We start from the raw sequence: 60,948 nt of genomic DNA on the forward strand, positions 1-60,948 counted from the left end.
TCAAACCGTTGCAGACATGACAGGAGACGGGCTGATCAGTGTGCAGAATGATCAAGCCGTTGATTTGGTGGAGATAGACGATATGGCTGACCGTCATGGATGATATGGCTGACCATCGTTGAATGACTGATATGGCTGACCGTCATTGATGATATGGCTGACCATCGTTGAATGACTGATATGGCTAACCGTCAGGGATGATATGGTTGACCATCGTTGAATGACTGATATGGCTGACCGTCATTGATGATATGGCTGACCATCGTTGAATGACTGATATGGCTGACCGTCATGGATGATATGGCTGACCATCGGGTTGATTGAGTCGGACGATATGGCTGACCGTCGTTGATGATATGGCTGACCATCAGGTTGATTGGGTCGGACGATATGGCTGATCGCCGTTGATGATATGGCTGACCATCAGGTTGATTGGGTCGGACGATATGGCTGACCGTCGTTGATGATATGGCTGACCATCAGGTTGATTGGGTCGGGCGATATGGCTGACCGCCGTTGATGATATGGCTGACCATCAGGTTGATTGAGTCGGACGATATGGCTGACCGTCGTTGGAAATTGGATAAGACCGGCTGTCGTTGATTTGAAAGGGGAAGATCAGTGTGCAGAATGATCAAGCCATTGAGATTGGGACAGGACCGGCTGTCGTTGATTTGAAAGGGGAAGATCAGTGTGCAGAATGATCAAGCCATTGAGATTGGGACAGGACCAGCTGTCGTTGATTTGAAAGGGCAGATCAGTGTGCAGAATGATCAAGCCATTGAGATTTAGACAGGACCAGCTGTCGTTGATTTGAAAGGGCAGATCAGTGTGCAGAATGATCGAGCCGTTGAGAAATGGACAGGACCAGCTGTCGTTGAATTGAGACGAGCAGATCAGTGTGCAGAATGATCGAGCCGTTGAGATTTGGACAGGACCGGCTGTCGTTGATTTGAGACGAGCAGATCAGTGTGCAGAATGATCGAGCCGTTGAACGTTGGACAGGACCGGCTGTCGTTGATTTGAACTGGACAGATCAGTGTGCAGAATGATCATGCCGTTAAGATTTGGACAGGACGGGCTGTCGTTGATTTGAACTGGGCAGATCAGTGTGCAGAATGATCATGCCATTGAGATTGGATTGAATTCTGATCCCCAAAGTGCATTCTAAGTGCCAACAAAGCAGGACAGCGAGGTTGTGTGCTTGATGGTTATCACGGCAAATGAGACAAGGAAAGTGGCGCGTGGCATTCCCCCATACTTGCGCTAACCCACAGAAGCGAATTCCGTCATAGAATTTTCCTGCTTTAAACATTTGATATACAATATGCAAAGATGCATACTAAGAAAATGCACAATTTGAAAATGTAGATGCAAGCTAAGGGCGGCTCCTACGAGGACAACAATGCCTAAGGACTACCACTGAGCTCCAATACTTTACTGTCTTTTGCTTTTGGGATGCGCATCCAGATAGAGAGACGCCCGAGCGGGCCGGCGTGCCCAGTTGACATGGTAACAGCATTGGGCCTGCGTGCCGTTTCTTCGATGCTTGGGCGGATAAGCCCCATGGATGTGCTTTGCTTGGCCTTGGGCCGACATGCCCTTGATGTCCACAAGATTCCACTGCTTGTGGGTTTCAGATACTAGGGTAGCAATGTAAAAATTGCGTTTTCCAGTTTATTGACCCCCTTTTACAAGTGTTGAAGAGAACGCAAAAACTAACCACTAATATCTAATTTGCATTGACAAGTGATTTGAATCGACACACAGACGTGCGCACATAAACAGACTCGCGCTAGCTCGAATGAAAAGGGAAAAAAAGCCCCAGGGTATAATGCAAACCCTTAGACACACGGAACATAATGAAATTTTTGGGTATTAATGAGCCAAAAACTCACAACATTCCTTAAACAGGTGAAACTGACACTTGCGAAAGACGCAAAAAGGCACAAAGACCGGTACAAACAAAACCGAGAAAAGCATCTCGAAACGACAGTTGATTGAAAAGCTGGAAAAATGTCGCAAAAACGGACATAAAACACAGATAATGACTCGTATAGGCCCGGACTGAAACTGACACCCCCGTGCAGTCACATTAAGTCCATATGACTTGCATGGTATGACAAGACTTGGCAAAAGCCCCTGGAATGACATTCGAGGGTAGTAGCTAACTGTTACTGTCTGTTGCAAGAAGCGTGCGCAGGTTTGAGACCAACGCGCATCACTTCGAACAAACGTGCTGCGGTTGCTTATACCAGACCTCGCTGAACTTAGAATAAATTGTGAGCCGGTTAAGGCCTCTAGCATTTCGTTCTGTTTTTGATGCTTCAAATATTTTAAAACTTATGCTCAGCCTGTAAATTGAAGAAGCAGTTTGTAATAAAATTGAAAGACAAAGGTTTTCCCCCTTCTGATTCCTCCAATGCAGCTTGATCTGATCTTCGATCCTCTTCGACCTTTGATGTGTACCAAAATGTCAACCATGGATCCAATTGATAGAATGTGACCGAGTCTCAAAGAGAGACTGCCTACGTATCCCAAGCTAGGGAATCAGGTCAGAACGTAGTTCAGGCCAAGGTTCACTCGAGTATTTTACCTCACCTTTTACGCTCTAACTTTTGCCTAGAACCGCCCATTCGGGTTTTCAGTATAGCGAGCTTTCAAACGTTGCCTTTACTTTTGCCTAGACCACCTTCATAGGTTCTTGGTCTAGCAGACTGCTCTAACTTTTGCTTGGAACTGCCCACCCTTGGGGTTTTCAGCCCAACAAGCTTCTCTCAGGGAAAAGACTTTTGAATTGATCCATGTTGACCAAGGTATTTGAAATTGATTGCCATCGAGGTCGTCGAGATCGATGATCTCTGGCCACAGCCTCAGATAAAACGGCCTTGATAGCGCAGAGTCCAATGTGCTTCGGTTAACATGTCTCGTTCCAGGCCAATTTTGAACTTGCTAACTTGTACTTGGTGGAACGCTGTTCCTACAAACTTGAACATGTATGAGGCGCTGGACCTTTTGAGCTTCTGCTTTTTGGCTTGGCATCTGGTAGCAAAGGGATTCGATGTTTCTTCATCTCAAGATCAATACCAGGCGTGTCTTTGTGAGACCATGCCAAGTCGTTGCTGAATTCTTCGAGCTTGCCTGACCGGGCGCAATGCTCCTTTGGGGGCAGTGCTTGGACCAACCTTGAACCTTTCGGGAGGTTATACTTGTCTTTCAAGTTTATTTGAAACTAATTCTCCTTTCAATAGGCTGAGCACGCCTTTCGTCTTCCCTTTCGGCGAGGGAACACATTTCCTTGGGGATGATCCCATCGAAATCTATCCCTTCGTCGTCAGAGTCGACACAGTTTATATAAAAGCCAGCGAAGTACTTAGAAGCAAGATAAAGCATATCATAGAAACCCTCGGGGTTTGCCAAGTACAGCAGACTCGAAACCTGAAACAAAAGCTACAACGTGGAGGGCCAAGAGGCACAACCTCCGACTCAAAGCTAGACTAGACAAATGCAAAAGACTTCATGTCAGACTCAGACAAAACGCCAATGCAAACTAGACGCGGTTTGAAAATGCAATATTTAAAAAGCTACCCATAACTTCCACAAAAAGAGGTAGGATCCAGCGGGTGTCAGGCCCAAGCAACAGCACTTCGGCTTCCTCAGCTTCTTTGACCAAACCTACTCGGTGCTCTTTTGAACAATGGACCTCAGCCTGTCAGCCTGCTCCTTTGTAAGTTCCTCATTACTGTCAATCCAGTTGTCGGCAGTGACGACCTCAATTGCCCAACCTACAGCCATCATGTTAATCTCCGGTTCGAACGGGATGGATACGATTGGTTTGGGTTGGCTCTCTGGGACGATATAGTGGCTAGGGTTGAATATGGTGGAGCTCGGGTTGATTTGAGTGGAGGTGATAGATATCTGACCAACCAGAGGGTCAGAGTTGTGTTGAGGCAAGGAGTTGGAAATGACGTTGGGCTTTGGTGGAACTTGAACTGTGCCATTGTCAATGAGATCTTGAATCTCATGTCGAAGACGATAGCATGCGTCAGTGGGATGGCCAGGCATTTGGTGGAAGGCACAGAAATGGTTTGCATTGCAGTTGGCTGGTAAGACTTTGGGTGGGGAAGTCGGGGTCAAAGGCTTGAGATGCCCGGATTGGAAAAGCTTCTCCATTACTGTAGATAGAGGTGCCTCGAAGACAGAGAAACTCCGGGGTTGGGTTCGGGCTCGGAAGCTCTGAGCGTTTTGAACCTGATTGGTATCGGCTGTTGATGGTGGTGGGGTTGTGATGATACCACAATCAACGAGATCTTGAACGGCATGTCGAAGCCGGAAGCAAGCACTAGTAGGATGGCCAGGCATCTGATGGTAGGCACAATAGAGGTTATACTTGAAGTTGGGTGATGGATTTTTGGGTAGAGGAGTTGGATTGAGGGGCTTGATGGAACCAGCATCGAGGAGCTTCTCATAAATTGAGGCCAAAGGTGTAGAGAAGCGTGAGAAAGTCCTTGGTGGGTTTCGGCGAGTGAACTGAGAATCCAAAGCGGAACCCTTGTTTGCTTCGCAGTTGCAACATATTGCCTCATCAATAGGATGCATTATTTTGCCTTCGGGGCTGAATTCATCACTAAGTATGTCCTCCCCTTTGGCAATGGCTTCGACAAAGGAATCAACATCCTCCTTCGAGTGAGTCTTGGCCTCATGAAACTCAGCCAGGTCTTTGAACATATCTCCTGAGCACAGCTTGATTCCAACCGTCGGAGGGTGGTAGGCTTGAGAAGGTTCTTTGACTAGCCCCATATCTGGCTGCGGGGCTGTGGAGGTAATGAGGCCAACGAGTCCCTGGACCATAATCATCTGTTTGTCCATCTTGTGACCCAATTCTTCTACAGTCTTCTTGAGCTCAGCCAGCTCCATTTGTACTGCCATTCTGAATTGATGGACAAGGCAGGTGATATGACCTTGGAAGCAAAGGTGCAACAGCTCCGGTAGATGTTCCCAAGCAGGTTTGGCTCTTCTTTTTGGTACTCTTCGACGATGCAATGGCCCGAAGCTTCGGTTAGCAAAGTAAGACAAAAGCTCAGTGGTGTTCCTACAGCAAAATGCAATGTACACGTCGTTGTCGGTGTCAACCCTAGACTCTAGAACTAGAGACAAGTCTGTCTCATGATGTTCGGAGGCTGCCAGAATCCTCAGAATTCTTTTTGAGGGTGTATCCTTTGAATAGATCAAACTGATCCTAAGAGATGTCAAAACAGACTAAGTCTTCGACTAGTCCCATTTGAAGATTCGACTTTGAATTAGAAACAACTCGGTATTGACGGCGTGACACCTTAACCGGGATGGCGTGAGCAACGCTGTGCTTTAGCCGGGGTGGTTGTAAGTGACAAGGCACTTGTAACCTGAATGATATCAACGTCACGACATCAATACTTTGTGGTTCCTTATTGTCGGTCGAATCCTTAATCGGGCATGAGCCAAGGACTTAATAAGGTTTGATTTCTCGAAGTCTTGCTGATCTAAGGACTTTGAAAAAAAATTAACAACGTGCACCATCGAGATGCACGACTCTTCATCGGGTCTAGCAGCGTCCTAATAAGCATAAGACAGACTCGAAAGAGAGAGACAACCTAGAAGCCGCCCTAATCATGCTCCTACGCAAAACAGAATGTATGTATGTACAGTTCTAGAGACGAGTTTGCCTCACGAGTTTCAGACGTTGCCGGAATCCTCAGAATTCTTTTCGGCGATGTGTCCTTGAGTAGATCGACAAATCCTAAAAGAAGTCAAAATAGACTAAATCTTCGACTAGTCCTATTTAAAGGTTCAACTTTGAATTTGGAACAACTCGGTAGTGATGACATGGCACCTTAACCTTGAACACGGCGGTGTATAGTGACTTCGCACTTCAACTTGGGTGGCATCAGTGACACGGCATCACTACTTCGTTGTTCCTTATTGTTGGTTGAATCCTTAATCGGGCATGAGCCAAGGATGTAGTAAATTTTGATTTCCCAAAGTCTCATTGAACTAAGGACTTTGCAATTGATAACGAACATTCGACAGAATGAACGACTCCTCATCGGGTCCAACAACGTCTTAGACAGCGCATAACAAACTTGAAAGACAAGACAACCTTAAGCATGCTCCTATGCAAATTAGCGTATGTACAGTACATGCGATAGGGAAAGCAGTAACATGTAGACAGTATATGGGGTTAGATGCAAATAGATCTTACCCTGTAGGTACCTGTCCTAGTTTGGAGAGTTCTAATGCTTTGTATATGCAAAGGCTGGTTTTGGCTTGTTACGGGTTCCTCGGACTAGAGTCAAGATATACCTCCCGCTGCCCGCGTAATCGCAGAGCAACAGTCAAACGGTAGAATGACTCATCATCGTCGAAGGTTGTTGGTCATTCGGGGTCCCCGAGCTCCGGTAAACCGTGCCGGATTGCCAAAACGATCCAACGAGGCTTATCCCACATCGATGCAAATGAGAATGCTAAAGAAATTGATTAATCGAATAGAATCGCAAATTCGCAAATGCCTTTTCAAATTTGGCTCTCTTTATTGATCAATACTTAGAAGAAACTACACGAGAGAACAATCGAAAAAGCCTCAGTCAGGATGGCCGGACACGAGGTCCTGTTAAATCACCAATCCTTTCTTTAGCAGCGCGAAGCTCACTATTTTGACAGACTTTTGTGAGATTGTTCTCGAGCGTATTAAAATCTAAGTATAGACCAATATTGATTCGATCCCCAGCAGAGTCGCCACTGTGGGCATGCGCGCCCGTTTTCGGAATTTCCGGATTCCGAGACGCGAGGCAAGGGGGCCCCGGTCGAGGGAGCGCTTTTTAGCTGGACGTCAAGCGCTCGCGAAAATACAGAGTCGCCACTCGGGTTTGAAGGTCCGACACCCAAGGAACCGTATTTCGAAGCACTTGCCGCGCTGATTGATTTGAAAAAGTTAAAGAACCAGTCCGTCATAACCATATCTGGGTTCGGGAGCCAGGTTACGAGAGGGGAAGGGTTTTATGGCACCCCTCTCGCCCAATCCGGAGATCGGTCTCTACTTAGGCATTTTGCGAAAGATGTTTGTTTGCGATTTTGTTTGATTAATCAATTTTTAGCCAATTAGGGCGGGGGAACAGTTTAAGGGGATTAAAACTGTAACAGTTTGCAAGATGTGAATGATAGCATGGATGAGCAGTTAGTATAGGATGAGAACAGACTGCTGTGGGAGTTTAAACAAACTGGGAGGCCCCTGTTTTGGAGTGACGTGCGTAGGAAGAAACCAGCATGCACTGAGCAAGTCACTGCATGCTGCTTACTCCTGCGCACACAATTCCAAGACAAGCGCGCGCCGGTAAGCTCAAACCCACAGCTCTTATTCTCAAACCATCTGGGCTCTGGAAGGACCAGTGCACACCCAGGACAAACCACGCAGTTTATAGGCAGCATAATATACAGTTTAAAGGCTGTAAAGCCTTACAAATTAATAAAACACCCCATAAACAGTGTGGGGACAAAATAATGACCTAAAACTAAACTACCCGTGCAAGGCCACTCACTGGTCAGAGGCACTCTGTCGCGCGATGGTTTCAGATTGGCGCGCGAGGATGCGCCCAGGCGCACTGTCGCGCGATGGTGCGAGTCCGGCGCGCGATGGTGCGCCCTGGCGCACTGTCGCGCGACGGAGCCAGTCTAGCGCGCGATGGTGCGCCCTGGCGCGGACCAGTGTTTGGTTTACACATTTCTGGGTTCTGGGACAGGTCCAGAATGATCCCAGGGGTACTCCAAAACAGAAGACATGCAAATTGAATTACGGCTAGCAATTTCTAACAAAGGAAAGCAGTAAACTGGTTTTTAACATGCTTAACAGAGTGATCTATACATAAAATAAAGCACAAAACAGTAGGACACCAATCCCCACGCGGTCCATCGCATGCAGCACCGAAGTGTCGCGCGCGAGAGTGGGACCATCGCGCGTTGGTTCCTACCTCGACGGTTTTTGAAACCTTGCCAGCTTTAGGACCAGAACTGGTATTGATTACCAGCCTTGGCCCTGCCAGCCTCCCTCAGAGATCAGAACAGAAAACAGAACAAAGGTAAGCTATACCTTCGGTTTGAGTTTGAAAGGTGTTTGAACTTTGATGTTTGAAGGCTTGATTGAGGAGTTTGAGTGGTAGAAGCAAAGAACAAGCTTTGTTCTTGGAAGGTTGAGGTGTGAAAATGGGGAATGGTGACCCAAAGTGTATTCTTTTGAAATTTTTGAACCCCTTTAATGGAAGAAGAATGGGGGTATTTATAGAGAAGGATGGAGGTGAATCTGGTTGGTGTAATGAGAGGAGCTCAACCAGTCCACGAGGCTGGTTGAGTTTTGCTTGGTGGCTAAGCAACCCAGCTGATAAAGGTGATGGGGACAGCTTTGACCATCGCGCGATGGTTTGAGTCTGTCGCGCGATGGTGCGCCCTGGCGCACTGTCGCGCGATGGAGTGAGTCGGGCGCGCGATGGTGCGCCCTGGCTCGGGATGGTTGCGCCCTGGCGCGCATCAGTAGGGTTTTTGGTTTTTTTAAGTGGCTTGGGCTAGGTTAGGTTCAAGGGTTTTGCAAACACTTAAAAGCTCAAACACTCAACATTCCCGGGGTGTTCTTGATCCGCTTCATCATCTGGGAATCAAATACCGTAAGTAAACTAATCTGGAAGCCCAGATTGGGGTGTCTACAACCGGCTGTCGTTGCTGGGGATCAAGCTATCCTCGGCACAAAGTATTCCAACAAACACAGGTAGGTCGTGTCAGGCAGGTTGAATTCCATCTGTAAGGAATCAGAGCCACTTATCAAAGACCATCCGAGACAGAGCAATAAGCCTGCTGGAAAATGCACTTGCGACTAGACTGAAGGTGATTGTCGTTCGGGACAGGCCAAGACGGACTCTTTTGGGGAACAATCAGTTGCGGATGAACGAACCATCGAATGATGTTTTGGTCGTTGTTTATGGATTTGACAGGACCGGCTGTCGTGAAGGCGGACGGAGAGATCAATGTGCCGAATGATCAGATCGTTGAGGAACTTTGACAGGAGATGGGCTGATCAGTGTACCGAAAGATCAAGCCGTTGGGGGATTTGACAGGACTAGCTGTTGTGAATGCGGACGGATAGATCAATGTGCCGAATGATCAAACCGTTGGGGGATTTGACAGGAAGGATCATCAGTATAAATGATCGAACCGTTGAAGTCTGGATGGGAGGATCATCAGTATAAATGATCGAACCGTTGCAGACAAGATGGAAGGATCATCAGTATAAATGATCGAACCGTTGAAGTCTGGATGGGAGGATCATCAGTATAAATGATCGAACCGTTGCAGACATGACAGGAGACGGGCTGATCAGTGTGCAGAATGATCAAGCCGTTGATTTGGTGGAGATAGACGATATGGCTGACCGTTATGGATGATATGGCTGACCATCGTTGAATGACTGATATGGCTGACCGTCATGGATGATATGGCTGACCATCGTTGAATGACTGATATGGCTGATCGTCATGGATGATATGGCTGACCATCGGGTTGATTGGATCGGACGATATGGCTGACCGTCGTCGGACGATATGGCTGACCGTCATTGGACTTGACAGGACCGGCTGTCGTGGATGCGGACGGAGAGATCAATGAGCTGAGTGATCAGACCGTTGAAGAATTTGACAGGATGGGACGATCATCAGTATAAATGATCAAGTCGTTGAACATTGGATAGGACCGACTGTCGTTGATTTGAGACGGGCGGATCAGTGTGCAGAATGATCGAGCCGTTGAGTTTTGGACAGGACCGGCTGTCGTTGATTTGAGATGGGTAGATCAGTGTGCAGAATGATCAAGCCGTTGAGATTTGGACAGGATCGACTGTCGTTGATTTGAACTGGGCAGATCAATGTGCAGAATGATCATGCCGTTGAGATTTGGACAGGACCGGCTGTCGTTGATTTGAGACGGGCAGATCAGTGTGCAGAATGATCGAGCCGTTGAGAAATGGACAGGACCCGCTGTCGTTGATTTGAGACGGGCAGATCAGTGTGCAGAATGATCATGCCGTTGAGAAATGGACAGGACCGGCTGTCGTTGATTTGAACCGGGCAGATCAGTGTGCAGAATGATCATGCGGTTGAGATTTGGACAGGACTGGCTGTCGTTGATTTGAACTGGGCAGATCAGTGTGCAGAATGATCATGCCGTTGAGATTTGGACAGGACTGTCTGTCGTTGATTTGAGATGGGTAGATCAGTGTGCAGAATGATCGAGCCGTTGAACGTTGGACAGGACCGGCTGTCGTTGATTTGAGACGGGCAGATCAGTGTGCAGAATGATCGAGCCGTTGAACGTTGGACAGGACCGGCTGTCGTTGATTTGAGACGGGCAGATCAGTGTGCAGAATGATCGAGCCGTTGAACGTTGGACAGGACCGGCTGTCGTTGATTCGAAAAGGGTGGATCACCATACAAAATGATCGAGCCATTGAATTGGATTGAATTCTGATTCCCCAAAATGCATTCTAAGTGCCAACAGAGCAGGACAGCGAGGTTGTGCGCTTGATGGTTACCATGGCATATGAGACAAGGAAAGTGGCGTGTGTCATGCCCCCATACTTGCACTAACCCACAGAAGCGATTCCGTCATAGAATTTTCCTGCTTTAAACATTTGATATACAATATGCAAAGATGCATACTAAGAAAATGCACAAATTGAAAATGTTGATGCAAGCTAAGGGCGGCTCCTACGAGGACAACGATGCCTAAGGACTACCACTGAGCCCAAGTACGTTACTGCCTTTTGCCCTGGAGATGCGCACCAAGATAGAGAGACATCGAGCAGGCTGGCGTGCCCCAGTTGACGGAATTGGGCTTGCGTGCCCTTTCTTCGATGCTTGGGCAGATGTGCCCCAGAGATGCTTTGCTTGGTATTGGGCTGACGCGCCCTTGCTGCTTCAAGAGATTCCGCTGCTTGTGGGTTACAGATACTAGGGTAGCAATGTAAAAATTGCGTTTTCCAGTTTATTGACCCTCTTTTACAAGTGTTGAAGAGAATGCAAAAACTAACCACTAATATCTAATTTGCATTGACAAGTGATTTGAATCGACACACAAGCGTGCGCACATAAACAGACTCGCCTAGCTGGAATGAAAAGGGAAAAAGAGCCCCAGGGTATAATGCAAACCCTTAGACACACGGAACATAATGAAATTTTTGGGTATTAATAAGCCAAAAACTCACAACATTCCTTAGACAGGTGAAACTAACACGTGCGAAAGATGCAAAAAGGCACAAAGACCTGTACAAACAAAACCGAGAAAAGCATCTTGAAACGATAGTTGATTGAAAAGCTGGAAAAATGTCGCAAAAACGGACATAAGACACAGATAATGACTCGTATAGGCCCGGACTGAAACCGACACCCCCGTGCAGTCACATTAGGTCTGCACGGTATGACAAGACTTGGCAAAAGCCCCTGGAATGACATTCGAGGGTAGTAGCTAACTGCTACTGTCTGTTGCAAGAAGCGTGCGCAGGTTTGAGACCAGCGCGCATCACTTCGAACAAACGCGCTGCGGTTGCTTATACCAGACTTCGCTGAACTTAGAATAAATTGTGAGCCGGTTAAGGTCTCTAGCATTTCGTTCTGTTTTTTATGCTTCAAATATTTTAAGACTTATGCTTAGCCTGTAAATTGAAAAAGCAGTTTGTAATAAAATTGAAAGACAAAGGTTTTCCCCCTTCTGATTCCTCCAATGCAGCTTGATCTGATCTTCGATCCTCTTCGACCTTTGATGTGTTCCCAAAATGTCAACCATGGATCCAATTGATAGAATGTGACCAAGTCTCAATGAGAAACTGCCTACGTATCCCAAGCTAGAGAATCAGGTCAAAACGTAGTTCAGGCCAAGGTTCGCTCGAGTATTTTACCGTACCTTTTACGCTCTAACTTTTGCCTAGAACCGCCCATTCGGGTTTTCGGTCTAGCGAGCTTTCAAATGTTGCCTTTACTTTTGCCTAGACCTCCTTCATAGGTTCTTGGTCTAGCAGGCTGCTCTAACTTTTGCTTGGAACTGCCCACCCTTGGGGTTTTCAGCCCAACGAACTTCTCTCAGGGAAAAGACTTTTGAATTGATCCATGTTGACCAAGGTATTTGAAATTGATTTCCATCGAGGTCGTCGAGATCAATGATCTCTGGCCACAGCCTCAGATAAAACGGCTTTGATAGCGCAGAGTCCAGTGTGTCGGTTGACATGTCTCGTTCCAGACCAATTTTGAACTTGCTAACTTGTACTTGGTGGAACGCTGTTCCTACAAACTTGAACATGTATGAGGCGCTGGACCTTTTGAGCTTCTGCTTTTTGGCTTGGCATCCGGTAGCAACAAGATTTGATGTTCCTTTATCTCAGGGTCTACGTTAGGCATGTCATTTGAGAGACCATGTCAAAATATCGATGCTTGTTTGACCGGGCGCAATGCTCCTTTGGGGACAGTGTTGAATCAGTTTGAACCATTTGGAGGTCTACTTCATCTTTCAAGTTTATTTGAAAACTATTATTTCAATTTATAGACTGAGCATGCCTTTCGTCTTCCCTTTCGGCGAGGGAACACATTTCCTTGGGAATGATCCCATCGAAATCTATCCCTTCGTCGTCTGGGTCGACACAGTTTATATAAAAGCCAGCGAAGTACTTAGAAGCAAGATAAAGCATATCATAAAAAAAGCCCCTCGGGGTTGCCAAGTACAGCAAAAGACTCGAATAGACGCTATGACATGGAGGGCCAAGAGGCACAACCTCTGACTCAGAGCTAGATTCAGACAACTTGACAGATACTGTGTCAGACTCAGACAAAAGCCAATGCAAACTAGACGCGGTTTGAAAATGCAATATTTAAAAAAAGCTACCCATAGCTTCCACAAAAAGAGGTTGGATCCAGCGGGTATCAGGCCCAAGCAATAGCACTTCGGCCTCCTCAGCTTCTTCGACCAAACCTACTCGGTGCTCCCATGAACAATGGACCTCAGCCCGTTAGTCTGCTCCTTTGTAAGTTCCTCATTACTGTCAATCCAGGTGTCGGCAGTGAAGACCTCAATTGCCCAACCTATAACCATCATGTTAATCTCCGGTTCGAACGGGATGGATACGATTGGTTTGGGTTGGCTCTCTGGGACGATATAGTGGCTAGGGTTGAATATGGTGGAGCTTGGGTTGATTTGAGTGGAGGTGATAGATATCTGACCAACCAGAGGGTCAGAGTTGTGTTGAGGCAAGGAGTTGGAAATGACGTTGGGCTTTGGTGGAACTTGAACCGTGCCATTGTCAATGAGATCTTGAATCTCATGTCGAAGACGATAGCATGCGTCAGTGGGATGGCCAGGCATTTGGTGGAAGGCACAGAAGAGGTGAGGTTTGTAACCAGAAGGTAGAACTTTTGGCGGAGAAGTTGGGGTCAAAGGCTTGAGATGCCCCGATTTAATGAGCTTTTCCATCACTGCGGATAGAGGTGCCTCGAAGACAGAGAAACTCCGAGGTTGGGTTCGGGTCCGGTAGCTTTGGGCATTTTGAACTTGGTTGACATCGGCAGCGCGATTGGAGTCGAAAGTCGGAGCATCGCTCCCACTTGTAGCTGTATTAGAGTAGTTGTTGTTACCAAACAACGTGCTACTATTTCCAAAATGGGGCCGCGGCTCCATTTTCTATGAGGAGGACTCTCCCCTAGGCAGAATTCCACTCTGCAGTGCATCCTCGATGGCTAGGCCTGACTCGAAGAAAGTCTCAAAGTTTGCAGATGCTTGAACCAGCACGAGGTGCTTGGCGAAGTCAGGCTGAAGATTGCGGGAGATGATGCGGAGTTGATCCCTCTCGCTTGGGCGATCAGTCATTAGAGCGGCTTTGGCTCTCCACCTCTTAACAAAATCCGCAAAGGACTCCTTTGCTTCCATTTTGGTGGACTCCAACTCACGAGTAGTCATCTTGAGCTGTGAGTTGTAATTGTACTGCGAGACAAAGGCAGCCCCTATGTCTTCCCAAGTTCTTCTTTTCGAGATGTCAAGCGACAAAAACCAATGGAAGGCAGGCCCAGAGAGAGTCTGTGGGAAAAGCTGAGACATGGCCTCACTTTCCACACCCAACAGCTTCATGGCAGCATGGTAGCCAAAGAGATGAGTCTTGGGATCACCGCTCCCATCGAACTTAACCAAGTCAGGCATCTTGAATTTGTTAGGAAGCCTAGCATTAGGGTACATGCAGAGACGATCCAGGTCAATTCCTCCTGCGCTGATCTTCTCAGATTTTGAAATAGCTTCTTCCAACCTAACCATCTTGGCCATAAGAGCAGCTATGTCAGGGTCTTGAACAGGCCTAACAACAGCGGAATTTGGAGCAAGCACACGAGCCTCTCTAGAAGTGGGCTGAACGATAAGCCGGCCTTCACGGTTTGGATCCTCAACAAAGACGGGTTCTGCATGAACATCCTCATCGTCCTCGCCTTCCTCTTCAGCCACTGGTGGAAGACGAGTGTTGATAAGGTCATTTAGGCGAGTGATGTTAGCATCTGTCTGAGTAGCCCTTTGTTGCATAGCAGTGATACTGTTCTGGAGGTTCATGAGCATGGTTTCCAGAGTGAGCGGTTGATCTGTCATCGCAGGTTTTTCAATGGAGCTTGATGAAGAAGCTGAAGATGGGGAAGCCGGCAGCGTGGCTTTTTGCAAAATCGATGGCGAACCCGACTATAGGGCGGCCAACAGTGATCCTGGAGAAGCCTCCGTTGTGACTGACTGGGAATCTAGCCTAACAAGCCTTTGAATCGGATTCTGATGCAAACGTTCCCAAGTAGGTTTGGCTCTTCCTTTCGGTACTCTCTTGTTCGGTGCAATGACCTTAAGCTTCGGACAACAAAGTAAGACAAAAGCTCAGTGGTGTTCCTACAGCAAAATGCAATGTACACGTCATTGTCGGTGTCAACCCTAGACTCTAGAACTAGAGACAAGTCTGTCTCATGATGTTCGGAGGCTGCCAGAATCTTCAGAATTCTTTTTGGGGGTGTATCCTTTGAATAGATCAAACTGATCCTAAGAGATGTCAAAACAGACTAAGTCTTCGACTAGTCCCATTTGAAGATTCGACTTTGAATTAGAAACAACTCGGTATTGACGGCGTGACACCTTAACCGGGGTAGCGTGAGCAACGCTGTGCTTTAGCCGGGGTGGTTGTAAGTGACAAGGCACTTGTAACCCGAATGATATCGATGTCACGACATCAATACTTTGTGGTTCCTTATTGTCGGTTGAATCCTTAATCGGGCATGAGCCAAGGACTTAATAAGGTTTGATTTCTCAAAGTCTCGCTAATCTAAGGACTTTGAAAAATTAACAACGTGCACCATTGAGATGCACGACTCTTCATCGGGTCTAGCAGCGTCTTAGACAGCGCATGACAAACTTGAAAGACCAGACAACCTGAAGCATGCTCCTATGCAAAATAGTGTATGTACAATACATGCGATAGGGAAAGCAGTAACACGTAGACAGTATATGGGGGTTAGATGCAAGTAATCTTACCTTGTAGGTACCTGTCCTAGTTTGGAGAGTTCTAATGCTTTGTATATGCAAAGGCTGGTTTTGACTTGTAACGGATTCCTCGGACTAGAGCCAAGATATACCTCCCGCTGCCCGCGTAATCGCAGAGCAACAGTCAAACGGTAGAATGACTCATCATCGTCGAAGGTTGTTGGTCATTCGGGGTCCCCGAGCTCCGGTAAACCGTGCCGGATTGCCAAAACGATCCAACGAGGCTTATCCCACATCGATGCAAATGAGAATGCTAAAGAAATTGATTAATCGAATAGAATCGCAAATTCGCAAATGCCTTTTCAATTTTGGCTCTCTTTATTGATCAATACTTAGAAAAAACTACACGAGAGAACGATCGGAAAAGTCCCAGATTGGATTGGCCGGACACGAGGTCCCGTTAAATCACCATTCCAACCTTCGGCAGCGCGAAGCTCACCGTTTTGACAAACATTTGTGGGATCGTTCTTCAAGTGTATTGAAATCTAAACATAGACCAATATTGATTCGATTATCCCCAGCAGAGTCGCCACGTGGGCATGCGTGCCCTTCGAAATTTTTGGATTCCGAAACGCAAGGGGCCCGGGTCGAGGGAGCGCGAGCGGGGAAGCAAGCGCTCGCGAAAATACAGAGTCGCCACTCGGGTTTGAAGGTCCGACACCCAAGGAACCATATTTCGAAGCACTTGCCGCGCTGATTGATTTGAAAAAGTTAAGGAACCAGTCCGTCATAACCATATCTGAGTTCGGGAGCCAGGTTACGAGAGGGGAAGGGTTTAATGGCACCCCTCTCGCCCAATCCGGAGATCGGTCTCTACTTAGGCATTTGCGAAAGATGTTTGTCTGCGATTCTGTTTGATTAATCAATTTTTAGCCAATTAGGGCAGGGGAACAGTTAATCGGGGATTTAAAACTGTAACATGTTTGCAGGATGTGATGGATAGCATGCATGAGCAGTTAGTATAGGATGAGAACAGATTGGTGTGGGAGTTTAAACAAACTGGGAGGCCCCTGTTTTAGAGTGACGTGCGCAGGAAGAAACCAGCATGCACTGAACAAGTCACTGCATGCTGTTCACTCCTGCGCGCACAACTCCAAGACACGCGCGCGCCGGTGAGCTCAAACCCACAGCTCTTATTCTCAAACCATCTGGGCTCTGGAAGGACCAGTGCACACCCAGGACAAACCACGCAGTTCATATAGCAGCATAATATACAGTTTAAAGGCTGTAAAGCCCTACAAATTAATAAAACACCCCATAAACAGTGTGGGGACAAAATAATGACCTAAAACTAAGCTACTCGTGCAAGGCCACTCACTGGTCAGAGGCATACTATCGCGCGACAGAGCTAGTCTGGCGCGCGAGGATGCGCCCTGGCGCACTGTCGCGCGACTGAGTCACTCTGGCGCGCGATGGTGCGCCCTGGCGCACTGTCGCGCGATGGAGCCAGTCTGGCGCGCGATGGTGCGCCCTGGCGCGGACCAGTATTTGGTTTACACATTTCCGGGTTCTGGGACAGGTCCAGAATGATCCCAGGGGTACTCCAAAACAGAAGACATGCAAATTGAACTACGGCTAGCAATTTCTAACAAAGGAAAGCAGTAAACTGGTTATTAACATGCTCAACAGAGTGATCTATACACAAAATAAAGCACAAAACAGTAGGACACCAATCCCCACGCGGTCCATCTCATGCAGCACCGGAGTGTCGCGAGAGAGTGGGACCATCGCGCGCTAGTTCCTACCATGACGGTTTTTGAAACCTTGCCAGCTTTAGGACCAGGACTGGTATTGATTACCAGCCTTGGCCCTGCCAGCCTCCCTCAGAGATCAGAACAGAAAACAGAACAAAGGTAAGTTATACCTTCGGTTTTGAGTTTGAAAGGTGTTTGAACTTTGATGTTTGAAGGCTTGATTGAGGAGTTTGAGTGGTAGAAGCAAAGAACAAGCTTGTTCTTGGAAGGTTGAGGTGTGGAAATGGGGAATGGTGACCCAAAGTATACTCTTTTGAAATTCTTGAACCCTTTGAAAGAGAAACAAAGGGGGATATATATAGAGAAGGATGGAGGTGAATCTGGTTGGAAAGGAGAGGAGCTCAGCCAGTCCACGAGGCTGGTTGAGGTTTGCTTGGTGGTTAAGCATCCCAGCTGATAAAGGTGATGGGGACAGCTTTGACCATCGCGCGACATAGTGAGTCTGTCGCGCGATGGTGCGCCCTGGCGCACTGTCGCGCGATGGAGTGAGTCGGGCGCGCGATGGTCCGCCCTGGCGCGGGATGGTTGCGCACTGGCGCGCATCAGTAGGGTTTTTGGTTTTTTTGAAGTGGCTTGGGCTAGGTTAGGTTCAAGGGTTTTGCAAACACTTAAAAGCTCAAACACTCGACATTCCCGGGGTGTTCTTGATCCGCTTCATCATCGGGGAATCAAATACCGTAAGTAAACTAATCTGGAAGTCCAGATTGGGGTGTCTACAAGAATAACAAGAAATACATTTTTTTTTTGATCCTAATAACAAGAAATACATTGATAATAATAAGGTGAAAAGTACAACTGTGTTGTCGCCGTTACAATATGGAAGACACGTCAGCAACGAGCGAAGACCAAACTAAGACCTAAAGAGCAGAACACTAGTCAAGATTGAAAAAATCCCCACGGATTGTTTGTGTTGCCTTCATTCTTGATTTGTCATGCATCTGACTGCCATCACTTGTTCCCCTGTTTTTATTTTTATTATTTGAGAAACACAAATATTACCAAACATGTTTGTTATTTTTTGTTTTTATGAAAACATAAATCTGTTTCTACTTTTAATTTTTAAGAAATTAAAAAACTGAAAAGATTACTAAACGCACCCCAATCAACTGGACTAGTTACAACTATACTTGGAATAGCGATTGGTTTAAAAACAAAAGAGTACCCCGCATCAAATTTTGTGTAAAACTTTAGAACTCCCCAAACTCCCTGATTGGGCATTCTTAAAACCCACAATTATGCGAAGAAGCTTGCTTTGTCGATGGCTGCTAGTTGCTTATTACTCCACTTTTTACAATGAAAAATTGCGAAGCCTAATGATTTTCTTAATTTTCGAGAAGCAAGCATGAAAAATAAAAGGACCACCGTAAGTGTCACACCCTCGATTTTCAACATAAATATACAAGATTTCCGTAAATTAGCCTCGCCATAATCCGTACGATAACCAAAATAATGTAGAATTCTCAAAATATTACACATTTGGCTCCGAGGTCCAAATTAACACAAGGACTGAATATTCAAGAGTTAAGGATTACAATATTCCATAGTCAAAAGATTTATAATAAAGTTACAAATATATCTTCAAAAGATATTTACAAAGATGCCTAAGTAACTCTTCAATCGTTAGCTTTCAAAATAATTCCACCTCCAAGCATTCCAACCATGCACTCTATTGCCCAGTGTTAGTACTTGAAAATGATAATAGGCTTGAGCTACACTAACCCAGTAGAAAATTCTACGCTAACATTATATGCAAGAGTGATGCAAGGATGATCACAAGGCAAGGATGGGATGAAGACCCAACAATAGGCAATAACCAAAGTTCAACAATCCATTATACTCGATACGAAATCTAGTCAACACCTCAATCTTCATTCATCTCAACTCCCCATGTATCCAATGTCACTTCACGTTATGTGTCATGAGCCAAAGCTCCTGCCGGGCTAATTATGGGACCCCGATACCCCCTGCCAAGCGCCCACCTAGAAGGTCCGGCCTTGAGTGTTCAATATGAGCATTCCTGTCAGGCTAATTATGGGACCCCGATATCCCCTGCCAGGCACCCATCCGTCGATGGGCCCCGAATGTTCTCGTTGTATCGATATGTGTCCGAGAATCTCATACTCACATAACAGGTCATTTCAATTCAATTCAATCGAAGTTCATGTATTAGTTGACGTCAAAATTAATCAAGCAAGGACAAGGAATGCAAAGGACACACTCAACGAACTCAACGAATATGATTAACAATGTTATGGAGTGGTTTGGTGATATTTAGAATAAGTTAAAAATGATTGGGGGTCAAAACAATGAAGTTTGGAGCAAAACAGCAAAATCTGTCACTAAGCTCTCCGTATCGATACGAGCTTAATAAGTATCGATACAGGTGAGCTTCAAAGCAGTCCAGAGAGTGTTGTATCGATACGGATTAAGGGTCGTATCGATACAGATGGCCTTCGAGCAGATTTACAGCAGATTTTGAGGATTTCAACCACAATAACAACTATACCAATCAAGCACACGATTCAAGGCAAGGAAAACACTACTATTACATATATTAAGAGGTAGAATCCCTACCTTGAAGTCGAAGCACAAAACCCAAGAAGTTACGAACCCTAGCTTCCGAAAAACCTTGATTCGAACGAAATACAACTCTTTCGAGCTCAAACCAGCGATATACGGGCCACAATACACGTAGAGGTTAAAGGTTGTTTTGGTAGGTTTTGAGTGAAATTTTGAGAGAGAACAAGAGAAAGGAAGAGAGCCGGAGAGAGAGGGAGAGAGGCGTGAGAGGTGGAGAGGAGAAAATGATCTACTACTCTCTCACCCTCCTATATATACTCACATATAAGTAAACTACACATTTTACCCCTCCACAGTCAATTCCTTCACTTTAGCCCCAAATCACATAAACGCTACTTTTCTCATTTTCCTCATTTATAAACATTAAAGCTAATTAAATTAAATACGGGTCTCTACAGTAAATCTCTGGGAATTGATTTTGGTACTCTCTAAATTGATAACCACACTTCCCAGGGGAGTGCAAAAAATAATTTCATATAGAGATTGATTTTGACACTCTCTTTTGGAGATGCAATTATCAATTTGGAGAGTGCCAAAATCACACCCTAATCTTTGTGTAGATTAAAGGAAGTGCATGACTAGTGAACCGTCATTGAAAGTAAGGGACCGCCCAAACACTAGGTATTAAGGCTAATGTCTAAAGCCTCCAATTTTGGGAGGCCTCATCTCCATTCATGTATACTACCAGTTTTGGCTTTTTACAACTTATTTTAACAGATAAAATGCCTCACTTATTTAAAAGGCCACCTAAAAAAATAGCTCTTTTCCATGAGATTAATCTCCCCACATGTCACAATTTTTTTTGTAAAGTACCAGTATACGCTAGAGATTAAGGCCTAGTTTCCCAAAATAAGCATGGAGTTTTTTTTTTGGTTTGTTTTGTCCTTATTCAATATTTTTTCCGCATATATTGGTTTTGCATCAAACTTTTGTCGATTGTTGGTTTGTCTTAACGAATGAAATCGGAAAAGTAAAAAATTATGCCTTTTACCCATTTCTTTTGGAAATATCCAGAATTTAACACTTTTAGCCCAAATTTGGATATTTTCAAATATGGATATCTAAGTGCTAAATTTTATATATTTTTAAAAATATTTGGGTAAAAGTCATAATTTTTAACTACAGAAAACTAATATATGCGAAAAAAATTGAATAAGAAAAAAGAAGAAGAAGAAGCAGCTCCAAACTCATTTTGGGAAACTAATTCGTGAGTCACTTTTTTCAAAAGCCCCCCTAAAAAATACGTCCTAATTGATCGTCCCATGAGATTAGTCTCTCACCTATGTCAGATTTTTTTTTTTGCGAAGTACAATGCTGGAGACTAAAATTTCGTGAGTAATAACTTTTCAAGCCCCCAAACTCTTTCAAATTTCGCAATTTCGCCTTAGGACTCCAAATAGGTTGAGCCGCCCTGTTGAAAGTTGACTTTATTTTGACAGCACTAGGTCCAGATACATTTTCAAGTACCATAGCATATGTTGACCACTTTACCCATATTACCCGCAAGTGGCAACCACTTTGCAATGTTGTAGTTACGGTGAACGTGCCACGGATTACTGAGGCCTCAGGAACTAGCTCTAGGGGACGTTAACGAACTAGTAGGCAAGGGATAATAAGGTTGGTAGAGGGGAACGGCCAAGCATTATCTGATATATCAATTGTTATGCTGGGGTCGACCCCATTCTCTGGCAGAAATAGTAGAATGAGTAGTTTGGCAACTGCTAGTTTATGAGCACGAACTGAATCGCAAGTTCTGAATTTGATAGTATGGATCATTGCCGGTCTTTTTGTTGGATGTTGTGGGAGATATCTGCTTTTAGTTTGTTTACGAGACTGTCGAGTGTTGACGATTATACGTTGTTGTTAAGGTGTGATCCCTCTGATTTGTGAGAGCTTAACTTCCTACAATTATGTTTGGTCTGCAATTATGTTGATACTACAACGGTAAATTGTATGGCTCTGACAAAATATATTACTTAATCCTTCCGCAGCAATGTTTATCCTGTTATTCCGTGTGTTATTATTCCTAAACAAGATTTACTAGAGGCCTAAAGTGAGAGAGTACTCACTGGCCGGTTACCGATTCTAAACACCCTGGGCTTCGTGACAAAAAGCCTTCCAAATCCAACCCAAAACAAAACAAAACAAAAAAAATGTACAGTAATTCCTTACCCTTGAATTGAACAAATTATAAGATTTTTCCACCAATCTAGTCAGCTGAATTACATGATTGTAATGGGTTTCCTTTAAAGGTCGGTCGATCGTCGAAGCGATGGCAGCGATTCTATAGAAAGAGAAAGATCAACTGTTCTTTTTCACCACATGCATGCATCCATGTCCTATGTTTTATTTTCTCTAATAATATTATACGACTTCCACCGAAGTTCATGCTTTCTCAATTACTATAAGCTTTATACTTTTCATGTCCTATGTTTTTTTTTTTTGGTACTATAATGTTAAGAAAGAATTCTTTAAATTTCTACAAAAAAAGTTGGATTGGGTTGAATCAGGAGGGCAACCACTTCGTAATTTTGTAGTTACGGTGAACATGCCACGGATTATTGAGACCTCGATCAGGAAGTGCGCTAGTCGCTTTAGGGTACATAATTTGTGCTAGACTAATAGTTCTACATGTTAATGTCCATGTATAAGATCTTTCTAGAAAGAATGAATTCGCATTTTAGGTAAAATAAATTGCACCAGATTAAAGAGGATAAATTCTGCATCATACACCACATCATATCATAGTAACAAAAGCATAGAAGAATATATATAATTGGGATCTAACATATAAGAAAAATAAATTGCACCAGATTAAAGAGGATAAATTCTACATTATACGCCACATAATATCATAGTAACAAAAGCATGGAAGAATATATGATCGGGATGTAACATATACAAAAAAACAAAAAAAAAATTCAATAAACTGCACGGGCATATTAGGAATCCTTTAATTTGTGAAGGGTCAAAAAAAATTACCAGCCCGAGAGGGGCTTACTAGCCTCCCCTGCGGTCTTCCCCCCCTCTCTCTCAGAATCATCGTCGGCCAGTGTTTCGCCGTTCACCAAATCTACAGAGAATTCGTGGGGATTGACGATGACTCGTGTCCTAGATCCTTCGTCGGAGGAGGAGAAGGAGGAGGAGAATACCATCAGCTCTTCGATGGCGGCTACGGCTCCGATCACTTTCCCTCGTTCCCTAACATGGGCGGTTAGTAGTTCTCGGTCTCTAGCCTTTTCTTCCGCCCACTCCTGCATCCTCATCTCGCGGAACCGACGCTCCGAAACAAGGTCTCGTTCGGTTTTGCGTTTCCACATGCCGTCGAGAAGAGAAGAGAAGAGAAGAGAAGAGAAGATTGGGTTAGGGTTTGCGATTCGCGAAGAAGGTTGCAGAATATGTACCGGGGAGAATGAATATGTATTGTGATTCGCGAAGACTACACGTTTGTTAGATATTACTCTCTCCTTTCCATAATGTTAAGCACTTTCACTATTTCAGCTTTATAAAAAAATTAATTATATATTTTAATTCATAATTTTTTTTATAAGCAATATGAATATTGTTTGATAGAGTTTAATATATTCTATTAAACAAAGTTCAAAAAATCGCCTAAAACTTTATGGATCGAAAGATATATGCAATTTAAAAATGACACGCACTCCTGAAAATGTCAAATATTATGGGACGAAAAGAGTATTATACTAGGAGTATTATATTAGTATCAGGCCCGTTCTGGATTACCCCTTAGAAAATAAAGAATTGTGATTTTGACACTCTAAAACTTGGTGGAAGAGCTCCAAAATTGAACTGTGCTGATACACAAAACGATGTCGTTTTGGAGCCTTTTCATCAATTTTTGAAGTGCTAAAATCAATTTTCATACTTATTTGTAATTTTCAAGTTTAAAAATAATAGGGATACTGAAATTAAAAAATAAGTACTTATTTTTTAAGTTATTTTGAAATGTGGAACGGGACCTTAGTACAAAGCGTGTGGAGTTGGCATGGACGGTCGATTTTTTTAACCCCGATTCTACCTTTTTTTGCAAGAGATCATTTCTCCACCAATATAAGAAATAAGCTCATTATATGGTAGAAACAAAGAAATTAAGGAAAAACCCTCTAAGTGGAGAATACCCACACGCATGTGGAGAGACTTGAACTCCTGACCTCTTAGTAAAATGCAGGAATTCTGGCCAACTAAGCTAGCCCTAGTAGATTGATTCTACCCTCTCTTTTTTTGTTAAAGCGATGCTGTTTTGACAAAATAAAGTGACCGGATCAAACAATCGGTATTCAAGTTTGCTTTGAGCGTTGTTAGCAAAGTGTGAGCACAAAGTGTAACAAATATTTATTCTTGTCCAAAAAATTTGCACAAAAGAGAATAAGAACATGATACTATTAAACAAAGTAACGGAGAGAAATTTTGAGAGAAGTGGTACACTACATATAGTTACACCACACGTTACACTATATTTTATATAAAGAGACCATTATGGGTCTTACAAAAATTCAAAAAAATACCCATAAATTTTAAAATATTTTTGGAATCGTAAGGGCAAAAATTGCGTAGTTGAGCAGTTTTACCCCTATAAATTCAGAAGTAATACTTATCGATATCTGTTAGAGCTGATTTTTTACGAGGTCCCATAAAATAATATTTTAAAATTCATAGACATTTTTTGGATTTTTATGAAACCTGAAGTGGGCCTCACATAAGATGTAGTGTAACTATATATAATGTACCTAGCATTTTTGGAAATTTTGACAATAGATACTTCCGAAAAATTAGAGGTTCTTACGCGGGAAAGTATTCCTCAACAACGCTACACTCACCGCACCGAAATGCGGTGCCCGCATGCTATGTGGGCCCACTCCAGGCCCCGCAAGGAATATCGCGAACCTTTCAATAATTTAAAAAAAAACTGAGTGGGCATCGCCAAAAATCAGCTCAATCCGATATGTGTAGGTGCTCGGATCCAATCTCCTTTTTTGAAAAATCGGAAAACCAATCTTTTCATTTTTTTTCGATTTTCCCAAGATGAGAAGATTGATCCGAGCACTTACACAGATCGGATTGAGCTGATTTTCTGAAATGCCCACTTGAGTTTTTTTTTAAATTATTGAACGTCTCGAATCATCCGTACGGGACTCGGAGGAGGCCCCACACTGCGTACAGTGACTGTAGACTTTTTGTTCCTCAATGGCTATTATAATTTCGCATACAATTATTATCTAACGAAGTATTTATTAGTTTCATTCCCCTAGCCTCTTTTAAGGCCAAGTCACAATAAAACTATAACATTCTTCCCCACTCATGAATATTGGGCTCACGGTGTTTAACTCTTACATTAGTTAGGCACTTAGGAAACCCCAATCCAAAGATTCCAACTATGCCGAAAACCATAGCTTAGCATATTCACTAGCCTCATTAACATGAATCAGCGTATAAAAATAAAGAGTTTATCAATTTCTGACCCATGCACAATGTCAAACACCGAAAATCTCATAAACCATGAAGGCACGACTAGACGAATATGGCATTATGCAAGTGGACTACTACAGTAGTACGGGGCAGACACGGCACGTTGACATTCCTAGTCCTGAGCACGTTTGTTTCTTTTCTTCAACCTTAAATTTCAGTCTCCATTTGCCTTTTGTGTTTATATGTGGAATATTGGTCCGATGAGTTTTCCTTTTCAGGTGCCTTGGGAGTACGTGTGGAGGCATGCTTTTGTAATATGAGCAGCTTAAGAGTCCTTGTCCGACAGCAGGCAATGACGGACAAAACAGTGAGACCTCCTCAGATGGGGAGAGAGGAGATGAGGACGAGGACACAGAGTCTGCTAGTATAGTTGCTTCGCCTTCAGGGCCTTTGGTTAGTTATTGTCCGTGACACTCAGTTCTTTACTTTCCTTTATGCTTGTACGTAGTGTTACGGTGGATGATATGTATGATGATGCTCAGTTTATACCCCTTTTCTGTATTTTGCATCAAACGGTAATCACATTTATTGCTTTCGATTAGTCTAGTTGATGCCGTAGTTTTGATTTTTCTGAAACAACCGACGATTCTATCGACCATATTTGTGCCGTCCTCGTATTTGATATTGGAGCCGAAGACGACCTAGCCGCTGAGCTCCTCCCTAACTTTCCTCTCCAAATCTTCTCCTCCTATAGCTGATTGGTCATCATCTGCTCACAAGCGCCCGACTGGCCGTTTGTCGTGGAGATGGGGGTGGACGGATGGATGGAAATGGGAAGATGCATACAAACGAATTGGAAAAAACAGGAAACTTGGATTCTAGGCAGGATTCCCGCACGTACAGTAGATGGAGGATGCAATTTTACCGACAAGCCCCCAAGCCCAACACCACTACGTGACAAAATAGTATAGAAAAATTGGGACGCAAATGGAAAACATCGAAAGTCCGAAAAACCGTTAAAGTAATTCGTAAATAACCTAAATAGTGTCTACGGCCCACCAATTTTGAGCGTGAAATGACAAGAACGCCCAAAATCACAAAGAAGTAAATTCAATCGGCTAGTTTCCGAACTTGGGGCATTATCGTAAGGAGATGGCCAAAGTGTAAGCCTCAAATTGAAACTTGGTTCCTATAGGCGGCCTGTGGAAATTTACAGTGCTCTTGTATTTGTAGAAGGGATAATCAATTTGAACAATGAGGGAAAATAACATTTTGCACTCCTCCTAAGCTGACCTCAAATCCCCTGTGCTTAGATTTGCCTGTGCCGATGTTTCAGTCCATTTTTTGGTAACCGGATCCCGTGAAATCTCTCAAGATTTTCACATGATCCAATGGCCAAAATGCACCAGAAGATTGGTCCAAACAAATTCGGGTATAGAAGATTTGAGGTGCCTCTCAACTAGCCAGTACAGGAAGAGGTTAAAGAAAACCTATTATTGCCTGATATAGAAATATAAATTCCGAACAACAAGAAGCACACCAAGGGTGCACACATGCCAAAAATTCTAAACACAACTATGTAGGAGCCTTTTGATGCCCGTAAGCATTGCTTGATAGCTTCAAATCAATAAAAAAAAAAAAAAAAAATCAGCATATTGATGGAGTCATTTGCTGCCGACTTCATTTGGTATTAAATGGTTGCACAACTAGAACCAATTGAAAGCACGAAGAAGAAACGCCTAAGTGATAATGGGAAAGTGTAACAAAGAACTAATCGAGTTGCTTATAGTTGTAAAACAATGCGATAGCTACATTGTTTTCAGAACAGGTTGTTTAGATTTGAGAATTGCAAGCAGAAGGTCCTGAATCAACATGGTGAATTCCAACCCAAAGCCCCAGGATACATAATCTAGGAGCACTGGCAACTGGTGACAGCCCACCGCACCCACAGAGAGACAAACAGAGAGGGCAGTGAAGCAACTCTTTGATAACCACCCACTCTTAAAGAAACACAATAAATGCTGGAGGTAGAGTGTGTGTGGGTCCCAACATGAATGTGAGGCATTTTTACAATGAAATTGCAGAGTGGAAAACGACAATAGGCCACCCATCAATGACGGAGGAATGAGCAGATTCTTTTATTCCACGGTGCTTGTGAATTTAACAATAGGCAGCTACCCATAGTGATTAATTGAAAGACCAATGAAGTATTGATACTCATAACTTCATAACCAAGCCCTTTCTGCTTGTGAATTTAACCAGGTCAACTCTTTGCCTCACAAACATTTCACTGCACCATAAATAAATAAAAAAGTTGCAGCTAAACATGGATTATCTTACTAAACAAGAACATGAAAAAAGCCTTCCAGTGATGGTATAACAATGCAGAATGGCCCTCTGAAACAACCTAACTATGAGTTAAAACTCCCAATATGTGTTGCCTATATCTCCAAAGAAATAAAGAAAAACTCACATGAACTACCGAAAATCCGGAAAATTTCAGAAAGAATAGGGGAGATCAATAATCGCGCAACCTGGCAGCCTAATAGAGTCTAAACAATCACATAGCATACCTAAGTGCATGAGACAGAGACCATTGCTTCTGCCGGGAGGGGGGGAGGGGGGTGCGGGGGGTGGGGAGACCAGAAACACGACCACTAAGTAAGAAGGAGATAACGGTTAATATTGCAGTAGTCTCATTTCAAATTAAAATGCTACTTTTGACCACAAAAATCAGAGACAAAGGGAGGTTTTACCTGAAAAACCTCAAATTTATAGTCACAAAATCCGCCATTCAATCTCCTGAGTGGATGTGGATCGGTTGATGAACACTTGGTGCTTCACTTGGGATGCTTTAGTAAAACTGACATCCAAGAAGTTCAAGTAAACCGTCCAAGAAGCTTTAGCACGTTCGCTCCAAGAGAAACCATTAAATAACTGATCGATGGACCATAAAACCTCGATATTTAAGTTTGCACCACCAACTGCAGTAAGTTTTTACCTTGACATCAAAGTGGTTTCCCCACCGTACACAGTCTGGCTTGCATGTTTATAAAAGTCTGTCTTGGAGGATGAGATTGGGAGACTACAAGCACAAAAACGATCATCTGTATATAGTAGGTTAAGGTTCATCAATACCTGAGATTTTCAATGCATTGCCAAATGCAGACGAAGGAAATCAAGTTCTTGAGAGGAAGTAAGACATCAAGAAAACTATATGAACTTGAGCTGAAACTCCAGACTAATTGCAAACAGTTTCAGTTTAGTGTAATTTGCTAGCACTCAGTGCAATCCCCGACAAAAGAACAAAATCAATAATGCCCTTGAATAACTCAACTAAGTTTGCATTGCCAAGATTGACGAACATACTCATATTATTGGGTCTGTTTTTCACATTGCACTCATCAAATCTATGTCCATACAGTCTAATTCTCTCAGATTTCTCAAATATAACCACGGGGCTGTTTAGTTCTGCAACTCAAACAAAGAACAGAGGGAAATAAAACAGAGTAAGCCTTACAGAAAGCATTTTGGCAGTTGTTACATTTACTTGGTAATTCCCAAAAATACGACAACTGGAAGAGTAATAGTGAGTTGAGACCTATTCCAAACAAATTGAAAATAAAAAGAAAGGGATAGTAAGATAAAGGCGCATTAGACAAGGGAGTAAGTGACTCAATGTGGAATGTGAATATCATTTTTCGATGAACAATCATTAGGTTCCAGAAAGTGCCATAAAAAAGCTTCTCATCTTGAATGTTCATAGTGTAATACTTGCTATTGAATTTCTTATTGCTGGCAGTTCTTCCTTTTCCATATATAATGTCCACATGGTTCTGTACAAAAGACTTGGAAGTGTAAGAGAACAGTTCTGGAACAAATTCAATAAGCTTAAAGGAAATGCCAATAGGAACTCATTCCTAGCATTGCTAACAGTGGACGCTCAAGCATATCGAAAAAACCCACTTCGTGACTTGATCAAGCCTTATAATCAATTCAACACATAAGAAACAATGCCGAATGTTCAATACAAAAATCTCCAATCCCCATTTTCACAGCATCATAGAGTAGCGTTTGAATATGCATTGTCTTTCCATTCACTAGTAAGTTCGTGAACTATTATCACACAAGTCAGGATCGTTCTTAGCCTTCAATCTGCTATAGCAACAGATATCATACTAATATGCAGGAAAAATATCAGAAACAGTGAAAGAAATAAAGCAAACACATTCAATACACACGTCTAAGTTGTCTCATGAGAAAAGAATATCACACAAATAAGGAAAGCAATTATCCTTGGAAGACTGGTTCACTTTGCTCAGCATTGGTATGGAAAAAAAATCAATCTTCACCTCAACTGAATTTGAGGCCCGTAATCGACATTAAGCAAAAAGCTAAGCTAATTGGAACAGTCTAAGGAGGGACAAGTCCATGCCACCAAAGACCTCTGACTTCCGGGAAGAAGCTGTCATATAAAAAATAACCCTCTCCCAGGATTTCAATGAACCCATATAAATGACAGACAGAAATGGAGCAGATAATGTCAACCAACATCTATATTTGAACCTTATCAGGGGCGGTAGAACCATGGAAAGTGGAAACATCCTTCCCCAAAACAAAATAGCAACAAGGAGTTGTTTTTTTGGTAACACGGTCATTTCAGGTTTGCTAAGTAGGCGGACGCGTAAGCTGTGCCCCAAAACAAAGTCGGGAAGGCTGTCAAACATTACCAATTCAGTTAACAAATCCAAATTATTCTAAACTAAACAACATCAACACTCAGAAGCAAAGCCAGTGACTGGCATTGAGAAGTGAAAACAATTAATACTTCCTCTATTCACGCATAAACTTTCCTGTTTACATTTCCAACTATTAAGAGATAACTAAAACGTGCTCCTGCATTGGGACAATGCACTGTACAAATGCGAAGTCAAGAGATTAGGTATATCATTGCTTTCCTCTTTCAATAATCCAGTGCCTTAATACCTCCACTTGAACACTCAATGTAGCAGTATCAAGCATCCCACAATCCCTTGTCTTCGCATCTACCTCTACAAATTACGTCCACCGACATTTAGTTCCATTGCATCCAGTGGTAGCATATTTTACCTCTGCAAAAGGAGAAAGATTGGAAGATTATTTCCATTCCTAAGTCCTGCATAGAACCATTCAATTCAATAACTTCAAATAAACCTGCAAAACACATGTATACAAACATGTTTCTGTGTATGTATAAAACTATCCACTTAGTCACACACTCCGTGAATAGGATCCTCAGCTCCCGCTCGCAATCATCTCCTCACTCTCACAAATTTTAAGTACCTTGGAACAAATATAAAATACGCTTTCACAATTGTTCTCGCGCCCTCGCGCACGCAAGGGGCGGTCGTGGGGGGTGCATGGGGGGACCCTGGCCCCTACCCAATTCCAAATATTCTCGCGTATTATACTTAAATTTTTAGGTAAATTAGAAACATATTCAATGGAATTGGCCTCTACAAGTCCCTTGAGTGAATTTTTTTATTAAAAAATACTTATATGAGGGTGGTAAATTTCTAAAATATTATCAATCATTTTTCGATTGTGGTGTATAAACCTAAACGGTAGCTACACACAAACACACACAATATCGTCTCTTTTTCAGACCTTTCAAACCTTTCAAGTAGCAATATGCACTTATAAATATATATATATTTTTATTAAAATACACATAATTCGGGCCCTACTCAACACAAATCCTCCGTACATTACTGCACACGCATTATGTGTACGCCATTGTAGGAGAGAGAGAGAGAGAGGAAATCCATACTGGAGCATCATAAACGCGATAAGAGTCCGGAGTAATCCCCGTCAAATACGACCCCGGGAAAAGATTCTGCCAAAATACGCAACGAAAAATTAAGCAAAATAACAGAACGATGCAACAAGACTAACACAAGAGAAGAAAGAATTATATTAAAAAACACAAAAAGATCAAAAAAGAATCCCTCACGTCGAGCTGCTTTTGGACGGTCTTGGGCCTCTTCTTGGGCCTCCGGGCGGGCTTCGACCCGGTCATCGCGTACACGTCCTCTTCGATCTCCTCCCGACACAACGCGATCCACAAGTACTTCCTCTTCTCCTCCTCCTCCTCCTTCTTCTTCTGACCTTCCACGTAACCTCTTAACCTCGTCGATTTCGGCAAGTTCTCCGAGAACGGCGCCGTTTCCGTCAACTCTCCTCCATTGCTCGGAATCCTCACGACGGCCTTCCTCGGCCTCAAATTCCACGGCTTCTCCTTCTCTCTCTCCTCTTCTCTCTCTATAACAGCTTTCTGCGAAGAACAGGACGCCATCGGGAACCGGCTCATATCTCTATTGCCGCCGTAGGATTCCTGCTCCGACGGTGACGGGCTGTGGTGGTGGTTCTCGGCTGCCGCCGTAGGGGTGTCGGAGGGGCGACGGTAGCGCTGGTTGACGTGGGTGTGGTTTTTGTGGCCCCACCTCAGTTGGGGGAGGGAGAAGTTGTGGAGAGGCTGGGACTTCAACGGCGCAGTGGCCATTGCAATCGTCAACCGGGGAAGACTAGTAGAAGTAGAAAACCCTAACGTAAAAAAATATGTAAGCAAAATTTATAGAGCGAAGAGCTATGCAGGGAGGGAGAAGAGGTGGCGTGGGAGAAACAGGAGAGATGGTTTTTAGAGAGAGAAAGAGAGAGAGAGGGAGGGATGGGAGAGTGTTTGTGCCATTTCTCGCCGTATATAGGTAAAGTATTTTCCACTCGTTTTCTTGTAAAAAAATTCCACCGGGGAATTTTTCCTCTCGTTTCAGGCTTCGTTCAGTTGTCAGAAAAGTATAGGAAATTATGGAAAAATCAACTTTCTCGTAACTTTTGTAGTGTTTAGTTGCCAGGAAAGTAGTGGAAAAAATGTTCTTAAGTTTTTCTGCAAGATTTATTTTTTTGCAAAAGTGATCCGGCCAAAAGCATAGGATTTTGCGGGAAAGTTTTCTGCATTGTGGGGCCAAAATAATTGGAGGGCAAGAAAAAAAACGAATGAGGCCAATACCAAAAAAAATACGAATTAGGTTCTTAGAAAGGTACTTTGAAATTTACGTGAGCAATAACAATTTCGACTACTGTGATGCTTTCTAAAATAATTGTTGTAGAAAATATTAGTAATTGATTTTTTTTTGAAAGTATTTATTTATCTTGTCATTAGTCTTCAGTTTTGTTTTGTACTTACTAATCATCAGTTTATCAATGAGTTTTTGTATCGACAACTAATCAAGCATAATTATTTAACATTTGTTTATTTAGTTATCATCTACTTATTTTTTAAGCTTCATGTTAAAGCTTTGCATTAGATAAAATACATTTTCCGGTATGTATTAGTTCTCAAAGTTACTTTTAGCCATGGAAAATAAAAAAGTTTCTCATAAGTGTCTTTTTCCGACAAATGAACCACTAAACTTTAGTTTTCCTGCAAAAAAAATTTGTCAAATGAACACTCACAGGAAAATAGATTTATTTTTCCTTTACTTCATTTTACTTGACTTTTTCTGAAAATAACTTTTCTGTACAGCATTCCTGGCAACTGAACGAAGCCTTAAGGAAAAAAAGTTTTCCAAATTAAAGGAATTTTTTTTAAGTTATAAGTGTGCTATTCCTTTCTCTTCGTCTTAAAATTTTCGTTAAGTGCGAAGAGTCATATAATTTCAAAATTAAGATAAGGTTTTTGTGTAGATGTTGTCTCTTTTTCTTGCAATTGTTTGGTAATTGTGATTCATGACTTTTTTAGGATACTATAATTTTATAAAGAAATGTTTTTGTTTAGTTTTGACAATCGTTATATTATATTAGTGGTATCAGAATTGTTTTAACATGTCACGGTTATTGAATCTTTTGTGCCTAATAATCTAGATGCCATTTTTGCAAGTAAGCTTAACTTGAAGATTTGGATTACAAGATCCTGCAAAAGAATCTATTTATATTATAAAATAGAGCGGTTTTTATTTACACGTACAAATATGAGCACATCTATAGACATTGATCTTCTTCAAGCTAAGATCGTAGCCGTTCAATTAAGAGAATGTTTCCTTAAGCTATACTTTGACCTGTTGTTGCAGTAATATATACACTTTCCTTTCTAATTTCTTACCTTTTGTTTTTTTTCAAGTATTTCAAGAGGGTTGATAATTAACCCGTAAATTATTGTCTTTTTATTCCTTCTCTCTACCTTGGCATGAGCCTTTTGAAGTGAGACAGAGAATGAGTAGGTTATATTGAACGGATAGAAAAGACAACTTATGTAAGTTATGACTATATTTCGTTTGGACATGCCCTTAGGCACGGACATCTGCTATTTTAATACAAAATTGGAGATGTAAATAGATAATTTTGCATACAATTAATGAGCGAACTAGTAATTCATTAAAATAATGAGTGAAGATTGTTCGAGTAGAATTTGTATCCGTGAATAAAACTCGGAATTGAACCGTGACTCACGGATTGGTTCAAAATTAGACCATAGAATTTTTGGTCTGGACTCGAATTGCAATTTATTAGAACTGCAACTCACGGTTCGGTCCTCTTCTTAAGAATCCTAACCGATTTAAACTGTGTGCAGCCATAACCACCAGCTCCTCCACCACCACCATCCCTGCACCACCACGCCACCACTCCCACCACCACCATCACAACGAATATATTGTGACCATCAGTAAAATTATATTAAAAGAGAATCACTTTACTTAATGAAATTAAAATTAAAATTATTTATTTTAATTTAGTGTTTAATATGTTTATCAAACAACTTTTTAACTTTTGTCAACAGAGAGAAAATTTTATTAGTTTAGTAGGCAAAAGCCTAAACATTAGACAGACGGGAACCCCATAAGGGAAAAATGGACGTCCACAGACCGGACAAACCATTAGAAAGGACTTTCTGAGCACACGTATGTGCAGCCTGATTACACTCACGCTTAACGAAAGTGAAATCACAGGAAATAAACTAATTCTTCAACGCAGAACAATCAACTTAATTTTTTCAACTTAAAAAATTAAGTTTTCAGTGCTTAGTTTTCAGATTTCAGTTTCTTTTTTCAGTTTTATCAAAGCGTCAGCATCCGTTTTTCTTTCCCCTTTCAGCTAGATTTTGGTATGCCTATTGGATGTATAATTTCAACTTGAAAAAAATTACAGTCTACTATCAAATTGCAAAACAAATGTTCTTAGTCGAACGACTGATATTTCAAGTTTGACTTACAAATTATTTAAGGAAATTGATTTTTACACTCTCTTAATTGATGCAAGCACTCCCTTTTTTGTCTTTTAACGGGTGCATTTACGAAATAGTCCCTGCATGCATGCACTTTTTAAAAAAATTTAGGAGCTGTTTCGTAAATTCATCCATTAAAAGAAAGAAAAAAGAGTGTGTGCATCAATTAGGGAGTGTGAAAATCAATTTCCTTATTTAAATCATTCAAAAATGGGTAAATTTTCGTAGTCGTCCATCTAGTTTTACGGTTGTCTCAATTTCATCTCTTTAGTTTCAATTGCTACCAAATAAACCATGTAGTTTGTTTTTCGTTCCAAATTGGTAAAATCGTTAACACCGTTAATGAAACTAACAGAAAAATATGATTAAAAAATTAAGTGCTCTAATTTTAAATCCGGTTGAACCGGTGCGAAGATCTTTTTTTTTTTTTCATTTTATCCTAGATGGTCGTAATAAATTTTTGGCTCTAAGGTCTTTCAACGAGCACCCGAAAACTCTTTATTTAGTTTTAGGACTCTCTTAGGGTGCTCATTGAAAGGCTTTAAGGCCAAAAATCTATTATGACCATTTAAGATAAAATGATCAGAAAAATAAGATTTTCGCACCGGTTCAAACAAATTAAAAATTGAAACATTTAATTTTTTAACTATATTTTTTAATATGTAAACGGTGTGAAAAAAATAAGTGTTCCAATTTTCAATCCGTTTGAATCGGTATGAAAATCTTATTTTTCGGATCATTTTATCTTAAATGATCATAATGAACTTTTGGCTCTAAAACCTTTCAATAAGCACCTTAAGAGAGCTCTGAAACTAAATAAGGAGTCTTCAGGTGCTCATTGAAAGGGCGTAGTGCCAAAAATTCATTACGATCATCTAGGATAAAATGATCAAAAAAATAAGATCTTTGCATCGGTTCAACCGGATTGAAAATTGGAGCACTTAATTTTTTAATCATATTTTTTCATTAGTTTCATTAACGGTGTTAACGATTTTACCAATTTGGAACATAAAACAAACTACAGGGTTTATTTGGTAGCAATTGAAACTAGAGGGACGATATTGAGACAACCGTAAAACTAGAAGGACGGCTACGAAAATTTGCCCTTCAAAAATTATACCCACACGGCCACACAGCAAATGTGCACAGATTGCAGTGTGGGGCCCACTACGGGTTCCACACAATCTATCCAAGTCGTTCATTAAATGTAAAAAAACATTACAAGATCCCCGCAAAAAAAATCATCTCAATCTGATATTTATAAATGCTCAATTCAATCATCTAACTTTTTATTATCCTGAAATTTGAATGAAAAGTTACATGATTGGATCGATCATCTATAGGAGTTGATTTTTTGAAAAAAATATTGAAAAAATATTTGACATTTAATGAATGGCTCGGATCATTATGTAGAACACGTAATGAGTCTCACACCGCGATCTGTGCACAGAATCTATGCACATGGTGTGTGGGTAGCAGCGCTGTAAATCATTGCTATGATGTTTCCTATACGTTTGACAATTTGCTCTCCAAGCATCATGATCAATGAATGGTTCGAGGTATGGGATTGACTAAATTGGTTGGATTGGATTGATCGGTGATTTAGTCCTAATCAAACCGAAAGATTGAGAAGACAATTTTGCACTAGATACATCCGGTTCAATGTTTTGTTATGATGCACGTAAATCATTCTCAATTGGTTGTGACCATTCTTCATTACGTTGAACTTTTTGCGTAATAGTGAGTTTAGAACTTTAACGAACATCATACTTTGTTGTATGGCAGGCCCAAAGGACTCAACCACAACCCGACGATTGTTGATGGCCATGATATTGGAAAAATAACCAAAATCAAATATGTACGAAAAACCAATGGAGAAATCAAACCAAACAAAGAAAACGAATAAAAGAAACCTAATCCACGGGCAAACGAATGAGAAACAATTCCACTATGTGAAGAGAACAATATTCCGAAGAGCTACAATGGTGATGAACTAACAATGCCCTCACAAAGACACTCTTACGGTTATTAGTTTTGGAAATTTGCACGGGCATTCGTCTCGGACGAAAAAATCAAAAAGCTCTAGAAACGCGTAACAAAGGCTGGTCCGGATCATGGAGGTTGAGCAGTCCAAAAACGAGCCAAAAAACTACATACTTTTCTAAAGAAATTTCTAGAAATTTCATGTACGAACCACACAGTACAACTTTACTCGAGTTGTGTTGGTTTGATTCCAATAACCAAGCATGTAAAACTAGTTAAGGTCAATTTGGCTCCTTCAACTCGAGCTAGTGTTCAACCAGAGGTCCTCCAGTTTTTAAACGATAGAAGCGGAAGGACCCAAGAAACATTTTGCATGTGGACAAAACTGCCCACAAACATGAGCCATGCCACTACCTTCCTCCATTGACGTCGCCGCCTTGATCCCACCACCAACGGTGATGGGCATTCACTCTACTTCAGCTGACTTCCAGCTTCACCATCGCCTTCCATCTTAATTTGTTTCTCGGTGACAAACTAGCTAGATCTAGTTCTCTCTCTCTCCCCTTACGAAAGCTAGCAAAATATAACTTATTACATATTTACAGAGTTATTTCAAAACAAGCAAAGTACACTTTTCCCAAATGTTAGTGAATGTTCACTAAATTTAATCTTGGGTATATTCACAAAGTTTAATGCCAGACTTACAAAACAGGCACAACACACTATTTTAAAAAAATTAATGTATTTTCACTAAATATGACCACCTCCTGCATATTTACTTAGTTTTCATGCCAGACTTTTAGAGTGTTTTCAAAAGCAAAGCCAAAGGTTAGTGAATGAACACTCACTTTCATGCATAGCCAAAAATAACTAGGGCATACCCAAAATTTTAGTGTGTATTCCTTAAGTTTCAAATGCGATAAAAGGTTAATGCATGTACATGCACTTTCTTTCTTCCATAGCCAAAAATAACCGAAGCATACCCAAAATATTACTTATTGTCTATTCACTAACTTTAAAAAGCAAAGCTAAAAGGTTAGTGAATGTATGCTAACTTTCATGCATAGCCAAAAACAGCAAGACCTTCCCAAAGTTTTACTATGTATTCACTAAAACTTTCAAATGTAAAGTTGAATGCACACTAACTTTTTATGGGAAAACTTTGTTCATCCTCCTTTAAAGAGGGTGAACATTACTCTCCCTGTAATTGATGGAAATTGTTTGGGTCTCACAATAAACTAATTCATAATTACCAAAAAGTGTATTGATTCCGTAGACCCTACACAATTTCTACCAATCACGGGGAGGGTAATGTGCACTCTTCTTTTGTTGAAATAGGGGTTACATTTGCTATTCTCACGGATTGCTCGTCTTTCTTTCTTTACCTCAATGAATGCTTTTAACTTAGTTCAACCCTTCCTTCATCTTCACCTTCCGGTACTAATCTCTCCTTCTGGGGAAAGTCCCTTCATCTGACCAGGGAGCCCGCCGTCTCTTGCCCGAGTAGTGACTTCTTTCGCGAGTGAAAAGCTCGTCTTCCTTCTTCTTTGCTTTCAAAGTGAAAGATAAATAAATAAGGTACATCAAGTTGCAGCTATGAACATGTTTAAGGTCTCTAATAACCTAGCAGGCATTGAACCTTTGAACAGTTCCAATTACGGTTCGTGAAAAATGACATTATGATGGGTTGCATGGACTATGACTTTGTACTCATAGAGCCCAAGCCTCCTATAGACGAGTCTTCGGCTACAGAGCCCTCTTTGAAAGAGGATGAAGAAAATTATTATCCACTTTAATTCATAGCCAAAAACCTAGATCAACAGCTATTTGGTTGGCAATAGAAGGGTATGAAAAAAAAGAACTAAAAAATGCTAGATCAGCGCCGTCTTCGATCTACAAGATCCATCTTGTAGAAGAAGGTAGCAGATTTGGTGCCGGAGACAACATCAGCAGCCGTTGTTTTGATGGTGAACTTGGGCTAGGCGGCGTTGGCAAGGGTAGACAACATGGATGAGGATAATGAAAGTTTGAAGGTTGCCGATGGAGGTGAGACAGTCAGTGTGTGTGTGTGAGAGAGAGAGAGAGAGAAAGTTTAAACTAACAAAAAGTATTATGTTGTATTTTTTGCTAAGTGTCCCTTTTTTTCTAAATAGATACATTTTAAAATCATGTCAATCGAAATCCAATGAAGGTGATTTTTGTTCCAATCTTCTCAACAGGCTCACCAATTTAAACCATTCCTATTATCAAACGACAAAGGTTAAGGTAAACATCCCTAAAAAAATGGTATATGGTATGGTATGCCTTTTTCGTATTTTGAGCCACAAAAACTCGTCACCACAAAATCTCATGATTGAATACTAAAAAATTTGTGTATCGGATCAGAAAAAATCAAAAACTTGAGCCGTCTTCTTTGACCTTGTGCCGTCTTTTGTAAACAAAAAATTCACATACACCACCTCAAAAATCAACACAACAATAATTCATAAAATAAACCAGCACAAATTTTATATCTCGGGCCACAGAAATTTGTAAAGGATGTACCATGGACCCAAAAATAAAATGACCCACAAAGTTTCATTGAAAATGGTCAATATATAATAGACCCAACATGCCAAAACCGGACCTTTCTGGTCCCATGTGGTTACTGCGCATATAAAATTTGAACATTTTATTGGAGCTTGTAAAGGGTTGAATTCGAAGAATGGAATTTGGGCCTCTACTTAGCATGCACATCAGTGATTTACATAAGATTCTGTGTTCATTTTCACGGCCCATATCCATTGCCGCACGGCCCAGTCCTACTGATGAATAACCATTTTAAACTGACGTGAAATGGTTGCTAGCTGGTGTGTTAAAAAAAAACTCAACCTATTTTGATCATGGGAAAAATGACCATCCTTCTCTTATGATATGGACCAACTGATAATTAAATAACCATTTTCGTAGTAAGTTTTAGAATATTAATTATTTCTTGGCGACAAAGAATTTCTATCGACTCATCTGTCATGAACCCATACAAGATCTTACGGATAAAGACTAGTACATACAATCACCCTCAAAAATCACATGTAGTGGTATAAGTTAAACACGAGTGTTTTTGTGGCCACGGACAGTATCGAACACGAGACCTCCATGATTACCTCATAATAGAGATCTCATACTCAACTAGCCCATCAACCACTAGCTATAGGCACATTGTGGGTTTGCCATAACATTATTGTTATTTTGATATCGCGAAGTTGGGTAAAAAACCAAAGGGATCGACAATCTCCATTCAAATTTTGTTTTATTTTTTAAATCAGAAGGATTACTTGGGATATCATGTGAACTACTCCATGTTAAGGGTCCCTGTGGTAGCCTTTACTCATTTGCTAATTTTTTTTGCATAACCCCGTATTCAAATCAAGATGAAAAATACGAAAGAATTCAGATACCAAATAAGCCAATAATAGTAATATACTAGCTAATATTCTAATACTAGCTCACGCAAATTTATTGTTTACTTGTGTTGAAAGAAATTTAGATAAATAGCTGGATCCTTTTAACCTCTGTGAGTGTGTGCAAAATATGTGTGGTCATATAGTTTTTTCAAAATGGGATATGCTGCCGAGCATTCCCTGCAAAGCGGGTGCAGAAAATGGCCTATCCTACCTTTCATCTCGGCAATCAACAGCTCGGATCTTAACCGAGCAATGGACATTCATGCCGAGATAAATAGCCGGATCGGCCGCTTGGCACCGCTCTACAAGGATATGCTCGGCAGCAAATTACGTTGGTTAGAAACTTAGAAAACATCACTGCATGGTGTTGTTTTGAGTACAAAATGATTACTCCTGAAGAAAGTATGGCCCTGTTTGTTGAATTGATAAAGAGCAACAAGCAAAGCAAAGATATCAATGCCATGGTCCACAATGTTTCCCAAACCACTGAACAAAAACTAGGTGAGTCATTATGAACTGGCCTCAAAATTAGGATCACCATGTAAATTGTAAGTGAAATAGTATCATGTACAAGGCTGTCCCAAATACCAACCAGAACAATAAAAGAATTATCAAATTATAGATTCTTCGTACTATTATATAAACTGGAAAAAACGAACCATCATTTGAAGCAATGAAATGATTAGGTATAACAGCTAAGCCAACATGAGATCTCTTAAATTAATTTATAACTGATTAAACTGTCTCGTGGCTGTAAAACCTCTGGCACGTACTCTCAGTTTTTTAGAATAGTATTTTGTGAAGGATTTCCGTTCGCCCTCGATCGCAAGGGCGTGCGTATTCATTTCGAGTCTCGCTTTCATGATCAAAACCTTTCATTTTGTCGATTCATTTGGTAGGAGACCCCTGCTGCCCTGCAAGGTGCATGAGTACGGTTCTCCGCTTTGGTTTTCGAAATCTGATTCGATCTAATATGTGCTTCCCTGATTATTCAGAGTTCGACCTATATTATATGTACTTGCTATACATTGCCGGCCAATGAATCTTGTACTCAATTTTTCATTGATACATACTAAAAAATTGGTGTGAGAGATGTGAATGTACTCTCAACTATACCATTTTTTTTTCCCACAATTGAAAAATCACATGAAGATGTCTCTTTCTTGCGTTTTTCACAATATGAAGAACTATTGTTTTTGTCCCACAATATGATTATGTTGCTTTGGTCGATTTCTCAACACCCACAACTGCTGTTGTCACACATTTCCCAAACTAACCGTCTTTGTTTATCAAATGATCGTCAAAAATCAAAATATAAGTTGATTTGGATGGAAAGGGACTGGATATTGGTGGCCACTCATGGCATTTTGTAGTTTTGAGCTAGATTTTTGTTGTTGGTGTTTTCTGGTTGGTTCCTTATCAACCATTTAGAGCTTTTGCAAGTATATCATCATCGGTTGTGATGTATGTGCCAACTTAGTCGTGATATGCATTATATTCGTCGGTGATGCTCGTGGCCTATGTCCATATTATCTTGTTGTAATTTCTTACTCTAAGTGATAAAATCTTTCGTCTTATTATCAAAATAAAAAATTTACAAGGTGATCAATGATCAAAGGTGGATTTCCATCAAACCATTTCAATTGGTACAAATTAAATCCAGCTACGCACGAACAATATATCCAGCCGGCATCGGTTTCCTTGGACTTTTCGGAATCTAAAATAATCTTGCTGGTAGAACTTTTCGCAAACAGGCATCATCATATCCACGTACCCCGCACGTGCAAACCAAGCTTTATAGTTTTGGGTTGGGCATCGATTAACTTAAACTGAAATACCGATTTGAAAAGCTGATAGTAGATCTTAATAACGATTAACACATGGTGACCAGCTCAGCCAGTCACATGGCCCAGATTCGTGGGGCCCACTTGCCCAATCACGCACACGATCGCCCAGGCAAAAAAGCTAGTACCTCTTTCTTGGCAATGCCCTCACATGCACGTGCACGTGTGCATGTACCGTAATCAACGGTCCACCTATTTTTTATTTTTTTTAGTAGTAAAAGAGATGGCCAACTCGTTAACAGGCTTGTAACTCAATGGCACTTTTTCGTCTCTTTCACATAAAAGATGAGGATTCAATTTATACCGTGAGCGTGAGTGCTTAGTGTGGTGGTTGATGTTATTTGGGTTTTGACATAGTCGTATGCCGCTAGCGGTACCCATTTTCCACCCTTAGGAGTAGGCTAAACATCTATCGAGTTAAAAAAAAAATGGCCAACTCTAACCTTAATTAGGTTGAGCCGTTGAGGTCCTTTGTGGGTTTTTTGTGCCGGCTATTGAAATTATTAATTGTTTAAGTTTCTATTATATCGATCGGATGTTAATGCTTTTAATCTTTTATATTTATTTATTTAAAGATAAATAGATATCATTCCATCGGGTCTATATATGTTTAAAGTAAATAAGTTATCAATTTATATCACTAGATAACAACACACATGATTCAACATGACTATGTTCTCAATAAGATTTGGAAAAACTAATGATTATATCCCCTCACTCTTATTTGTTTGGGTAAAAGAATCCTAAATTATGAATGAAAAGTTAAAAAAAAATGAAATGAACCCTTACACTTGTTTGCAAAAAATTATAGCGTTTTAGATTCTTGCTTCAAAAATCAGTTTAGAATGCTTGTATAAAATTCAACATAATTGATTTTTAGAATTTATGAATTGTAAAGAAAAAATCTCAAAATTTCAAAATTGAGTTTGGAGAGCTTTTGGGATTTTTGGAATAGAAATTCTCAAAAATTAAATGAAATTTTCATAATCTTGCAAGTGCTACAAACAAGTTTTTCAGCTTCTTCCTAAATTTGAAATCTAAAATCTGCATCCACAATTACCGTAAACATGCCCAATTGAATTGAGTATAATACCGTAGTTATGATAGCCGATCGACAAAATATTTTAAAATTAATGAAAAACTCAAACGATTTATATATTGCAATTGCACATACTGTGAGCAAAGAATTATATTTGAGAGACCTAGCGGAAGAGAGAAGGCTAACATACGCAACGAGAGACAACTGTCTTATGGTTCACCGGATCCACCGGTAAAAGAAGGCAAGAGCACGATTTGATTAGTAAATAATTGATGGCCGAATGATGGAATTAGGTTTATAGGGATTCGGGAGTTTTGACCGTGGACCAAAATACAGCAAAGGCAAATGTAGTTTTGACCGAAAAGTGCACGTGGGGGTACAGGCATACTATACGTGTGTGTTTTGCTGTCGTTTGGTGTACTATACTAAAATGTACTAAGTATATTGTATTGTATACTTGTACACCACGTAGATACCACATTAATGCCAATAATGGAAGAGCTCGGAGATATTGTTGGGACCCCATTTCACAAGAGAGAGCTATCGACAACTCACTTAGTTGTCAATATAAAATAAATAAGAATACTAAAAATACAACAATAATCTGTGAGGGGAGAGGAGAGGCATTTCTAAATTAAAAAAATTAGTCTTAGATCTATTATATGGATTTCATTAGCTTGCAAGTTCACCTATTAATTTTGTAAAATGCCAAGTCCATTTTAAAAAGTTCATGGTAGGTCCGGTCCATTACCTAGAGTAGGGTAGGTATTCTAGGGTTTATGCATTTTCACAGAATTTTATTGTGCATTTTCATATGATAGGGTAGGATATCTTAAGGTTTCGGCACTTTCATAGGATTTTATAATACACTTTTCTATTATGAGATTTTAATGGTTTGGGCATTTTCATAGGGTTTAGAGTTTTTGGCATTTTCATAAGGTATCCTAGGGTTTAGGTTACGCGTATAGACTTGTAAGCTTACAAAATTTGTGCTAGATTTGTGGGCTTATGAAATTTTTATAGTGGGACTTATCACCAAATCTCCCAGTAAAACTAACTTTTTATTTTTATTAGATGGGAATTGTGTGATACCCCAGGCAGTGGTGCAAGCTGTGAGGTTGGGCGCACATCGCTTTTCCGGATGCACAGTTCATTATTACATACAGAATAGATCGTGATCCTATCTTGTATAAAATCTTTTAATTTAAAACTGTAATGGTGACTATTGAAACTTTATGGTTAAGCGTGCTCATCCTGCAGCATTGCATAGTAAACAACCTATTGCAAAATTCATTAGGTTTGAGCATCCAAAACAGACAATATTATACAGAGTGGCAGCGGACCGTCATAAGAGAGAACGCCTTGTTAGATGAGAATAGGCTTTTGCCCAGCTACTTGACCATAGCAGTCGTCAGAGAGAACGCCTTGTTAGATGAGAATAGGCTTTTGCCCAACTACTTGACCATAGCAGTCGTGTTGCGGTCACCGCAATACGGAGTAGTATAAAAGTTGAGATTCCACAAGGAAGACTTGACTGTTCCAAACTGAGAATACCGCGAAGTCTTATAATCAACTGAGTTGTTCCATTGGGACCCACCATTGGAACATCTAAGATATCCGTTCAAATGTGCACATGGGTATGGAAAAAAAATCCACCTACGATACTTTAAATAGGATTGCAAATGAGCTGAAATCATTCGTAAACTATTTGAAGTTTGATTGGGTGAAGACTCTTTCGAATTTGATTCATCTACTAAATAAACTAAATTTGAATAGTATTCGGTTAGATTAAACTTGTGAACATGTAATACATGTACGAGTCATAAGAATTTTCATATATGAGCTTGGATACGTACAAATTGTATAACTTGTATAGGTAATAAATTATATGTGCACACAATAAAATTCTTATACCTTACATGTATAAACTCTTACTAATTTATGCTGTGTTTGGATGAGTTTTTGAATTTTTTTTTTAATGAGAGTAATGATTAGAAGTAGGGGTAATAACTGGAGAGAGATAAAGAAAGAAATAAGAATAATAATTGAAGATAGGGGTAATGAGTGGAGAGTAATGATTGAAAATTTGGCTAATGAATATTTTTTGAGTTGAATTTTTTTTTCCCAACAAGGGAAGCAAACTAAACATTTTAAACTCAATTCGATTCGGCTCGTTTGCGGCCTCACCCGTGATACTGAGACACAGAGTATAAGACATTGTAGGGGTAGCATGGTAAATGGGATGGAACAAGTTGATGGGAAGAAAATTATAGAAGGGGGACCGGAATCACGTGGAAATCACATGGGGAAGGAAGAAAAGCCTCGTACGGATGTGAGAAGAAAGAGGAGGGAGGGAGGGAGGGAGGGTGGGGATGTATGGATTAATGGGGCGATGATTGGTGTCGGGTTGTGAAAGCGTTAGCAGATCCATTATTGGGGTTAGGGAACACGTGGGACAGCTATCACGCACCCGTGGGGACACCTAATCATCACCCGACATCTTGTCGGACGGACCACTCCCTCTAGTAGATTAGATTTAGATTATTACCCCAAATAATCGGATCATCATCACCAATTTAAGGCCAAATTGATGTTATAACTAGTAGTAGAAGTAGGAGTATTAATCAAAGTTCCAACTAGCTAGTTTACTATAATAATACTACCTCCGTTTCAATTTAATTGTCACTTTTGAGAGTTCATGTCACTTTTCAATTGATTATATCTTGTAATTTAGAATGTTTTAGGTGATTTTGAAAACATTGAATTATAGAACAAATCAAGATCTATTAAACAAGATTCATATTGGATATAAAATTCATTACTAATTTAAAGATATAACTAATTTTTTTATCCAGTTAGAATAGAATTAAGACAAGTAAATTGGGACGGAGGGAGTACTCCATGATTATGGGTCCATGAACTTGAACGTATGTCCCGTTTGGCTCTCTGCATCCGACCCTTGGTGGATTAAGCCCCATGAGAATGTATTTTATAAAAAATAAGCGATTTCGATCTTCTTTAAGAGACTCGAGGCAGGCCCCGCAAAAAAAAATTGTGCAAGATTTATGCTTCAATGTTTGTGTAAATGGACTTTTTGTTTTCTACGGATAGTAAAGTCAATCTCACGATTATTTGGACATATTTTTTTTATAACTTAAGCGTCTGATCGGTTTATGTGTACTTTGACTAATCTTAAATTTGTGGGAAAAAAAGAGAGACTAATCCTTAAAACACTTGGGCTAACTAATTAATATTAACTATCCCTTCATATATATAAAGATTCACGTTAGAAAATCAAGTGAATTGAGAAATGATAAGTACTAAATTAATCGAATTATATTTTTTTCAAGAAAAAAGGACTTTTACCTTACTAACTAATTCAGGGGCGGATTCACGTGGGGTTACGTGTTCCCACGCATTTTTAAAAATAATAATGCTAAAAATTTAGATATAAATACAAAAGAGTTTCCTGTACTAGTGCAAACCATCAACATGGTGTTGTGGTCACTGCAAAATGTGAAGTTTCAAGCGATTTTGTTCGATTCTCAAGCTTCCCCATCCCCCTGGTTGTTCTTTATTTCTCTATTTTTGTTTTACCTCTTTCCTTTATTTTTTTCATTTTTATTCTACCTATTTCCTTTATTTCTCCATTTTTGTTTTACCACTTTTCTTTTTCCTTCCCAATCCACAATATTATGAAAATCAAATTACTAAATTATTACTATATCATTTAGTTTACTTGCTCTTAACTTTGGCATTAATCTTACAGTTGCCACCGCGGTAGTTGAAAGGATATTTTCAGTCATGAAGATTGTGAAAAATCGGTTCTGTAATAGAATGAATGATCAATATTCAACAGTTGAACGATAATTTAGTAGTATACATACAAAGAAATATTTTTTAAGATTGTGAATACTAAGTGTCCCCAGTATATGAAATTCTCAGGTCCGCCAACTGTTATTTTTTTTGGAGACAAATCTTGTGTGTTATGATGACTATTGATGTTAGATTAATTTAATAATCGAATGAATAGTTTACACGTTGAAACATTTACAAATGAACGAATAAAATCATCAAAATGAGATGGTAACGGATCCTGCTCTCCACACAAAATTCGTGCTGTTAAAGTGGCAACTAGAAGTACTTTAAGGGGGTGTTTCCAGTAACAAAATAGAAAATTCGAAAATAGTCAAATGGGATAACAATAGTAAGTGTGTGAATATGTATTAAAAAGGTATAAAGTACACAAAAATATTTGTTTTTCTTGTCTTTTAGTGTGTTTATCGTCAGCTCACTGGGCTGATAATAGCAAGACTGAACAAAAAAAATACTAAAAACTTAACGTATTTTACCATCTTGTTTTCACTTAAGAAAAGTTTTAGCATTTTAGCATTTGGTTTCCATTAATAAAAAAGTTGTTACCAAAAATATTTTTTTTACTATAATAACTCTACTCACAAAGCCAACAACAACTTATTGACTACCGAAAATAACTTGACATTTCTCAAAAACTTACTCACTTCGTCCCATTTATAAAGTCCAGTATTCAATTTTTGGCTGTCCGTTAATAAGTGTCCATTTTGTAAAGTTAGTGGGTAAAAGTTGGTACATTTTCCATTTTGCCTCTCAAAATAGATTCCATTTTGAAAAGTTAGTGAGTTAAAGTGTAATAATGATGTCTTCATAGAGGGTAAGTAGGAAAAATTGAGGTAAAAATTGACATGAAAAGTATAATGATGATGTTTTCTTGCCGAGCAAAAAAAAATAATGATATTTTCTTAATAAGTTGGAGTTACGAAGTGGGACACTTAAAAAGAAACGGAAGAAATATTCACTACCGGAAACACTTAATAACTTCTCAATTACAAATAAAAATTTACAAAATTTTTCACTACCGGAAACACCCCTAAATCTAAACAACTGCCTAAAAGGATTGCAATAATACTCACCAAATGTTCAAGCGGCAACTAAAGTAGTCTAGCTAGAACCAAGCAAAATAAGTGTGCTTGGTTGATGACAAATGGAATCGTCCAATCATTACGAGGGCGACCCTTGTTTTTCTGATAAGAACGAACGAGAGTTGTGACAAATGATCAAGACTGTACGTAGTTACACCTATAATGATCAAAACATTAGCTGTGGTAATTATTGTACGAAATCAATGACTTTAATTCTGTTTATATTTAATGGTGTAAGTGGGGATTAAATGAGTCTAGTCCTTTCCAGCATGTAACATAAATGGGTTATCTACCACATTTCCTTTTCTGTCAATAAGTTGAAGTTGGGAGTTAAGTCCTACATCAAACATTAATATGGTGAAATATATATATAAATAAATATATATATACACACACCCAAGTAAATTAATACTTGTGGGGTGGTGTTCAAATTAGATCTCCTCTCGTGGATCTCTTGGATTGAATTTGGATTGAGCTCCTTTCGCTCAACCTAGCTCTGCAAAATAGGGAACCACGTTAGTGCCTAGCTGACCGAAGTCGACCGATAAACATTCTAATTGTTGAGTAAGTTTCAGCTGTCGACCGATAAACATTCTAATTGTTGAGTAAGTTTCAGCTAAAGGAAGAAAATTATAGAGTTAGAGTGAGTCTCGCGGATCTCTTGGATTGAATCTGGACTGAGCTTTTTCCGTCCTACCTATCTCTGTAAAATAGGGAACCACGTTAGTGCCTAGCCGACCGGCAGACACTCTAATTACTGAGTAAGTCTCAATTAAAGGAAGAAAAACTACAAAGTTAGAGTGAGTATGGAAGGTGTACCTGTACAGAGTTTGCTACTATACCTGGTAGAGAGTTATTCACTTATTTGTCTTGGCCTCCTAGTTAATTCGTGTTGAACTCGTGACTCCTAGTTAGTTCGTCTAATTTCTAGGTCAAATTTCATACAATTTTAGACAAAATTAATTGCAATCACAAATGTTTTGTTGGAACATTTTTTGAAATTTGTTTGAAAAAGTAGCAGGAGTAATAAATGAAAAAAGAAAGAGAGAAATGATTGAAAGTAGGGGAAATCTTTTGGAAAATATTTTCAAAAAGTGTTCCAAACAAGGCAAAAGTTGATGGGACAAAATTATTGTTTATATAGTTTATAAACGAAGTAAAGAAAATGTGAATAGGTTTTTTTTTTTGGTTGGGGGGGAAATAAAAGCAAAATGAAGTCATTAATATTTGCCTTCTTATTATATAAATAAAATTTGAGCTATGCTCCATCATGAGCAGTGAATAATCTAATCTTTCTTTCCATGATGCGTTGTGTCTCAAAGAGAAAGAAGCCTTGAAAGTGGATGACACAATGATGGGTTAGACGATTCTTTGTCAAACACAGTACCACGCATGCGTTGTTTCGGCCAATAATTGAGCCACTTCTACAATCATAAATTAAAAGAGTAACCATATAAAGATGATTATTACATTCTCTATTGCAATAATCAATACTCCTCCACATAACATGGTCGTCATCTTTTTTGAGGCACAATCATCCTCTTCATTACACTACACCTTTACAAAAAGCCCCAATCATTATCTCATCCATGCAGGCCAACTTCGTCATTTCACATCAAAGGCCGAAATGTAATTCCCATGTATGGGTCCACGGGGCAACTTGCAATCAGACATGCGTGAGAAATGAGAATTGTTCACGCTCTCTCTATTCCCATTGCAAATGGAAAAATTACCAATTGCTTCTCATGCACCACCACATGATGCTTTGGGAGGGTTTTTTTTTTTTTTTTTTTTTTCACATATTGGTATGGTACTTCTCCATTAGGGGTATGGCTATCACTTCAATGTGTATTGGAGAATGCCGTAGAGTATCATGTGACATTGCTCCATGTAAACTGAATAATCACATTTTTCCAAATGTGCGCAGATTGTAAATCTCATTTTGATGATAGAAATTCAAAATAATCTATTTGTCTAGAGTCATTTATTAAGAGATCATTAAATTAAATTCAGCTGAATAGTAAGTGTTTGATCAAAAAAATTCAATTATTGAGTTTTGAGAATTTTTGATATAAGAAATAAATTATAAGATCAGTCGCTTATCGATACTTAATTGGGTTAAATTTTTGCTATCTCATAACAAGAGAATCTTGGTAAAGGAATTATTTTGATTATCAATTAAGGCTCAAAATATGTACACCCTAATCGATGGTGAACAAAATGAATGTGAATAAAATAAATCTCCAATACTTTGCATGTCATAATTTGTTACTTATTTGATGGGAGTTCCTCCCAATTTTAAAGTATTTTTTGATGTATTTATGTGATTTAAAAAATCTATTTAATATAAATCTTTGTGGTTTCTCAAACAAAGTTCATATTATCGATGAGAGAAGTATCACAGTAATAATTAAAATATGTGATCAACTGTAGTATCTAGTTTAATATTGTTTATAAAATTTATTACCAATTGAAAGATATAACTAGTTTTTAATTTGGTTATAATAGAAGGAGAGACTAAAGACTTTGTTCGGTTAAGGATTTTGAATTTTGGATTTTAATTATTACTCACATTTTTCTGTTTATCTCTCTTTAATCATTATTCCTATATTTCTAATCATTACTTTATTTCTCTCTATATTCATTACCTACAAATCTAAATGCAAAATCCCAAAACGAACGGTGTCTAAAACAGAAATTCTAATTGTAAAGAAGATTTGCAGGAAACCACGCAAGGAAAAACACGTTGGATCCATTTTGGGTCCCACAAAATTCTAAAAAAATATCCATAAATTTTTGAATTTTATTTTATGGGCTCTTGTCAAAAATCAGTTCCAACGGACATCGGTAAATATTACTTTTGGATTCATAGGGCAAAACTGATATTCGTTGAAGCTGATTTTTTATAGAGCCTCATAAAATAATATTTAAAAAATTATAAATATTATTTAAGATTTTTATGGGATCCATAATGGGTTCAAATATATTTTTACTTGCGTGATTTTTTACAAATCTTTTTGGCGAATAACTGGGCTCGTCTAATAAATTGAGAGGGAGTGGGTAAAAACCAACATGGGGATTGGGGAGTTGAGTAGTTGGGTTCCGACGGCTGTTGAGCGTGGGGTGGTTTTCACGTGCGTGGGAGAGCGTTGTTTAGAAATGGCAAAAAAAAAGTACTAGTAATAAGTGATGGGGGAGTAATTGAGGGGGGTGGAGTTCAAATGATTGTAGGGGAGAGGGGTTGTCGGGCAAAGGAAGGACAAGAGGACACGCACGGCTGGATGGGGCGTGGGGACCCACCCAAGAAGAGTAGTGATGATGATTGTGTGTAGTGTGTGTGTGCATGGGTATTTGAGACCACGTGTATTACCAGCAAGACAATGTTTGTTTTAAACGTTTGTTTGGTCCTCCCCACGTGAGAGGGTCTTGCCTTGCGGGGAAAAGTAAAATAAAATAAAAAAAGAAAAGAAAAAAACAGGAAAGGAAAGGGAATTGGTTTAATAAAGTTTTTACTACTTCCACGCTTCCCTCCCTCATTTTCTACCCCCACGTGAACTCTACTCTCCTTTGTCTGTCTCAATACTCTCAACCCCCGTACCCTTGAATCTTTTTCCGCCACATTTGCGTAGACCCGTTCCATTGAGGTTGCTATTTTTTTAAGTACTTATATTTTTTATTTTACAAGATAGATCATTTTTTTATAATATATTATATTTAATTCAAAAATAATTACTTATTTGAAAATAAGTGTACTTATAGGTCTCATTCCATTAAGAGAAATAAGTATTTATTTGAATTATTTTTCAAATTAAAGGTGATATATTGTGAAAAAATAATATGTCTTGTAAAATAAAAAATAAGAATATTAGCAGAACGCGAGCTTATTTGAAAAATAATTACTTATCTCCTTTAGCGGAGTGGGCCCTAAAAAATAAGTACTTTGAATATTTGAATAAAGGACTCATCATTATTTCCTTTTTTTTTTCTCAACATTTGTTGTCTATCGTTCAATCGAGTTTGTTTTCTTCTCTAAAGTGATTTACCAATGAAGGATTAATCAATAAAAAGTTGTGCTTGTTGAAGTAGAATCTTATCTCCTAACTCCTGAGTCGAATAAAAAGTGAAATCCTGCATGCATGAATCTTGTATGAAATTTTCACCGACTTTTTGAGTGGAAAAAGTTGTGTTTGTTGAAGTATAATTCTGTATCCTGAGCCGAAAAATAGGTGGAATCGTGAATGAATCTCATATGAAATTTTCACCGACTTTTTGAGTGGAATTAACAAAATATCAAATGTTGACAAAAAAAGAAAAATAAAATATCAAAATTGTTCCAAAAAAAAATTGAAATTAAAAAGTGGCGCGTGACGTCAACAAACGGTGTAAGAGAGTCGGGCGTTTGTTCTCCACGGGGAACGCGATGATGCCTGCCCATTTTTTCAACTGAAAAGGCATAGAAAGCGACTGATTTGTCCAAAATACCCTCGGGGTCGTTTTGCTTTTGCGACGAAAGATTCTCGAGAAGATAAGGGTCTGTGACTTGACTTGTGAGAGCGTGGGACCCAACCCCAGTGGGGGGGTTACGTTATCTGTCCGTTCCAATCATAGGCATCCCGCTCATGATTTGATGGCTGTCTAACCTTATCTGCCGTGGCCACGAACCAGGTGAACATCACCCCCTTCATATTATTGGTTCCATCTTAGCCGTCCGACGGATCATTTACCACCGGAGTAATTATTCGGTGATCTTGGGACCCGAACGCCCTTATGTACCTCACATTTTTATCAGATTCGTTTACTAAGGATCCGTTCTGGAATAAAAAAAAAGTCTTTATTTTTTGTGAAGACAATTTCAAATTTAAAAATTATGAACTTCTTGAAATCTAAAAATATGCAATATGAATGTTGTTTGAAAGATCTCATCGAGATCTTTTATACGATGCAAAAAAAATTTAAAAATTATTTTTCATTTACTTTATTTTTAAGTTTGAAAATGTGAAATAAACTATTTATTTTTTAAAAAGGTTTCTGAAACGGGGCTAAGTAGTAAGTACGGAGCCCCAAAGAAATATGTGCAGGATAAGAGTAGGCTTGTCAATGGATCAGATTGAATCCGAATCCAAATTTCATAAATCCGGTAGTGGTAATCCGAATCCGATCCGAAAACCTTTTTACTTCAAAAATTTTAGCCAAAAAAAAATATTTTTTTTCAAAAAAATTATTTTCCAAAAAAAAATCAAAATTTAAATAAAAAATTTAATCTTTTTTTTTTCAAAATAAAAAATTTATAGTTTATTTTAAAAATTAAAAAAATTAAAAAAAGATTTTTTAAAATAAAAGTTCGGATCGGATTGATAACATATTTAATCCGATCCGATCTGTATTTGGATTACCGGATTCGGTTTATCAGATTGACATGATCGGATTTGGATCGAATTTTTCAGATTGAATTCGAATTAGATCCAGTCCATTGACAAGCCTAGATAAGAATGTCGGGATACCATATAACAGTGCTCCAAGACCACAAAATAATTGTTCATCAAGCTGTGAGGAGTCGTTTTGTTGTGTATAAACACTATAACTACTTTGATGGTCTTCTTTCAATCTTAATGTAATGAATAATTGAAACTCTTTAAACATGTGTTTTCAATTATACTCCATGACAAAAGTTTTTTAATAAAATGATTTTCCATTTTTTTTTTTTACAGGAAAACAATTTTTCACACTCTATGTTTTGATTAATGCACTTCCTTTCTTGTCCTTAAATGAATTTTTTATGCACTCCCTTTCTAATTTTTTTAACTAAAAGACAAGAAAGGGAGTTCATTCATAAAAAGGAAAGTGTGAAAATCATTTTCCTTTTCATAATTGAAATTAACACTATGTATCTCAATTGTTTTTCCAGAAAGTGCAACTCGTATACTCTTTCAATAATGCGTAGTAATATTTCTAAAAGGGTATTTCTATGAAGTAAAGAAAGGGGACTCCTAATTACAAAAACGAAGTAATTAACCAGGGCATTTCTCTGTGGTACAAATTAAGTATTGGCTTCCATCTCTGAAGGTTTTTTTTGAATGCCTTTAATCTTGAAGAGAGATATAAATAATTAAATTCCTAATAGTTCAATACACGAGATAATTCCATTCCAACATTTAAATTAGTTCAATATATAATCTGACCCAGGAAAACATTGATTTAGAAAACTTAGAAAAGTCCAACATTTTTTCATGAAATGAGCATGAAATCTTGAAAATTATAATGAAAATATGACATTATATATAAAGCGGATAGAACAATTTTGTTGACCACTACCCACTAGGCGATGGATAACGAACTAGAATTTTTATACACATCACGTAAATAACAATAAACGTTAATTATGTAAATACGCTTCATACTTATGTGGATGCATCTTATATCGTAATTCAGGAAGCAGAACCTCTCAAGAGTCGAGCCTCACATCCCCACCAAACCAATGAAGACCCCCATTTTGTGGGCTCCAAAAGGCCAATGACAAAAATCCGAACCGTTCACCTCGTATATCTTATCGAGACAAACCAATGTGCAAAAAATTAATTTTGATCGAATATCGATAAGTACATTAATTGCTTGTGTCTTTGGTTACAAATTGGACAATCAGTTTAGAAATTATATTTACTATCCGCTTTATAAAGCTAGACACGATTAGTTAGGGTGTTTATCCATATCAAATTAATTTTTTACATACTACTTCGTTTGGTTGAGATTTAATTACGAGGAGAACGATTCGAATCATTATCATTGTCTTTGTGTGGAGTCCACAAAACGGGATCTTGACGGGTATATATGGTGGGGATGGGGTGCTGAGAGGAGCTGCTCCCCGTAATTGATTTCATGGTCCTTAAGCCGGTGGTTGGCATTTTGCTACTTTTACCGGTATATATGTTGAGATTCAGTCAACGGTGAAGATGAAGTGAGTACATTTTAGTACAGGCTCAGGCAGGAAGTCTTTAATGCCAGAAATTTTTCAATGCTGGGTGAGTACCACATCACCCGACTGACATGATGTTTGAACGGACACATCCGAGCCGTTTAAAAGTGTATCGGATGGTTCAGATTAAAACACTCTCTCTCCTCTTTCTCTCTTCTTTTTTTCTTTCCAAATTCGAGCAATCTAAAATTGAAATTAATTGTCCGGATGCACCGAGCAGACATCATGTGAAACTGCTCAGCACTGGAATTTTTTTCTTTTAATGCCTTAGCTCTTCTGGTCATATGGTACCAAAACTATAGCCATCTACATGCAAGACACAGAGTGGAGCAAAAGGGTAATAATGGACAGTGGTAGAAACCAAACCAAACCAAACCTTAAAGTTAGGTTAAATTACATTCGGGGCAAAAGGATGACTGGGATAATTAGGTAGAGCCCCCCTAACATGTAGAAAATGTCATGAATGGAGAAATTATTCAGTCCCATCAATGATCTTATGCTCCAACAGATGCTCTGTTGAAGCACTTCATGATTTGTTGGCATGATTGACACTTCACCACCTTTCACATGGGGTGCAATTTTGGTAAAATACCGATTCTGTGTGGGGCATACGCCGGGCTTCATTTCGACCATCCAAATCGTTTGATTTTATAGAGATTTCATTTTGAATAATTCATGTGAAAAATCAACTCAATTGGTAAGCATTTGATTGCATAGACCTTGACTTTGTTGAAAGTTTTGAAATAAAAATTTGGACCAAGAGTAAAATAATCTGATCAATCACTTATCAATATTCATCAATTGAATTTTTTTGCATGGATTGTTTAAAGCACAAACAAAATAAGCAATTACGATCATCGAAATGAAACTCGATGGAGGTTCCATACAAAAGATTCGATGTCCTTAAGATATTGCCACATGATGTCCCAGGGTTTTTTCGTACAACACATTGTGGTGACTGGTGGGTTTCTAAAGTAAAGCTTGTAAACCCTATGAAAATATATGGTGACCCCGGGCCATAGAATTACTTGACCATGATGTAGAGAGACCCGGAGATATTGCCAAGCAATTACTCCATGCCGAGCAAGTGCAGGGCAGTCGATCCGACCATTCATTTCGGCACGACGGCTAGAATTAAATCTGAGCTCATACAAATCACATAGAAATCTGAACTGTCTATTAGTCGATTAAGATCCGAGCCGTCATTGCCGAGACGAGCAGCTGATCCTTACACCGCTCTATAGGCCCATTTCGATGTAAAGTAAGGGGATTTTTCCAGTAGTGAAAAATTTGTAGATTTTTATTTGTGGTTGAAAAGTTGTTAGGTGTTTCCGGTAGTAAATAAGTTGTTGATAGATTTGTGAGTAGAATTACTATAGCAAAAAAAAAAATTTGTTGACAACTTTTTTATTAGTAGAAACCAAATGATAAACTGCTAAAACTTTTTTGTTAGTAAAAATGAGATGATAAAATATAATTTTTAGAATTTTTTGTTAGTGGAAATACCCCTAAGGCCCTGTTCCAGAACACCTTCTTAAAAAATAAATATTTATTTCACATTTTCAAACTCAAAAATAATGTAAATGAAAAATAATTTTTCAATTTTTTTTGCACCGTATTAAAGATCTCAATGAGATCTATCAAATAAGATTCATAGTGATAGAAAAATTATTTGCGTAAGCACATAATTTTTAAGCTTAAAATTATCTTTTTAAAAAATAAGTACTTATTTATCGTTTCAAAACGGAGCCTTAACTCTTCCTGCATGTATTTATGTTGTAAAAAAGAAAAAGAACGGAGTGGAGTGAAAAGTAGAATCCCCAAAGTCTTTACCCCTGGTTAAAGAAACCCACTAGTATACCTTAGTGGAAAAAAAACCAACCAACCATATGAGTTAGGTTAAACTACACTGGGGGCAAAAGCATGATTGAAGATAATTGGGTGTGTCCCTGACACGCCCATGTCATGATTGATACTTCACCACCCTTCCCCCCACTTTCCTCCCTCTTTCCTTCTCCTATATATTAAAACCCCTCTCTCTATCACTTCCCCATCATCCCCCACACTCCTCTCTGCAATACCCATTACCCACTGCATCTCTCTCTCTCTCTCTCTCTCTCTACAAACCCAGTACTCTCTGATAACCCACCCACTGCCTCTTGTTTCCTTTCAACTGGTATTCTAATTGACAAGATGACGGTTGAGAAGGAAGACTTGGGTCTGAGCCTGAGCTTGAGCTTCCCACAGAATCGTACTAGTTCAGTGCTTCAGCTGAATCTCATGCCTTCTTCTTCTTCTTCACCTTCGGCACCTTTCGTTACTCAAACCCCCTCTTGGATCGATAACTTCCCTTCCTTGGGTATTTTTTCTAATTTTTTCTTTCCATCCGAACTTTTACTCCCTCTGTTCATGAATAACTGTCCGCCCGCAAATTTAGATCGGTAAAAAATGCATTTTTCGTAAAAAAAAAAAATCAAAATTTTGCCCAATTTTTTTTTCTCAAATCAACGGGTTCTTTTAAGTGAGTGAAAAAAATTTGAATACATCTTTTTAAAGTCCTAAGTTTACCGGCGACATACTTATTTAGGGACGGAAGGGAGGGAGTATTATTTTTCCTAGTCCTTTTCGTTTTTATTTTGTGACCTCTTCAGCTTTCCATGATTGAGGCCTCTATGGTGAACAGATCCATAACTTTACTAATTGAACTTTTTCGTTTTAACGTGTAAAACCGACTAATAAAATCCAAAATCTGTTGACAGATCGAAACACGGACGCATGCAGGGGCGAGGTCAGGTCGTTCCTGAGGGGAATCGACGTGAATCGGCTGCCGTCGACGGCGGCCGACGGCGAGGAAGAGGCCGGAGTCTCGTCGCCGATCAGCACGGTGTCGAGCGTGAGCGGGAAGAGGAGCGAGAGAGATCAGGGGAACGGGGACGATAACGATAACGAGATGGAGAGGTCTTGTTCTCGCGGGATCAGCGACGAGGAGGACGGCGACGCCGCCCGGAAGAAGCTCCGGCTGTCGAAAGACCAGTCGGCCGTCCTCGAAGAGAGCTTCAAAGAACACAACACTCTCAACCCCGTAAGTACACATAACAGCGCCAACAGATTTCACTTTGCATAGGAAAATAGTACACTAGTAATCAAGAGACACGGACACAGATTCAGATGGCTCGGAGTTGTTCACGTGGGTCTTTTACGTCAAACTACTTTTGCTCTGTCGTATGTGTGTCCAATCTGTGTCTGGATATCAGGTAGAGGCAGATCCAGACACGTGTGTTCGGAGACATTCACAAGTTACATGTGAGACTCACACACACGTCCGATGTCTCCGAACAGATTTGTAGCTTGACTGGATCTGTGAATCTGTGCTCATAGCATTGCTGTCGAATACTTTACACGTACGGATCATGATTTTGGGTGTTTTCTTGGTTTGCAGAAGCAGAAGCTAGCCTTGGCTAAACGTCTAGGCCTCAGACCGCGTCAGGTGGAGGTGTGGTTCCAGAACAGGAGAGCAAGGTTAGTCATTTTCGTAGCTTTCTCAAGGGTATTTTCGGTATTAAAGATTCATAGTTGGAGCTTCTAAATACACCCAAATAAGCTGTCCTCACATCCCACCATATCCATTACAAGTCTATTTAATTAGCAAGAAAAAATAAATCTACATTTTTATTTAAATATACAAAGAGGGGGATATCAGGTATGGAATGCAAAGAGAACGAGAATCCACATACAACACATGCCATGTAATTTTTTTTTTGCTAAACACATGCCATGTAAATTGATTATATATTCCTTGCAAAAAGCAGATGAAAATGCACTTAGGAAGGATAATATAGGAAAATATGGTTGGTTTATTATCTCCAAAATTGGTCGAGGTGTTCGTAAACCGACTTATAATCTCCAAAACTGGTCGAGATTTGCATAAATCGACTCGGACACCTTTTATATTACAAAAAAGTACTATACAATAATACAGTTTTCTTCTAAGACTATCTTTCTGCTTTCACAGAAACCAATCATAGAATAAAGAAGCTTTCTTTTGTGATAATTTTCAAAGCTTTGTTGTAACCTTTCAAAGTGACAAGAGTACGTATTACTTTTGCTTTCCATTTTCCCCTAAAAAATGACACTTTTACTTTTAGGAAGTCGTGGGTGTTTATTGTGGTGAAATTACAAATGTACCCATGTGCATCTGGATTCCTATCCTATAATTAAAAGTAATATGCTTATGGATGGTACAGGACAAAGTTGAAGCAGACTGAGGTTGACTGTGAGTTCCTCAAGAGATGCTGCGAGAACCTGACCGAAGAGAACCGGAGGTTACAGAAGGAAGTTCAGGAGCTGCGGGCCCTCAAACTGTCCCCGCAGTTCTACATGCAGATGACCCCACCCACCACCCTCACCATGTGCCCTTCATGTGAGCGTGTCGCGGCCCCGCCTCCTCCCTCCTCTTCCGGCTCACAACCAATGCCGGCGGACCGCCCTCGGCCCCACCAGATGGGCCACGTCCACACTCGGCCCGTCCCCGTCAACTCCGTCAACCTGTGGGCCGCCTCCGGCCCGTCTCACACCTTCACCGGCCGTTCAATGATTCCCTCGCTCGATCGCAATAGCCTCGTCGGTCCAAGGGCCTAACGGTCACTTGAATAATCTAAATCGTAATCTCAGCATTTACATCATGGGTTAATTGGAAAGAAGAAAAAATGTAATCTATATGGGGTCGATCGAAGATATGATTTCGCGGCGGATGTGATTTGGTGGGTCTCCATATGTTTTGTTTTGTTCACCCACTTTCGTGACTGTTTAGTTTTAGTCTTAATTTAAGTACTACTAATTTTTAGTACTTTTAAAAAAAAAAAAATGAGGGGAGAGAGAAATAGAAATGGTGATGGGTAGGAGAGGGACTTTGGACGGTTGTAAAGTGAATTAGTATTTATGACTAATTTAAGTTAGTTTTATTGGTTTAAATATTACTAAGTGATGAGTAAAACTATCCTGATTTTATGCAATTCTTTTGACTATTGTGTTTCGTGTGGACCATATCAAGCAGGATTTAGGGCATCTGAATTCTGAAATAACTTCTCTTCTTGGTTTTTTTTTTTTTTTTTGTGTAGTTGAAAATCTCGGTATGTACCGCTCGACTAATCATGAGATCTTAATCTTGATTGACAAATCTTTTAGTGATCCTAAGTATTTTTTAGATCTGAAATAGATTGTTCTTGGTTCTTTTTTCCTTTTGAAAGAGCACAAAAAGAATACCTTCTTTTAGATAACTTCAAATCGATTTACCGAAAAAAATGTATTTCAAATTGACTTCGTAATTCGCTAGACGGGCTTGTTCATTTGGGGGTTTCAAAATTTCTACGCACGGTCTTTAATAAATTTTATTTATCTCTCTCTTCGCTCATCTCTTAAAAATTTCGTTTAAAATCCAAACCGAACAGAGTTTTTGTCTCTTTTACCGATTTTGATAATAGATTTTCTTTTTGAGCAGAGAATTTTGATAGCTAGAAGGCTAGGTTTCGTTAGAAAATACATATCATCTTGACCCACAGGTCGTCGTCAATAATCATGCGAAACAAGTTCCAATGAACAACTAGACCATAGTGTTTAGATTTTTTTTATTAAAATCCGACTAAGGGTATACCCAACGTTCGATAAAAAATTGGACGGAATACCAAAAGGATAAAGGCCCAATCACAATGGGTCAAAGCTCAAGCTCAGAAACCCCACCACGGAGGTGGGGGGCTGCTGTCCCCTTGGGGCAGCAAAGCGCTGCTGTGTCCGAATTCTGGGCCCACTTCGGTCTCGCTCCGATGATTGGAAGCGTTCACTTCGTAGAGCTCGTCAAGTAGAACAACTATGCAAAAAATTAGCTTAATTGAATATCATTAAGTACCTGATTGGAACCCATAAAACTCTCGGTCCATGGGTTACAGTGGATTTGATCCAGTGTTTCGGATCCATTCTTTTCAAGATAAAAAGGTTCAAATCAGATACTTAATGATATCTAATTAAGCTATTTTTTTGCATAGTTGTTCTACTCGATGAGCTCTACGAAGTGAACGCTTCAATCATCGGAGCG

General features: G+C 39.8%; 2 protein-coding genes across 2 annotated transcripts; one reads left to right on the forward strand and one right to left on the reverse strand.

Moving 5' to 3' along the window:
• Window positions 1-30,149: 30,149 nt before the first annotated feature.
• Window positions 30,150-32,074, reverse strand: LOC131332070 (uncharacterized). The gene is made up of 3 exons (XM_058366127.1): window positions 31,360-32,074; window positions 31,177-31,242; window positions 30,150-30,478 (listed from the first exon to the last, which is right to left on the reverse strand). Exons 1-3 carry the CDS (start codon window positions 31,906-31,908, stop codon window positions 30,473-30,475), a joined length of 621 nt encoding a protein of 206 aa, XP_058222110.1. The 5' UTR covers window positions 31,909-32,074; the 3' UTR covers window positions 30,150-30,472.
• Window positions 32,075-56,889: 24,815 nt separating this feature from the next.
• On the forward strand, window positions 56,890-59,872 carry LOC131332071 (homeobox-leucine zipper protein HAT4-like). Its single transcript, XM_058366128.1, has 4 exons — window positions 56,890-57,219; window positions 57,620-57,942; window positions 58,300-58,379; window positions 59,105-59,872. Exons 1-4 carry the CDS (start codon window positions 57,054-57,056, stop codon window positions 59,496-59,498), a joined length of 963 nt encoding a protein of 320 aa, XP_058222111.1. The 5' UTR covers window positions 56,890-57,053; the 3' UTR covers window positions 59,499-59,872.
• The last annotated feature ends 1,076 nt before the right edge of the window (window positions 59,873-60,948 follow it).

This window comes from Rhododendron vialii, chromosome 7a (genome assembly GCF_030253575.1).
Source record: "Rhododendron vialii isolate Sample 1 chromosome 7a, ASM3025357v1".
Classification (NCBI taxonomy): Eukaryota; Viridiplantae; Streptophyta; class Magnoliopsida; order Ericales; family Ericaceae; genus Rhododendron; species Rhododendron vialii.

Bases quoted from the DNA above. Each gene is read 5' to 3' on its own strand.
- LOC131332070 (XM_058366127.1), bottom strand. From the start codon at position 31,908: ATGGCCACTGCGCCGTTGAAGTCCCAGCCTCTCCACAACTTCTCCCTC. The intron at 31,243-31,359 runs GTGAGGGATTCT...GTATTTTGGCAG, and splicing joins CCGTCCAAAAGCAGCTCGAC to AATCTTTTCCCGGGGTCGTA.
- LOC131332071 (XM_058366128.1), top strand. From the start codon at position 57,054: ATGACGGTTGAGAAGGAAGACTTGGGTCTGAGCCTGAGCTTGAGCTTC. The intron at 57,943-58,299 runs GTAAGTACACAT...CTTGGTTTGCAG, and splicing joins AACACAACACTCTCAACCCC to AAGCAGAAGCTAGCCTTGGC. The intron at 58,380-59,104 runs GTTAGTCATTTT...TGGATGGTACAG, and splicing joins TTCCAGAACAGGAGAGCAAG to GACAAAGTTGAAGCAGACTG.